Genomic DNA, 72,089 nt, shown 5'->3' with positions numbered 1-72,089 from the left:
CCCTGCGTATTCTCAGACCACAATGTTTTAAAGCTGGAACTCTATCACAAGAAAAAATTTGGCAGAAATTCAAACACTTGGAAGCTAAAGACCACTCTGCTCAAGAATGTTTGGGTCAACCAGGAAATCAAAGAAGAACTTAAACAATTCATGGAAACCAATGAGAACAAAAACATATCAGTCCAAAACCTATGGGATACAGCAAAGGCAGTCCTAAGGGGGAAATACATAGCCATCCAAGCCTCACTCAAAAAAATAGAAAAATCCCGAATTCACCAACTTTACACCTTAAAGAACTTGAGAAAAATCAACAAACGATGCCTAAGCCACGCATTAGAAGAGAAATAATTAAGATTAGAGCAGAGATCAATGAATTAGAAACCAGAAACACAGTAGATCAGATCAACGAAACTAGAAGCTGGTTCCTTGAAAGAATTAATAAGATCGATAAACCACTGGCCAGATTTAACCAAAAGAAAAGAGAAAGGACCCAAATTAATAAAATTATGAATGAAAGGGGAGCGATCACGACTAACACCAGGGAAAGAGAAACAATTATTATAAATTATTATCAACAACTCTATGCCAATAAATTAAGGAACCTGGAAGAAATGGATGCCTTCTAGAAACCTATAAACTGCCAAGACTGAAACAGGAAGAAATTGACAACATGAATAGGCCAATAACCACTAATGAGATTGAAGCAGTGATCAAAAACCTCCCAAAAAACAAGAGTCCAAGGCCTGATGGATTCCCAGGGGAATTCTACCAAACATTCAAAGAAGAAATAATACCTATTATCCTGAAGCTGTTTCAAAAAAATAGAAACAGAAGGAAAACTTCCAAACTCATTCTATGAAGCCAGCATTACCTTAATCCCCAAACCAGGCAAAGACCCCATCAAAAAGGAGAATTTCAGACTGATATCCCTGATGAATATGGATTCCAAAATCCTCAACAAAATCCTAGCTAATAGGATCCAACAATACATTAAAAGGATCATCCACCATGACTCAGTGGATTTTATCCCCGGGATGCAAAGGTGGCTCAACGTTTGCAAATCTATGAATGTGATAGAACACATTAATAAGAGGAGGGAGAAGAACCATACGGTCCACTCAATTGTTGCAGAAAAAGCATTTGACAAAATACAGCATCCTTTCCTGATTAAAACTCTTCAGAGTATAGGGATAGAGGGAACATTCCTCAAGTTCATAAAATCCATCTATGAAAAACCCACAGCGAATATCATCCTCAATGGGGAAAAGATAAGTGCCTTTCCCTTAAGATCAGGAATACAACAAGGATGCCCAGTCTCACCGATATTGTTTAACATAGTACTAACCATCCTAGAAACAGCAATCAGACAACAGAAAGAAATAAAAGGTATTCAAATTGGCAAATAAGAAGTCAAACTCTCTCTCTTCGCACATGACGTGATACTTTATGTGGAACACCCAAAAGAATCCACCCGCAAATTACTAGAACTCATCCAGCAATTCAGTAATGTGGCAGGATACAAAATCAATGCACAGAAATCCATTGCTTTCTTACACACTATCAAGGCAACTGTAGAGAGAGAAATTAGAGAAACGATTCCATTACAATAGCACCAAAAACCATAAGATACCTCAAATAAACCTAACCAAAGAGGTAAAGGATCTATACTCTAGGAACTAGAGAATACTCATGTATGAAATTGAAGAAGACACAAAAAGGTGGAAAAATATTCCATGCTCATGGATCAGAAGAATAAACATTGCTAAAATGTCTAAGCTACCCAGAGCAATCTATACCTTCAATGCCATCTGAGCAAAATTCCAATGACATTTTTCAAACTGCTGGAACAAACAATCCTAAAATTTGTATGGAATCAGAAAAGACCCCGAATCACCAAGGAAATGTTGAAAAAGAAAAACAAAGCAGGGGGCATCACCTTGCCTGATTTCCAGCTATATTACAAAGCTGTGATCACCAAGACAGCATGGTACTGGCACAAAAACAGACATACAGACCAATGGAACAGAATAGAGAGCCCAGATATGGACCCTCAATGCTATGGTCAAATAATCTTCAACAAAGCAGCAAAAAAAATATGCAATGGAAAAAAGACAATCTCTTCAATAAATGGTGCTGGGAAAATTGCACAGCTATATACAGAAGAATGAAACTCAACCATTCTTTAACACCATACACAAAGATAAACTCAAAATGGATGAAAGACCTCAATGTGAGACAGGAACCCATCAAAATTCTAGAGAAGAACATAGGCAGTAACCTCCTGGACATCGGCCACAGCAACTTCTTTCAAGAGACATGTCCAAAGGCTAGAGAAACAAAAGCAAAAACAAACTTTTGGGACTTCATCAAGATGAAAATCTTTTGCACAGCAAAGGAAACAGTCAACAAAACAAAGAGGCAACCCACAGAATGGGAGAAGATATTTGCAAATGACACTACAGATAAAGGGCTGGTATCCAAGATCTATAAAGAACTTCTCAAGCTCAACACCCAAAAAACAAATAATCAAGTCAAAAAATGGGCAGAAGACATGAACAGACACTTCTCCAAAGAAGACATACAAATGGCTAACAGATATATGAAAAAATGTCCACAATCATTAGTCATCAGGGAAATTCAAATCAAAACCACCTTGAGATATCACCTTACACCAGTTAGAATGGCCAAAATTGACAAGGCAAGAATTAACAAATGTTAGAGAGGTTGTGGAGAAAGGGGAACCCTCTTACACTGTTGGTGGGAATGCAAGTTGGTACAGCCACTTTGGAAAACAATGTGGAGGTTCCTCAAGAAATTAAAAATAGAGCTACCTTATGACTCAACAATTGCACTACTGGGTATTTACCCCAAAGACACAGATGTAGTGAAAAGAAGGGCCATATGCACCCCAATGTTCATAGTAGCAATATCTACAATAGCCAAACTGTGGAAAGAGCCGAGATGCCCTTCAATAGATGAATGGATAAAGAAGATGTGGTCCATATATACAATGGAATATTACTCAGCCATCAGAATGGATGAATACCCAACTATCCTATCAACATGGATGGGACTGGAGGAGATTATGCTAAGTGAAATAAGTCAAGCAGAGAAAGTCAATTATCATATGGTTTCACTTATTTGTGGAACATAAGGAATAGCATGGAAGACATTAGGAGAAGGAAGGGAAAAATGAAGGAGGGGAAATCGGAGGGGGAGACGAACCGTGAGAGACTACAGACTCTGAGAATCAAACTGAGGCTTCTAGAGGGGAGGGTGTGAGAGGATGGGTTCGCCTGGTGAAGAGTATTAAAGAGGGCACGTTCTGCATGGAGCACTGGGTATATATGCAAACAATGAATCATGGAACACTACAACAAAAACTAATGATGTAATGTATGGTGATTAACATAACATAATAATTAATTAATTAATTAAAAAAAAAGAAAGAAACAAGAAAGGTCTCAAATACACAACCTAACCCTACACTTAAAGGAGCTGGAGAAAGAACAGCAAATAAAGCCTAAACCCAGCAGGAGAAGAGAAATAATAAAGATCAGAGCAGAAATCAGTGAAATAGAAACAAAAGAACATTAGAACAGATCAATGAAACTAGGAGCTGGTTCTTTGAAAGAATTAACGAGATTGATAAACCCCTACCCAGACTTATCAAAAAGAAAAGAGAAATGACCCAAATAAATAAAATCACGAATGAAAAAGGAGAGATCACAACCAACACCAAAGAAATACAAACAATTATAAGAACATATTATGAGCAACTATATGCCAGCAAATTTGATATTCTGGAAGAAATGGATCCATTCTTAGAGATGTATTAACTACCAAAACTGAACCAGGAAGAAAATAGAAAACCTGAACAGACCTATAACCACGAAGGAAATTGAAGCAGTCATAAAAATCTCCCAACAAACAAACCCCAGGGCCAGATGGCTTCCCAGGTGAATTCTACAAAACATTTAAAGAAGAATTAATACCTATTCTTCGGAAACTGTTCTAAGAAATAGGAATGGAAGGAAAACTTCCAAACTCGTTTTATGAGGCCACCATTACCTTGATCCGCAAACCAGACAAAGACCCAATCAAAAGGGAGAATTACAGACCAATATCCTTGATGAACATGGATGTAAAAATTCTCACCAAAATACTAGCCAATAGGATCCAACAGTACATTAAAAGGATTATTCACCACGACCAAGTGGGATTTATCCCTAGGCTGCAAGGTTGGTTCAACATCGGCAAATCAATCAATGTGATATAGTACATTAACAAAAGAAAGATCAAGAACCATATGATCCTCTCAATAGATGCAGAAAAAGCATTTGACAAAGTACAGCATCCTTTCTTGATCAAAACTCTTCAGAGTATAGGGATAGAGGGTACGTACCTCAATATCATAAAAGCCATCTATGAAAAACCCACAGCGAATATCATTCTCAATGGGGAGAAACTGAGAGCTTTCCCCCTAAAGTCAGGAACACGGCAGCAATGTCCACTATCACCCCTGCTATTCAACATAGTATTAGAAGTCCTAGCCACAGCAATCAGACAACAAAAAGAAATAAACGGCATCCGAATCAGCAAAGAAGAAGTCAAACTCTCACTGTTTGCAGATGATATGATACTTTATGTGGAAAACCCAAAAGACTCCACCCCAAAACTGCTAGAACTCATACAGCAATTCAATAAAGTGGCAGGATAGAAAATCAATGCACAGAAATCAGTGGCATTCCTATACACCAAGAAGACAGAAGAAAGAGAAATTAAGGAGTCGATCCCATTTACAATTGCACCCAAAACCATAAGATACCTAGGAATAAATCTAACCAAAGAGGCAAAGAATCTGTACTCAGAAGACTATAAAATACTCATGAAAGAAATTGAGGAAGACACAAAGAAATGGAAAAACTTTCCATGCTCATGGATTGGAAGAACAAATATTGTGAAGATGTCAATGCTACCTAGAGCAATCTACACATTCAAAGCAATCCCTATCAAAATACCATCAACTTTTTTTCGAAGAAATGCAGCAAATTGTCCTAAAATTTGTATGGAACCAGAAAAGACCCTGAATAGCCAGAGGAATGTTGAAAAAGAAAAGCAAAGCTGGTGGCATCACAATTCCGGACTTCAAGGTCCATTACAAAGCTGTAATCTTCAAGATGGTATGGTACTGGCACAAAAACAGACACATAGATCAGTGAAACAGAATAGGGAGCCCAGAAATGGACCCTCAACTCTATGGTCAACTAATCTTCAACAAAACAGGAAAGAATGTCCAATGGCAAAAAGACAGTCTCTTCAACAAATGGTGTTGGGAAATTGGACGGCCACATGCGGAAGAATGAAACTGGACCATTTCCTTACACCACACACAAAAATAGACTCCAAATGGTTGAAAGACCTCAATGTGAGACAGGAGTCCATCAAAATCCTAAAGGAGAACACAGGCAGCAACCTCTTCGACCTCAGCCGCAGCAACTTCTTCCTAGAAACATCGCCAAAGGCAAGGGAAGCAAGGGCAAAAATGAACTATGGGGACTTCATCAAGATAAAAAGCTTTTGCACAGCAAAGGAAACAGTCAACAAAACCAAAAGACAACCGACAGAATGGGAAAAGATATTTGCAAATGACATATCAGATAAAAGGCTAGTATCCAAAATCTAAAGAACTTCTAAACTCAACAGCCAAAGAACAAATGATCCAATCAAGAAATGGGCAGAAAACATGAACAGACATTTTTCCAAAGAAGACGTCCAAATGGCCAACAGACACATGAAAAAGTGCTCCACATGGCTTGGCATCAGGGAAATCCAAATCAAAACCTCAATGAGGGCGCCTGGGTGGCTCAGTTGGTTAAGCGACTGCCTTCGGCCCAGGTCATGATCCTGGAGTCCAGGGATCGAGTCCCGCATTGGGCTCCCTGCTCAGCAGGGGGTCTGCTTCTCCCTCTGACCCTCTTCCCTCTCGTGCTCTCTGTCTCTCATTCTCTCTCTCAAATAAATAAATAAAAATCTTTAAAAAAAAAAACAAAACCTCAATGAGATACCGCCTCTCACAAGTCAGAATGGCTAAAATAAATAAGTCAGGAAATGACAGATGTTGGTGGGGATGCGGAGAAAGGGGAACCCTCCTACACTGTTGGTGGGAATGCAAGCTGGTGCAGCCACTCTGGAAAACAGTATGGAGATTCTTCAAAAAGTTGAAAATAGAGCTACCATACGACCCAGCAATTTCACTACTGGGTATTTACCCCAAAGATACAAATGTAGGGATCTGAAGGGGTACGTGCACCCCAATGTTTATAGCAGCAATGTCCACAATAGCCAAACTATGGAAAGAGCCAAGATGTCCATCGACAGATGAATGGATAAAGAATATGTGGTATAAATATACAAAGGAACATTATGCAGCCATCAAAAGGAATGAAATCTTGCCATTTGCAATGGCATGGATGGAACTGAAGGGTATTATGCTGAACGAAATAAGTCAATCAGAGAAAGACATGTATCATATGACCTCACTGATATGAGGTATTCTTAATCTCAGGAAACAAACAGAGTGTTGCTGGAGTGGTGGGGGTGGGAGGGATGGGCTGACTGGGTGATAGACATTGGGGAGGGTATGTCCTATGGTGAGTGCTATGAATTGTGTAAGACTACTGAATCACAGACCTGTACCTCTGAAACAAATAATACATTATATGTTAAAAAAGAAAAACACGAAGAAGATAGCAGGAAGGGAAAAATGAAGGGGGGGAAATCGGAGGGGGAGACGAACCATGAGAGACTATGGACTCTGAGAAACAAACTGAGGGTTCTAGAGGGGAGGGGGTGGGGGATGGGTTAGCCTGGTGATGGGTATTAAAGAGGGCATGTACTGCATGCAGCACTGGGTGGTATACCCAAACAATGAGTCATGGAACACTACATCAAAAACTAATGATGTAATGTATGTTGATTAACGTAACATAAAAAAAAAAGAAAAAGAAGAAAAAACTAATGATGTATTATATGGTGACTAACATAATAAAATAAAATTTAAAAAAATAAAACAGAGAGAGGGGGCGGAGCAAGATGGCGGAGGAGTAGGAGACCTGGATTTCGTTTCCTCTCAGGAATTCAGCTGGATAGGGATCAAACCATTCTGAACACCTACAAACTCAACAGGAGATCGAAGAAAAGAATAGCAACAACTCTCTGAACAGAAAAGCGACCACTTTCTGGAAGGTAGGACGTGCGGAGAGGTGAATCCGAGGCGATATTTGGGAGGATAGACGGCAGAGGAGGGGCCTCCGTCGGCCGCTTCTGGGAAGTGATAGAGCCACGGAGCACAAAATCGGAACTTTTAGAAGTCTGCTCCGCTGAGGGACGTCACTCTGGTGGCGAAGTGGGGGGTGGAACCCTCGCGGGACAGTGTGGTCTCAGGACCCTCGGGGTCACAGAAAGACCGGGGGTGCCTGAGTGCGGCAGAGCTCCCAGGTATCGGAGCGGGGAAGCCGGCTGCAGAGACGGAGCCCAGGCGCGGGCTCTCACCCCGGGGTTGCCATAAACCGTGATCCGCGGCACAGTCAGGCCACTGCTCCTCCAGCAGGGACCCAAAAGCGGCAGATCCGGGGAGACTCACCTTCTTCCCCCGGGAGGAGAGGTGCGGGAGCACACCGCGGGGATCTGCTGGGTTTGGAGACTCCACTCGGGGTCGGGTGCCAGAGAGAGAAACGCTCGGTCACAGGGCGGGTGAGCACGGAGTGTGGCCGGAGACCGGGGAGACGGGAGTGACTGACTGCTTTTCTCTGGGGGCTCAGTGAGGAGCGGGACCCCGAGTTCTCGGCTCCTCCGGGGCGGAGACTGGGAGGGCGCCATTTTCACTCTCCGCCTCCAAAGCTGTATGGAAAGCTTACAGGGAACAAAAGCTGCAGGGAACAAAATCTCCCGAGAGCAAACCCGAGCAGATTACTTAGCCCGGACCGGGCAAGGGCGGGGCAATTCCGCCTCCGGCAAAGACATTTGGGAACCACGACAACAGGCCCCTCCCCCAGAAGATCCGCGAGAACAGCCAGCCAAGACCAGGTTTACCGATCAGTGAGAACGGCAGAACTCCAGCGCTAGGGGAATACTGCACATAGAATTCATGGCTTTTTTACCATGATTCTTTAGTCTTTCAAAGTTAATTATTTTTTTTAACTCTCTTTTTTTCTTTTTTTTGAATTTTTCTTTTTCCCTTTTTCAACCAACATCATATCAATCCCTTTTTTAAAAAAACATTTTTATTTTTCATTTTTAGAGTCATATTCTATCCCTTCATAGTAGTTACCCGTATTTTTGGCATATATATATAAGTTGTTCTCTCTTTAAAATTTTGAGATAGTTTCTTCTAACAGATCAAAAGGTACTCTAAATCTCTAGTGTATGGTTTTTTTCTACTCCCCTGCCTGATCACATTCTCTCCCTTTTTTCTTTTTTTTTTTTTAAATCCTCTTCTTTCATTTTTCAAACAACTTATCAATTCCTTTTATAAAATTTTTTATAATTTCCATCTTTACAGTCATATTCCATCCCTTCATCATATCAACCCTTATTTTTGTACATATACAAGTTTTTCTTTCTTTAAAATTTTGGGAGGCACTTTCTTTTAACAGACCAAAATACACCCAAAATCTAGTGTGTGGCACTGATCTATGTACCAGCCTGATCATGTTTGATCACATTCTGTTTTTGTTTTGTTTTGTTTTGTTCTGTTTTTGTTTGTTTTTATCTTTATCTTTATCTTTTTCTTTCTTCTTTTTTTCTTTCTTTTTCTTTTTTCTCTCTTTCCCTTTCTTTTCCCACTGCTTCAGGTCTTTTCTGATTTGTTTAGAGTATATTTTCTGGGGACTTTGTTACCCTGCTAGCATTTTGTTCTCTCATTAATCTATTCTCCTCTGCACAAAATGACAAGACAGAAAAAATCACCTCAACAAAAAGAACAAGAGGTAGTACCGACTGCCAGGGAACTACTCAATACGGACATTAGTACAATGTCAGATCTAGAGTTCAGAATCATCACTTTAAAGATACTAGCTGGGCTTGAAAAAAGCATGGAAGTTATTAGAGAAACCCTTTCTGGAGAAGTAAAAGAACTAAAATCTAACCAAGTAGAAATCAAAAAGGCTATTAATGAGGTGCAATCAAACATGGGGGCGCTACCTGCTAGGATAAATGAGGCAGAAGAGAGAATCGGTGAGATAGAAGACCAAATGATGGAAAATAAAGAAGCTGAGAAAAAGAGAGATAAACAACTACTGGATCACGAGGGCAGAATTCGAGAGATAAACGATACCATAAGACGAAACAACATTAGAATAATTGGGATCCCAGAAGAAGAAGAAAGAGAGAGAGGGGCAGAACGTATATTGGAGCAAATTATAGCAGAGAACTTCCCTAATTTGGGGAAGGAAACAGGCATCAAAATCCAGGAAGCACAGAGATCCCCTCTCAAAATCAATAAAAATAGGTCAACACCCCGACATCTAATAGTAAAACTTACGAGTCTCAGAGACAAAGAGAAAATCCTGAAAGCAGCTCGGGAGAAGAGATATGTAACCTACAATGGTAGAAACATTAGATTGGCAACAGACTTATCCACAGAGACCTGGCAGGCCAGAAAGGACTGGCAGGACATATTCAGAGCACTAAATGAGAAAAATATGCAGCCAAGAATACTATATCCAGCTAGGCTGTCATTGAAAATTGAAGGAGAGATAAAAAGCTTCCAGGACAAACAAAAACTAAAGGAATTTGCAAACACGAAACCAGCCCTACAAGAAATCTTGAAAGGGGTCCTCTAAGCAAAGAGAGAGCCTAAAAGCAACATAGACCAGAAAGGAACACAAACAATATACAGTAACAGTCACTTTACAGGCAATACAATGGCACTAAATTCCTATCTTTCAATAGTTACCCTGAATGTAAATGGGCTAAATGCCCCAATCAAAAGACACAGGCTATCAGATTGGATTAAAAAACAAGACCCATTGATATGCTGTCTGCAAGAGACTCATTTTAGACCCAAAGACACCCCCAGATTTAAAGTGAGGGGGTGGAAAACCATTTACCATGCTAATGGACACCAAAAGAAAGCTGGGGTGGCAATCCTTATATCAGACAAATTAGATTTTAAACCAAAGACTGTAATAAGAGATGAGGAAGGACACTATATCCTACTTAAAGGGTCTATCCAACAAGAAGATCTACCAATTTTAAATATCTATGCCCCTAACATGGGAGCAGCCAATTATATAAGGCAATTAATAACAAAAGCAAAGAAACACATCGACAACAATACAATAATAGTGGGGAATTTTAACACCCCCCTCACTGAAATGGACAGATCATCTAAGCAAAAGATCAACAAGGAAATAAAGACTTTAAATGACACACTGGACCAAATGGACTTCACAGACATATTCAGAACATTCCATCCCAAAGCAACGGAATACACATTCTTCTCTAGTGCCCATGGAACATTCTCCAGAATAGATCACATCCTAGGTCATAAATCAGGTCTCAACTGGTACCAAAGTTTGGGATCATTCCCTGCCTATTTTCAGACCACAATGCTTTGAAACTAGAACTCAATCACAAGAGGAAAGTCGGAAAGAACTCAAATACATGGAGGCTAAAGAGCATCTTACTGAAGAATGAATGGGTCAACCAGGAAATTAAAGACGAATTTAAAAAATTCATGGAAACCAATGAAAATGAAAACACAACTATTCAAAATCTTTGGGATACAGCAAAGGCAGTCCTGAGAGGAAAGTATATAGCAATACAAGCCTTTCTCAAGAAACAAGAAAGGTCTCAAGTACACAACCTAACCCTACACCTAAAGGAGCCTGAGAAAGAACAGCAAATAAAGCCTAAACCCAGCAGGAGAAGAGAAATAATAAAGATGAGAGCAGAAATCAATGAAATAGAAACCAAAAGAACTGTAGAGGAGATCAACGAAACTAGGAGCTGGTTCTTTGAAAGAATTAACAAGATTGATAAACCCCTGGCCAGACTTATCAAAAAGAAAAGAGAAATGACCCAAATCAACAAAATCATGAATGAAAGAGGAGAAATCACAACCAACACCAAAGAAATACAAACAATTCTAAGAACATATTATGAGCAACTCTATGCCAGCAAATTAGATAACCTGGAAGAAATGGATGCATTCCTAGAGATGTATCAACTACCAAAACTGAACCAGGATGAAATAGAAAACCTGAACAGACCTATAACCACTAAGGAAATTGAAGCAGTCATCAAAAATCTCCCAAAACACAAAAGCCCAGGGCCAGATGGCTTCCCAGGGGAATTCTACCAAACATTTCAAGAAGAATTAATACCTATTCTTCTGAAACTGTTCCAAAAAATAGAAATGGAAGGAAAAGTTCCAAACTTCTTTTATGAAGCCAGCATTACCTTGATCCCAAAACCAGACAAAGACCCCATCAAAAACGAGAATTACAGACCAATATCCCTGATGAACATGGATGCAAAAATTCTCACCAAAATACTAGCCAGTAGGATCCAACAGTACATTAAAAGGATTATTCACCACGACCAAGTGGGATTTATCCCTGGGCTGCAAGGTTGGTTCAACATCCGCAAATCAATCAACGTGATACAATACATTAACAAAAGAAAGAACAAGAATCATATGATCCTCTCAATAGATGCAGAAAAAGCATTTGACAAAGTACAGCATCCTTTCTTGATCAAAACTCTTCAGAGTATAGGCATAGAGGGTACATACCTCAATATCATAAAAGCCATCTATGAAAAACCTACAGCAAATATCATTCTCAATGGGGAAAAACTGAGAGCTTTCCCCCTAAGGTCAGGAACGCGGCAGGGATGTTCACTATCACCACTGCTATTCAACATAGTATTGGAAGTCCTAGCCACAGCAATCAGACAACAAAAAGAAATCAAAGGCATCCAAATCAGCAAAGAAGAAGTCAAACTCTCACTCTTTGCAGATGATATGATACTTTATGTGGAAAATCCCAAAGACTCCACCCCAAAACTGCTAGAACTCATACAGCAATTCAGTAAAGTGGCAGGATAGAAAATCAATGCACAGAAGTCAGTGGCATTCCTATACACCAACAACAAGTCAGAAGAAAGAGAAATTAAGGAGTAGATCCCATTTACAATTGCACCCAAAACCATAAGATACCTAGGAATAAATCTAACCAAAGAGGCAAAGGATCTGTACTCAGAAAACTATAAAATACTCATAAAAGAAATTGAGGAAGACACAAAGAAATGGAAAAACGTTCCATGCTCATGGATTGGAAGAACAAATATTGTGAAGATGTCAATCCTACCTAGAGCAATCTACACATTCAATGCAATCCCCATCAAAATACCATCCACTTTTTTCAAAGAAATGGAACAAATAATCCTAAAATTTGTATGGAACCAGAAAAGACCCTGCATAGCCAGAGGAATGTTGAAAAGAAAAGCAAAGCTGGTGGCATCACAATTCCAGACTTCAAGCTCTACTTCAAAGCTGTCATCATCAAGACAGTATGGTACTGGCACAAAAACAGGCACATAGATCAATGGAACAGAATAGAGAGCCCAGAAATGGACCCTCAACTCTATGGTCAACTAATCTTTGACAAAGCAGGAAAGAATGTCCAATGGAAAAAATACAGTCTCTTCAACAAATGGTGTTGGAAAAATTGGACAGCCACATGCAGAAGAATGAAACTGGACCATTTCCTTACACCACACACAAAAATAGACTCCAAATGGTTGAAAGACCTCAATGTGAGACAGGAGTCCATCAAAATCCTAAAGGAGAACACAGGCAGCAACCTCTTCGACCTCAGCCGCAGCAACTTCTTCCTAGAAACATCGCCAAAGGCAAGGGAAGCAAGGGCAAAAATGAACTATTGGGACTTCATCAAGATAAAAAGCTTTTGCAAAGCAAAGGAAACAGTCAACAAAACCAAAAGACAACTGACAGAATGGGAGAAGATATTTGCAAATGGCATATCAGATAAAGGGCTAGTATCCAAAATCTATAAAGAACTCATCAAACTCAACACCAAAAGAACAAAGAATCCAATCAAGAAATGGGCAGAAGACATGAACAGACATTTTTCCAAAGAAGACATCCAAATGGCCAACAGACACATGAAAAAGTGTTCAATATCGCTTGGCATCAGGGAAATCCAAATCAAAACCTCAATGAGATATCACCTCACACCAGTCAGAATGGCTAAAATTAACAAGTCAGGAAATGACAGATGTTGGCGGGGATGCGGAGAAAGGGGAACCCTCCTACACTGTTGGTGGGAATGCAAGCTGGTGCAGCCACTCTGGAAAACAGTATGGAGGTTCCTCAAAAAGTTGAAAATAGAGCTACCATATGATCCAGCAATTGCACTACTGGGTATTTACCCCAAAGATACAAAAGTAGCGACCCAAAAGGGTACGTGCACCCCGATGTTTATAGCAGCAATGTCCACAATAGCCAAACTGTGGAAAGAGCCAAGATGTCCATCAACAGATGAATGGATAAAGAAGTGGTATATATATACAATGGAATATTATGCAGCCATCAAAAGGAATGAGATCTTGCCATTTGCAACGACGTGGATGGAACTGGAGGGTATTATGCTGAGCGAAATAAGTCAAACAGAGAAAGACATGTATCATATGACCTCACTGATATGAGGTATTCTTAATCTCAGGAAACAAACTGAGGGTTGCTGGAGTGGGGGCTGGGGTGGGAGGGATGGGGTGACTGGGTGATGGACACTGGGGAGGGTATGTGCTCTGGTAAGCACTGTGAATTGTGCAAGACTGTTGAATCTCAGATCTGTACCTCTGAAACAAATAATGCAATATATGTTAAGAAAGAAAAAAAGAAGAAGAAGAATGTAGCAGGAGGGGAAGAATGAAGGGGGGGAATCAGAGGGGGAGAAGAACCATGAGAGACGATGGACTCTGAAAAACAAACTGAGGGTTCTAGAGGGGAGGGGGGTGGGAGGATGGGTTAGCCTGGTTATAGGTATTGAGGAGGGCACATCCTGCATGGAGCACTGGGTGTTATGCACAAACAATGAATCATGGAACACTATATCTAAAACTAATGATGTAATGTATGGGGATTAACATAACAATAAAAAATTAAAAAAAATAAAACAGAGATACAGAAAACACACACACACACAAAGGTGTGTTTGTATGTATTATTCAGTCATAAAGAAGAATGAAATCTTGCCTTTTACAAAGACAGGGACAGAGTTAGAGTATAATGCTAAGTGAAATACATCAGTCAGAGAAAGGCAAATACTATATGAGCTCACTCTTATGTGGAATTTAAGTAAGAAGTCAGATGAACACATGGGTAAGGGGAAAAGAAAAAAATGGGAGGGAAACAAGTCATAAGTGACTCTTAACGATAGAGAGAAAACAGCGTTGATGGAGGGAAGTGGGTGGGGAATGGGATAGATGGGTGATGGGTATTTAAGAAAGCACTTTTTGTAATGAGCATTGGGCATTGTATGTAAGTGATGAATCACTCAATTCTACTCCAGAAACCAATGTTGCACTGGATGTTAACTAATTAAAATTTAAATTAAAAAATTAAAAAAGCAAATAGTATAAGAAAGAAAGAAAGAAAGAAGAAAGAAAGAAAGAAAGAAAGAAAGAAAGAAAGAAAAAGAAAGAAAGAAAGAAAAGAAAGAAAGAAAGAAAGAAAGAAAGAAAGAAAGAAAGAAAAAGAGAAAGAAAGAAAGAAAGAAAGAAAGAAAGAAAGAAAGAAAGAAAGAAAGAAAGAAAGAAAGAAAGAAAGATAGGATCCAGAAATTATGGTCTTTCAAGTTCCTCAGATCCTTACAAAATTCAGTAAAGGTTGAAAAGGACTGATTTAGGAGCAGAGGGCAAGTATTAGAATAGTAAAACTGGAAGTAGGGAGTTAAGATATTACTGCAATAGTACAGGCAAGAGTGATGAGGCCATGAACAAAGGTAAATAGCTGGAGAGCTAGAGAATTTGGGGTAACTGGGATATTAAGACTAGCTCATGTAGGGTTTGGTGATTGATTGCATATGAGAGTGAGGGAGTGGGTGATATTATGGATGAATCCCAGCTTTCTGACTTGGGGTTTGAGTGGATGCAGGTGCAATGCAACAAGATAGAAATCACAGGTAGAGAAATTTGGAAGAAGACTACCATTTTATATCAAAGGTGGGGGTAAAGAGACGAGTGACCTGAAGTTGTTATTCTTTAATATCATTTCCCAGACTTTTGTGTACAAAAAAAAAAAAAAAAAAAATTACCTGAGAAATCTGTTAAAATACAAATTCTTATTCTCTCCCCAATTTCCATTTAGGAAGACTTGGAATGGGACCCAGTGATCTGCTTTTTTCTTTTCTTTTTTAAAATAGCTCCCGTACAGGCACCTGGGTGGCTCACTCAGTTAAGCTTCCACCTGATTTCAGCTCAGGTCATGATCTCAGGGTTGTGAGATTGAGCCCGTGTGAGGCTCCACACTTAGCATGGAGTCCACTTGAGATTCTCTCTCCCTCTGCCTCTGCCCATTGATGCTCCCTCTTTCTCTCTCTAAAAATAAATAAATAAAATCTTTAAATGGCCCCGATACCGTATATAAACTCTTTAAAATTGTACTGAGAAACATTTAAAAATAAAGCTGAAAGTTAATTGAAAATTGCACTAAAAGTCTATTTCATGCCTATAAATTGACAGCTACTAGTGACTTAAAAGAAAATTTTGATCTTGATAGAAATTTAATAATTTTTTACACAGCTTTATAAAATGTTCACTCTGTAAAAGAGAAATGATTTTAATGCAAAATTGAAATTGTAAAAGCCCCCATGTTAGTGATTGCAAATTAATCTAGATATCAATTAACTTTAATGAAATACTTCTATTGTTATAATTAAAAGTAACCAATGTTTATGGAAGTATTTGCCAATCCATCTCAGTAAACATTTTTTGTATCATCACTGCACATTCATTCCATCTTCAGGAATTTCAGAATCTCTTTGTCCTCCTTTGCCTTGTAAAACATTTCAAAATCCTAAAAGGAATTAAAATTAACTTGTAATAACAATGCTGATTATTTCCACTTATAAAATCATTAAATTCAAGTGTCTAGTAAGTTTGCTAATCATCTTGTCTGGGCCTTTGCAAACATCTGCCAGCTATGTTAGATAAAAAAAAAAAAATTCCCACTGGTATCAGTCATTTCACACTATAATGTATGATGAAAAATACTGTGTATCTCAAAACAAGCAGCATGATATATTTTGCTTTTATGATATTTTTTTCATAATGAAGTACACATTGCCTTATCTTCAGGACCATAATTAAGTTATTGTATAAATGAAGAACCTTGGGCCTCACAGCCCATAAATGTATTGTTTCCCCATGCATATGACCTTAAGACATGAAAATAAATAAAATAAATAAAATAAAAAAAAATGGACTTTTACTCTTACTCCACAATATTCTTGGCCGTTGAATATCTGAGGTGGTAGAGCCTTAGGGGTGGAAACTTTCATCCTCATTTCTTGAAGTACTTTCAAACTGACAGAAATATCTATTAATTCATACTTTACTTTGTAAATATCTAAAATTCTGGTAACTTCTTCCTGTCTCTGCTTCACCTAGATAAACAAAAATATAGAGAGATAGAATGATGTTAATCAACTGACCCTAATGGTTTATGTTTTGTTTTGCCCCTCCATTATGCTATGGAAGAGGAATAGCTTTTAATGGTGTGATGTTTCTTTGAGGAGCAAAAATTAGGTAATTTTCTTATGATAAACACATACACACATATATAGTATATATGTAATATGTAAATATGTTTAATATGTATATGAAGAAATACAGTACAGTGTCAGTAGGAATTAAAATCTCTAATGGGCTATAAATATTTGCCATATTGATTTCATACTGCACATGAAGTGGTATGAACATTCTGCTAACAGTTGAAGCACACTTTTCAACTCATCATTACATTAGTTTATGCTAATATCTATGGTAGCTCTGTGTAGGAAATGGACATGAAAGCAGGTTTTTACATTTGAAGGAACATACTACATGTTCTAAACCATAATCAGAGACAATGCCTAAGTACAGAGATAAAATCCACAGAATGAGAAAATAAAGTACATCAGACAATTAAGATTTATAAATAATGTGAGTGAATAAAAGTCACCAGTTCTTCCTATATCCTCTTACATGAACTGTAAGATTTGTATTAGTTGCTAAAATACTGTATATCCCCACATTGTCTTTTCCTCTGAAACACTACTGCTAAAGTAAAATTGTAATAATTGGTTATCTTTTAAACATATTTTATAACTACGATTTTTTTGTTCATAACTAACATAAATCTTAAAATTTGAGTTTTCTACATTTTTCACATGACAATCTTAGGCAATTTTGCCACATAAAATCTCTGATACTAGAATGAGAAAACATATGTGAAAGCAATTTGACAAGTACAAACCCCAGCTTATTCAAGTATGATTTCTACAAAAGTGCATGGCAGAAAGCCTTTTGTTTGATGACTTAAAAATGTAATCCAGTCATGGTTAGAAAACCCTGTCTATTTGCAACTGATAGCTGAGAAGTTTCTGAAATTCCATTATGCAACATTTCTACTTTCTGAGGCTCATTAGTTTTTAAAATTGCAATGGTGCATGTGATTTGTCACATTTTTACAGTGTTTTTTCAAAACTTTCTCAGAGGAACCTCATTAAGAGAACAGTTACTTAGACCAGTGCTAGACTGAATGTGGTTCATAAGACCAGCAGCATCAGCCTTATCCCACCCCAAAACTACAGAATCTGAGAGTGGCTCCCAGGAATGTTTTAACAAGCCCTCCAGATGAATTTCATGTTACAGTTTGAGAAAAACAGACCAAGAGTTGGGTGAGTCTTCTGCTGCATCCATTGTGGTCCTTATTGATTCTAAATCATTCCCTCTTACAGACTCTTAGTACCATATCTGATAAAATAAATCACAATGTTAAAAAAAATAGTCAAAAGGCCCATAATTTTATTTTTAAAACTGCTTCTTGTTATTGTTGTTTCTTAGTATCTGGGTGAAATCCCAAATCTAGTTGATAAAGCTTTCTGCAAAAGCAATGTACTCTTTCTAGGCTGAGAACAAATCTCATTGCTCCCTGCATCTATCATGGTGTCTTGACACACAGAAGGAGTGTGATGAATGTTAACCATTTATAATCAATTCCAAATTCTTCAGTTTTCATGCTTCTCCAAAACTTTTGCAGAATGAGGATCTTAGCCATATGATGGTCCTTCTATAGCTAAGCTGTCTAATGTGATAACCATTAGCCAGCCACATGAGACTATTGAGTACCTGAAGTGTGGCTAGTCCAAAATAAGATTCTCTGTAAGTACAATATACATACTGGACTTTGAGGACTTAATAAGAAAATAATATATATAACATCTCTTTTTAGATATTGATTATATGTTGCAATGATAAAATTTTGTATATTTTGTGTTAAATAAAGTATATTAAAATTAATCTCGTCTTTTTTTTTAAGTCACTACTAGAAAACTTAAGATTACATATATGGCTCACAATATATTGCTGTTGGAAACCACTGTTGTACAATATTTCCTACAACGTGGTCAAAATAATTTATCTAAACTGTAATCTGAGACATGTCTGATCTATGCAAATACATGTTCTTCTTAGAAATTACCAGTTTGTTTTTTGGGGGCTACCAGTCTTCTCTGAGGATTTGGGCCATTTACTCACTGACATTTTCCCTCTCCTATCCTAAACAGTGTTCTTTATCTCTTCCATCTCCCATCCTAAACATCCTAAAGAACAGGGTTTTTTATCTCTTCCATTTGAAACATCTGCAAATGTATTAGAAATACTTAAGTTGGCTGAGCTCAGGACTCAGAAACCTCCCAGACCAACAGAACCGGTTAGTTCTTAGAGCACCTCCCAGACCAACAAAACCGGTTAGTTCTTCTAGCACAACCTGGGTGAGGACAATAACCACATTTTCTGTTCTCCCCTGTACCTCCCATCCCTGAAAACCTAGAGAGGAGGGTGCTGAAGAATGAAAAGGCAAAATGGGGATGGTAACGTCTTAGCACAATCCTGAAGTCCCCAACTAGAGTGTCTTCACTCTAGTCTTTTTTGCCCTCTAAGGCCCTTTTCTTTCCACTCACCTCCCTGGACCCTGACACGCTGGTATAATAGACTTTAATGGAGCTCATTATTTCCACTACAAGGTTACTTTGGAGAAGTAACCCAGAATCAGTCACTTCGCTACTGCTTCAGGCTGAGCTATGCAAAGTCCCAAAGCCTGGCCCTGCCCCTTTCCAAGACTGTTGCTAAGGGCCATCGGCCTGAGCACTCTGGATTGGCTGGGAAACTCGTGCCCTTGTGGCGCAGGAAGCCGCTGCCTGGTGACTGCCGGCCTGGGGGGAGGGGAAGAACTCTGGGGTGTTAAACTGTTAAGGCCTTTTCTCTCCTCATCTGCAAGGTGCAGGGGAGGACTGGATGGAAGAACCAATGGACTCCACATTCCTACTGCTTCTCCCATCTCCCTGCTTGGGAATGGTGGTAAGCATGAGCTTTTGTGTCTGGCAACAGCAGCTGCGAATGAGGCTGAGACGCTGGGGAACAAAATGACCAAAATACAACGTGATGAGTAAAGAAACAGATAAAATAAAACTTGTATTGCCTAAGTTTGTAAGGACAGAGTGAATGGTGCCAGTGCTTACTGGGAGGGGAGGGGACCACCAAAGCAACTTTGATGCGTTTTTTCTTAGCCCGGGGAAGTGCCTCCTTTCTCTCTCTGGTGCCCCTCCGTTTTTGAGGACAACATGCTTTCTGTCTGGGAGCTGACATTTTGATTTATGTGATAGTGGGTGCAATAGAGGCTAACTCTCCTAGCACTTCTTCCCTCCACCCCATGTAAAAAGATGACCTCATGCTTTAATGTCCATTTCCTCTTCAATACATTCGTAGCTCATTATTCTAGCCTTTATTTTCAAGTAGTTGAAGATAGCAATAATATTTACAGGATTTTTTGGATTTGTCAAAAATGAGCAGTGTAAATTGACAGTGAAGGACTAAAGAACCTCAGCACCAGCTTTTGTGCTAGGCAAATTTGGATCCCATGGCTCCACAACTTAATAATTGTGGATCTTTAGCAAGTTACTTCCTTCTGAATGCCATTTTCTCAATCATTAGAATGTGAATGGTGATGCCTTTCTGACAACATCATGGTGAGGATTAAATGAATTGAGTATGTAACAGTATTTGGCACATGATCTGATATGTCAGTAGTTCAGAAAATGATAATTATTATTGATGATAAGTGTCAGAGAGCTTGCATGATGTTTAGGAACAAGCACATCAATATGAATAAGATAAAGCATTTACCTTCAAGTTACTCACAGAGTGATATCTGATAAAGTGAGGTAAATGCAATGTAGAGAAATCCAAACCAGGCTAGATGGGTCAAGGCAGGTATCCCTGAAGAAGTGAGAGCTAATCAGAAATCTGAAAGATGTGTAGTATGCCAGGAAATTATAAGAATGGAGAAGTTTTAGGTAGAAGGAACAGTCATGAAGCAATGTAGTAATTGGAGCTTTGGGAGCAAGTTGGAGGAATAGAAACTGAGGAAATAAACAGTAAAAAAACACATAAACCTTCAGGTTTCATGTCAGATTTTGACTTTTAGTCTTTTCAAGGCTGTTTCTTGTTTTAGAAAAAAGAAATCATAACTTGGAGATTTACTGTGAAGATTAAATGAGTGCAGATGTTGCCTAAGAGCATCTTTCACTTCTGAGATACTCAATAAATTATATCTTTTATTATTAACCCATGGATGATTAGATACCACTGAAGGATTTAGCTATTGGTATGAAAGGTGGATCAATCTAACATGTCAAGTGGATTTGAAAGGGGCAAGATTGGGAGCAGCTGCAGCAATACAAAAATGAAAATGACAGTAGTGAAAGGCAAAGATATTTAGGACAGGAGACTGCTAGAGTTTGGATATAGGAGTGAGAGAGGCAAAGGAGATGGGACATAACCAATGAAGGAGTCTAGGTTAGGAACAATTTGCAATCTCCATTTTCTTTTAATATTCGTTTGTTGTAGCAGTGGTAGAAAACCTACTTTTTACAGTTATTTTCATTATCTTTCTGGTGTGAGATTGTGACTTATTTTCTCGATTTGCTGTGAGCTGTTACTTTGGGTGCCAAGCTAAATTAATGCACTATTTGTTACAAGAGGATGTCTTTGGCAACCTAAAAGAAATTGGTTAGTATGGCACACAAAATTTGAATTAACCTATTATATGGGATATTTGTGATAATTATTTTGAAGTAATTATTTGTAAAACAAGAATTCTATTGATAATCATAGCTGAAAGTATCAACTATGTAGATTTTTGTTTATGCTTCCAAGTCTACTTTGGCAGTTTGTATCTGAGTTCAAAATTATTCTAAAGAATGGACCAGACACTTAAAAGTTTGGAAAAAAATATATTCTAAAGAAGGTAGTAAATTTTTTCTTGTCCTTTTATGTGTGTGACTTATTTTTTTATTTATTTAATTTTATTTTTATCTTTTTACTTGCAGCAAGAATTACTATCAAACTCCATTCATTGGGCCAGAGACCCTTGTGTTAGTGAAAGACTTGCCCCTCATGTAGCATACTATGTACACTTTTGAGTTCATCAGCCAGCTAGTGGCCTCAACTCCAAGCTCTAACAATATGCATGACTTATTTATTTTTTGATCATGCAAATAATACATGAATTCATGAACATTGTAGAAGTCAGACCATATACAATTATAGAGAGTAAAAAGTAAAATTACATCTTCACCTTCTCTCTGCAAGCTTCCTCCCAGAGGAAACTGCTATTAACATTTTGATCTGTATCATTTTTTCACAAACATGATGACATTTATTAAGTCAGTTATAAGAGAAGAAGTCACTTATAATAGGAAGTTAAGTACAAAGGCTGCTTTTAAAAAAAATATGGAATGCTTCATGAATTTGCATGTCATCCTTGCACAGGGGCCATGGTAATCTTCTCTGTATTGTTCCAATTTTAGTGTATGTGTTGTTGAAGTGAGCACAAGTAAACATGCTTTGAAGCAAGACTGCCTGGGTTCAAACTCAGACTATACTACTTACAACTGTGTAATATAGAACATCATACCTAACTTCTCTGTGCCTCTGTTTTATCATAGGTGAAATAGAAATTACAATATCTGTTTTATAGAGATGCTATGTTGGTTAAATTAGTGTATGTGAAGTATTAGAAAATTGTCTGACACATAGTACACACTCAATACATGATGGAATCATATTGTATATATTGTTCTGCAAATTGCATCCCGTTAGTACAGATAAAGGAAATACAGCGTACTGATTAAGAGCATGGGTTCTAAATCCAATTGCCTGGTTCAAATCCTAGTTTAACCATTTACTAGAATTATGAACTTCAACAATTATATAACATTTTTCTGTCTTTGTTTCCTTTGTAAAGTGAAAATAATAGCTTATGTTTTTTACGTCTTTATTTCAATTCCAGTTAGTTAATATACAGTGTAATATTAGTTTCAGGTGTACTATATACTGATTAAAACATTCATATAACATCTAGTACTCATGACAACAAGTGTATTCCTTAATCCCCATCACCTATTTAACACATCCCCCCCACACCCACCTCTATTCTAGTAACCATCAGTTTGTTCTCTATAGTTAAGAGTCAGTTTCTTGGTTTGCCTCTCTTTTTTTGTCCCTTTGCTTTTTTTTTTTTTCTTAAATTCCACATATGTGTGAAATAATGTGGTATTTGTCTTTCTCTGACTTATTTCACTTAGCACAATACTCTCTAGCTTCATCCATGTTCTTCCAAAAGGCAATATTTAATTCTTTCTTATGGCTCAGTAACATTCCATTATGTCTGCATATACACATACATATATATATACATATACATATAAATAACACATCTTCCTCTTTAAAAAAAAAGATTTTATTTATTCATTTATCAGAGAGAAAGGGCACAAGCAGAGGGAGCAGCAGGCAGAGGGAGAAGCAGGCTACCTGTTGAGCAACGAGCCCAATATGGGACTCAATCCCAGGACACTGGGGATCATGACCTAACCTGAAGGCAGACACTTAACTGCCTGAGCCACCCAGGTGTCCCTAGATATCACATCTTCTTTATACATTCATCAGTACATGGACACAGGGCTTTTTCCATGATTTGGCTGTTGTAGATAATGCTACTATAAACATCGGGGTGTACATATCCCATTGAAATAGTATTTTTGTATTCTTTGGGTAAATATCTAGCAGTGCAAATCTGGATAGTAGGGTAGTTAAGAAGAATTAATACCTATTTTTCTCAAACTAGTCCAAGAAATAGAAAAGGAAGGAAAACTTCCAAAATCATTCTATGAAGCCAGCATTATCCTGATCCCAAAACCAAATAAAGACACCACTAAAAAAAGACAACTAAAGACCAATACCCCTGAGAAAAACAGATGCAAAAATTCTCAATAAAATACTATTAAAATGAATCCAACAATAAATTTAAAAAAAATTGTTCACCATGACCAAGTGGGATTTTTTCCTGGGTTGCAAGCGTGGTTCAATATTCACAAACCAATCAACATGATACATCACATTAATAAAAGAAAGGATAAGAACCATATGATCATTTCAATAGATGCAGAAAAAGCACTTGGCAAAGTACAACATCCATTCATGATAAAAACCCTCAACAAAGTAGGTTTTGAACAAATATACCTCAACATCATAAAGGCCATATATGAAAAACCCACAACTAACATCATCCTCAATGTGAAAAACTGAGAGCTTTTTCTCCATGGTCAAGAACAAGACAGGGATGTCCACTCTCACCACTGTTATTTAACATAGTACTGGAAGTCCTAGCCTCAGCAATCAGACAACAAAAAGAAATAAAATACATCCCAATCAGCAAGGAAGAAGTCAAACTTTCACTATTTGCAGATGACATGATACTATATATAGAAAACCTGAAAGATTCCACCAAAAAACTGCTACAACTAATACATGAATTCAGTAAAGTTGCAGTATACTAAATCAACATACAGAAATCTGTTGCATTTATATACACCAATAATGAAGCAGCAGAAAGAGAAATTAAGGAATCAATACCATTTATAATTGCACCAAAACCCATAAGTTACCTAAAAATAAACCTAATCAAAGAGGTGAAAGGCCTCTACTCTAAAAACTATAAAACATTTGTGAAAGAAATTGAAGATGACACAAAGAAATGGAAAGACATTCCAAGTCAAGAACAAATATTGTTAGAATGTCTATACTGCCCAAAGCAATCTACACATTTGGATTCCCTATCAGAATACACCAGCATTTTTCACAGATCTAGAACAAACAATCCTAAAGTTTGTATGGAACCACAAAAGACTCCAAATAGCCAAAGCAATCTTGAAAAAGAAAAGCAAAGCTGTAAGCATCACAATTCTGGACATCAAGTTATATTACAAAGTGATCAAAACAGTATAGTACTGGCACAAAAATAGAAACATAGATCAAGGAACACAATAGAAAACCCAGAAACAAACCTACATCTATATGGTCAATTAATCTTCAAAAAAGCAGGAAAGAATATGCAATGGGCTAAGGACAGTCTCTTCTACAAATGGTGTTGGGAAAACTAGACAGCTACATGCAAAAGAATGGAGCTGGACCACTTTCTTACACCATACACAAAATGAAATTCAAAATGGATGAAAGACCTAATATGAAACCTAAAACATAAAAATCCTAGAAGAGAACACAGGCAGTAACCTCTTTGACGTTGGCTGTAGAAACTTCTTTCTAGATATGTATCCCGAGACAAGGAAAACAAAATAAAAAATAAACTATTGGGACTGCATCAAAAGAAAAAGCTTTGGGATGACTGTGTGGCTCTGTGGATTAAGTGTCCAACTCTTGATTTTAGCTCAGGTCATGATCTCAGGGTTGTGAGATTGAGCCCTCCTTAAGATTCTCTCTCTCCCTCTCCCTCTACCCTTCCCCCATCTCTCTACCCTCTCTAAAAAATGATATAAATAAATAAACAAACTAACAAATAAATAAAAAGCTTCTGCACAGAGAAGGAAATAATCACCAAAACTAAAAAGCAACCTACTGAATGGGAGAAGATATTTGCAAATGGCATCTCCAATAAAGGGTTAGTATCCAAAATATATAAAGAACTTATAAAACTCAACACCCAAAAAATGAATGATCCAATTATAATATGGGCAGAAGACACGAATAGACATTTTTCCAAAGAAGACATACAGACAGCTGGCACAGGAAAAGATGCTCAACATCACTGATCATCAGGGAAATGCAAATCAAAACTACTATATCTACCACCTCTTACCTGTCAGAATGGTTAAAATCAACAACACAAGAAACAGCAGATGTTTTCAAAGATGTGGAGAAAGGGGAACCCTCTTGCACTGTTGGGGGAAGTGCAAACTGGTGCAGCCACTCTGGAAAAGAGAATAGAGTTTCCTCAAAAAGTTAATGAAACTACCTTATGATCCAACAATTGTACTACTGGTATTTACCCCCAAAATACAAACATACTAGTTCAAAGGGGGACATGCACCCAGCTGTTTATAACACCATTATCTACAAAATCCAAATCATAGAAATAGCCCAGGTGTCCACTGATAGATGAATGGATAAAGAATATGTAAAGAAGATGTGGCATGTACATATACTCAGTCATAAAAAAGAATTAAATCTTGCCGTTTGTAATGACATGGATGGAGCTAAGAGAGTATTATGCTAAGTGAAATAAGTCAGTCAGAGAAAGACAAATAGCATATATTTCACTCATCTGTGGAATGTAAGAAACAAAATAAATGAGCAAAGGGACAAAAAAAGAGAGAGGCAAACCAAGAAACAGAGTCTTGACTATAGAGAACAAACTGATAGTTACCAGAATGGAATTGGGTGGGGAGTTGGGTTAAGTAAGTGATGGGAATTAAGGAGTGTACTTGTGATGAGCACCAGGTGATGTGTGGAAGTGTTGGATCACTACATTATACACCTGAAACTAATATAACACTGTATGTTAACTGTAATTAAAATAAAAACATTTTAAAAACTGTGCCTTTTGAATCTCTTTATAAATGGGTAAAGACAGTATTTCAAAGTGTTATATATAATATGGCCTCCAATATTCAAAAAGACCACCAGTTCCTGTATTGCATTTTTATTGAAATGGGATACAATATAAGGTCTCTGTCAGATGTTGAGTATTCCAACCTAGTTTTTACCCAGGGACTGGGTAAATGTGGTCACGTGGTAGCTCCATGGAACATTTGGACCCATTTTCAGATGGACTTGGCCAGAATTTCATGTATTCTGGCTTCCTTTAAGCCCCCATCCTATCCAGAGAATAATGAGAGCATTTCAGGTCCCCTAGTATCAGTGTCAGCTCCTACCCTATATCTGATAATTTCTCCTTAAGATCTTTTTTGTCTGATATTGATATTGCTGTATTTATTTTCATTTTCAAATAAACTTTCCTTGTTTATTTTTTTCTATATTTTGCAACTTATATTTGGAGTTTATCTCTTGTTAATAAACATATAGCTGGATTTAACAATTCCACTTTGAGGGGTGCCTGGGTGGCTCAGTTGATTGGGCATCTGCCTTCACCTCAGGTCATGATCCCAGTGTCCTGGGATTGAGCCCTGCATCAGGATCCCTGCTTCTCCCTCTCCCTCTGCTGCTCTCCCTGCTCATTCTCTCTCTCTCTCTCAAATAAATTTTAAAAAATAAATAAATAAAAATCTTTGTTTGTAAATCACTGCTGTGGTAAGCCACACATTTTGATAGGATATATCATATTCTTGACTGATTGGGTGCAGAAAGAAAGATTTCAGCGTATGTGTGGGTACACTTAGGCCTCTTCTATTCTGAAAAGTGAAGAAATTGAACACTCACTTCTTCCTTATGTGTTTCTTCTTTTGGGGATGTCTTTTCTTTCCTTCTCTCTTTTCCCCTGTACTTCTCTTACATGCAGCTAAGATAGTAATACAGTATTAGGACTGTGTGCCAATCTTGGACCTATTTACTGTTTGATTCATTCCTTCGACATTTGCTTGCTTTGCTGTGTTTGCCAAGGGTTTGACTCCACTGTGCTGTATTTCTCAGGCTCCCGTCAGCTGGCTTCCTGGTGGACTCATCTAATTGTAGGTACTGATAGGAGTTTGGATAGTGAGAAGAACGGAGAAGCCAGAATATTTCTCTGCCTCTTATCTCCTTTGGTGGTATCTCTGGCAGGAGCTCTTCAGGACTCTGGCTCCCACTGAAAGTGCTTGTTAATGTTCCAGTTTCTGTCAGGTGATTCTGACCACTGAAATAAGTCTCCAATTCCTTTTTTTGTCTCCTCAGCCTAAGAGTAGTAGCAGTTTTTATTTCTAATCTTTCTAATTTGTCAACTTTATGTTTTCATTGTAATGTCTCTTTTTCAGGTTACCATCATCTCCCAATGGGTCTCTTTGTTTCTATTCATGTCTCTCACTTACAATGAAGTCACACTTTTTTTTTTAAAAAGTGGGAGATGGGGAAGGGGTAGAGGGAGAGAGAGAATCTTAAGCAGGCTCAACACCCAGTGTGGAGCCTGATGTGGAGCCAGATCTCACAACCCTGAGATCATGACCTGAGCTGAAATCAAGAGTCAGATAATTAACCAACTGAGCCACGCAGACACCCCTCCTTTATTTCACACTTTTCTTTTTAAATTCCTGCAATTTGCTATGATCTTTCTCTAGTTGTTTACATCTCTATTTTGTTTTGCCATTGACACTCATTACTTTTTGTCAAACTATCTTCAAATTTTCTTCCTTTGGGTCTCAGATCAGATTTTTTCCTTCTAGGAAGTTTTCTTTGTCTTCTTTCTTTTCTTAGTCTGGGTTAAGTACCTTGATTCTGTGCTCCTTGGTATCATGTACTTCCTCAATCACTAATCACCCTACATTAGAATTGAGTTTTTAAAATTTGTATGTCCCTTTAGTTTGTACCACAAAGGCCAACCATATATTGGAAGTGCCTAGCAGGAAACACAATAGTTAACTGTCAGTTCTATACCTATTGTTGAGTGAAACTCGCTTATTATATTCTAAAGACTTTACTTGTCTGCATGCCTGTTTCTCCCACTAAAGCACAAGCTCTGTGATAAAAAGGAATCAGTGTTACTCCTCACATCTGCAGCATCTAGTTCTATGCCTGCATAGCATAACAGGTGTACATAAAATGCATAGCAAATGATTTTGAACTAAACACTAAACCTTATTTTGAAGAGAAAGGAATAGAAGTTCACAAAGGTTAAGTAAACTGCCCTAAGTCATACAACTAGCATCTAAGATGGCAGCAGAGTAGGGGACCTTGTTTGAACTGGTACGTTGAATTTAGCTGGATATCTATCAAACCATTCTGAACATAAACAAATTCAATCTGCGATGTAAGAAGATTTATCTGGATCTCTACAAGCAGAAAAATGACTACTTTTTGCAAGGTAAGAGGTGTGGAACCTTGAATCTTCAGAGGAAATATAGGAAGATAAATGGAGGGGGGAGGGAGCCTCCATAAGCTGTCCACCAGAAAGTTATATAGCACCAGAGGAAAAAATCGGGACCCTTGGAAATTTGTTCTAGTGAGAGACACCCCTTTCTGAAAAGGGCAGAGGCAGTAGATAGGGCAGAATTCTAGGTGGATCATTGTGGTCTCAGGATTCCAGGAGACTCAGAAGGAGAGAGCCTGAATCGATAGAGTGTCCAAGCACTGGAGCGGGGAGACTGGTTATGATCAGCTTTGAGCTGAGCCAGTAGGGAGACCACTCTCTGCCTGACCACCCTGAAAAGGACTAGAAGTTGTGGGCTTCTAGTTTAACATCCTAGGGGAGATGTAAAACAACTTGTGCCCAAGACAGGGAAACAACTCTTAGGGCAGTGTGGCCCATGAAAGGACACTGGGGCAGCATCTAGCATGATCTGGGAGCTGAGGAAGAGGGTATACACCCAAGCCCACGGCCCCTAGCAATTGCAAAGGCACAAAGGGCAGAGACGCTTTCAGGTCCCTTTAACTCCCCTGGGAGAGGAGCAGCAAGCAGGAGCTGTAGGATTCGGCTGTTTGGCGTACAAAGAGGACGCACCCATGACTGGGCAACAGCTCTCAGGGTGGTGTGACTACCAAAGGGACACTGGGGCAGAACCCAGCCATGACTTGGGAGCTGCAGAAGAGGGTGCAATGCGTGAGCCCACAACCACTGGAATTTCCAAAGTCAAAAAGCGCAGAGATGCTCCTGAGTCCCCATAACTCCCCCAGGAGAGGTGCAATGGGCATGAATAGTGAGAGTCTGTGGATTTTGGTACACAAAGAAGTGGAGACGGTTTGACCTGGAGGATTTATTGAAGAAAGGGGACCACAACCTTGCAGCTCTGGGCCAGAGATTCCCACATGACCATATTTGCTCTGACCCTCTAAAGAGAAGCAGAAAGCCACCAAGAAAAAAAAAACCCACACAGCCCACCAGCTCACATTAAACCCATCCCCCTGATAAGGGGTGGGGCAATTCCACCCAAGCAAAGACACCTGAGAAGCTGAGCAGCAGGCCCCCTCCCCAAGAAGACAGACTGTAAGAACAGATGAATGACAAGCTTATTTCCCATGGGACTGTAAAACTCCAGCACTGCGGGAAAATAATATAGGGAGCTCCAGGTGTTCCCTCACAATTCATTTATATTTCAGGCTAAAATTTTACATTTCTTTTTTGTTTCTTTTCTTATTCTTTCTTTTTTTTTCCTTTTTTTCCTTATCCTGTTCCTGTTTCAAATAGATTCTTATTTCCCAACCTATGTTTTTAAGTTACTTTTTAACCTTTATTTTTTTGCAACTACGTTTTATAGATTTATGCCCCATATTGACTCATTTTTCACTGTATTTGATTTTATGTTGGTATATATGAATATATATTCTGATTTCTTTGGAATTTTGGGATATAGTGTCTTCAAATAAATACAGCAAAAATCAGTCAGGAGCAGGCAGATCACCCTGCTTTGTCCACACTGAGAGATCATAACCCCCCCGTTTTTTTATTGTTTTGGATCATCTTGGCTTTGGTTGCATATCTGTGGTAGCTTTCAACCACTTCAGATTGTTTTTAGAATGCATTTTGCTTGGGTAGTGGTTGATATTTTGGACTCTGTTTATTCGCTCTCCCGTCCCTTGACAGAATGACTAGGAGGAGGAACTCCCAAAAAATAAAAGAACCTGAGACAATGTCCCCTGCCAAAAAACTAATGGATATGGATATAAGCAAGATGTCAGAGATAAAATTCAGGATGAAGTCAATAGGTAGGCCTGAAAAAAACATTGGTGACAATATAGAATCTCTAAGGGCAGAAATGAGATCAAGTCAGGGCAAACTTAAAAATGCTACAAATGATATGCAGTCCAAACTAGATACTCTCACAGCCAGGATAAATGAAGTAGAAGAACGAATTACTGATCTAGAGGATAACCTGAAAGAAAGGAAGGAAGCTGAGGAAGACAAGAATAGGCAGCTAGTAGACCATGAAAATGGACTTAGAGAAATCACTGATGCCATGAAATGATCCAGTGTCAGAATTATTGGGATTCCTGAGGAGGTGGGGAGACAGAGAGGGCTAGACAGTATATTTGAGCAAATCATACCTGAGAACTTCCATAATCTGGGGAAGGAAACAAGCATTCATGTCCAAGAGTGAGAGGACCCCTCCCCAAATCAATGAAAAGACATCAATGCCCTGCCATATAATAGTGAAGCTTACAAATCTTAGAGCCAAAGAAGCTATATTGAGAGCAGCTAGGGGGAAGAGATTTCTTATCTATAGAGGGAGGAACATCATAATAACATTAGACCTATCCACAGAGACCTGGCAAGCCAGAAGGGGCTGACAAGACATATTCAGGGTACTAAATGAGAAGAATGTGCAACCAAGAATACTTTACCCAGCTAGACTGTCGTTCAGAATGGATGGATAGATAAAGAGCTTCCAGGACATGCAGAAACTAAAGAATATGTGACCACCAAGCCAGCCCTGCAAGAAATATTAAGGGGAATTCTATAAATGAAGAAAGACCCCAAGAATAATATAGACCAGAAATTAACAGAGACAATCTATAGAAACAGGTACTTCACAGGCAATAAATGACACTAAATTCATATCTTTCAATAGTTACTCTCAATGTGAATGGACTGAATGCTCCCATCAAAAGAAACAGGGTTACAGATTTGATTAAAAAAAAAAAAAAAAAAAAAAAAAACAGAAACCATCCCTATGCTGTCTACAAGAGACTCATTTTGAACCTAGAGACACCTCCAGATTGAAAGTGAGGAGATGGAGAACAATTTACCATGCCAACAACCTCAAAAGAAAGCCAGGGTAGCAATCTTCGTATCAGACAAATTAGATTTTAAACCAAACACTGTAGTAAGAGATGTAGAGGGACACTATATCATAATTAAAGGGTCTACCCAACAAGAAAATCTAACAATTGTAAATATCTATGCCTCCAACATGGGAGCAGCCAATTACATAAACCAACTAACAACCAAAAAAAGAAATATATCGATAATACATTAATAGTAGGAGACTTCAACACTCCACTCACAGCAATAGACAGATCATCTAAGCAAAAGATCAACAAAGAAACAAGAGTTTTGAATGACACATTGGACCAGATGGACTTTGTAGATGTATACAGAACATTCCATCCTAAAACAACAGAATACCCCTTCTTCTCGAGTGCACATGGAACTTTCTCCAGAATAGATCACATACTGAGTCACAGATCAGGTCTCAACTGATACCAAAAAATGGAGATTTTTCCCTGCACATTTTCAGACCGCAATGTTTTAAAACTGGAACTCAACCACAAGGAAAACTATGGAAGTAACTCAAACACTTGGAGGTTAAAGAGCATCCCGCTAAAGAATGAGTAGTTCAAACAGGAAATTTAGGAACTTAAACAATTCATGCCAACCAATTAAAATGAAAACACATCAGTTCAAAACCTATGGAATACTGCAAAGGCGGTCCTAAGGGGGAAATACATAGCCATCCAAGCTTCACTCAAAAAAGTAGGAAAATCCAGAATGCACAAGCCAACCTTACACCTAAAGGACCTGGAGAAAAGACAGCAAATAAAGCCTAAACCAAGCATAAGAAGAGAAATAATAAAGATTAGGGCAGAAATCAATGACACTAGAAGCTGGTTCTTTGAAAGAATTAATGATTCCTTAAACCTCTGGCCAGACTTATCCAAAAGAACAGAGAAAGACCCAAATTAATAAAATCATGAATAAAAGGGTAGAGATCACGATTAATACCAAGGAAATAGACACAATTTTTAGAACTTTTTACCAACAGTTATATGCCAACAAATTAGGCAATCTGAAAGAAATGGATGCATTCCTGGAAACTTAGAAACCACTAAGATTGAAACAGGAAGAAATAGACAATCTGAACAGACCAATAACCAGCAAGGAAATGGAAACAATAATCAAAAACCTCCCAAAAAACAAGAGCCAGGGCCAAATAGTTTCCCAGGGGAATTCTACCAAACATTTAAAGAATTTTTGGTAGCGATTCTACTGAAGGTGTTCCAAAAAATAGAAATGGAAAGAAACTTGTAAACTCTTTCTATGAGGTCAGCATTACCCTGATCCCAAAACCAGACAAAGACCCCATCAAAAAGGAGAATTACAGACCAATATCCCTGATGAACATGGATGCCAAAATACTCAACAAGATCCTAGCCAATAGGATCCAACATTACATTAAAATGATTATTCACCACGACCATGTGGGGTTTATTCCTGGGATGCAAGTGTGCTTCAACATTCATAAATCAATCACTGTGATAGATCACATTAACAAAAGAAGAAACAAGAACCATATGATCCTCTCAATTGATGCAGAAAAAGCATTTCACAAAATAGAGCATTCTTTCTTATTAAAACTTCAAAGTATAAGGATAGAGAGAACATACCTCAATATCATAGAAGCCATCTATGAAAAGCCCACAGTGAATATCATTCTGAATGGGGAAAATCTGAGAACTTTTCCCTTAAGGTCAGGAACAGGACAGGGATGCCCACTCTCACCACTTTTGTTCAACATATTATTAGATGTCCTAGCCTCAGCAATCAGACAACAAAAAGAAATAAAAAGCATTCAAATTGGCAAAGAAGAAGTCAAACTCACTCTTCACAGATGACATGATACTTTATGTGGAAAACCCAAAAGACTCCACCCCCAAATTACTAGAACTCATCCAGCAATTCAGTAATGTGGCAGGATACAAAATCAATGCACAGAAATCAGCTGCATTTCTATACACTAACAATGTGACTGAAGAAAGAGAAATTAAGGAATCAATTCCATTTACAATAGCATCAAAACCATAAGATACCTCGGAATAAACCTAACCAAAGAGGTAAAGGATCTATACTCTAGAAACTACAGAATGCTTATGAAAGAAATTGAGGAAGACACAAAGAGATGGAAAAGCATTCCATACTCATGGATTAGAAGATTAAACATTGTTAAAATGTCTATGCTTCCCAGAGCGATTTAGATTTTCAATGCAATCCCTATCAAAATACCCTCAACATTTTTCACAGAGCTGGAACAAACAATCCTAAAATTTGTATGGAAACAGAAAAGACCCTGAATCGCCAGGGGAATGTTGAAAAAGAAAACCAAAGCTGGGGGCATCACAATGCCTGACTTCAAGCTCTATTACAAAGCTGTGATCATCAAGACAACATGGTACTGGCACAAAAACATACACATAGATCAATGGAACAGGATAGAGAGCCCAGAAATGGACCCTCAACTCTATGGCCAACTAATCTTTGACAAATCAGGAAAGAATATCCAAATGAAAAAAGACAGTCTCTTCAGTAAATGTGCTGGGATAATTGGACAGCCACATGCAGAAGAATAAAACTGGACTGTTCTATTACATCATACACAAAGATAAACTCAAAATAGATAAACTCACCTAAATGTGAGACAGGAATTCATCAAAATCCTAGAGAAAAACATAGGCAGTAACCTCTATGACATCGGCCACAGTGACTTTTTCAAGACACATCTCCAACAGCAAGGGAATCAAAAGTAAAAATGAACATTTTTTTAAAAGATTTTATTTATTTATTTGACACAGAGAGATATCGAGAGCAGGAACACAAGCAGGGGGAGTGGCAGAGGGAGAAGCAGGCTTCCCGCTGAGCAGGGAGCCCAAGGCAGGTCTCGAACCCAGGATCCAGGGATCATGACCTGAGCCGACGGCAGACGCCCAATGACTGAACCACCCAGGCGCCCCAAAAATGAGCATTTGAGACTTCATCAAGATAAAAAGCTTTTGCACAGCAAAGGGAACATTCAACACACTCAGAGGCAACCCACGGAATGGGAGAAGATATTTGCGAATAACAGTATAGGTAAAGCACTGGTATCTAAGATCTATAAAGAACTTCTCAAACTCAACACCCAAAAAACACATAATCCAGTCAATAAATGGGCAGAAGAAATGAACAGACACTTCTCCAAAGAAAACATACAAATGACTAACAGACACATGAAAAAAATTCAACATCACTAGCCATCAGGGAAATACAAATCAAATCCACAATCAGATACCACCTTACACCAGTTAGAATGGCTAAAATGAACAAGACAGGAATCAAATGTTGGCGAGGATGTGGAGAAAGGGGAACCCTCTTACACGTATGGTGGGAATGCAAGTTGGTACAGCTACTCTGGAAAACAATATGGAGGTTCCTCAAGATGTTAAAAATAGAGCTACCCCATAAAATCCATCTATGAAAAACCCACAGTGAATATCATCCTCAATGGGGAAAAGCTGAGAGCCTTTCCCTTAAGATCAGGAACACGTCAAGGGTGCCCACTCCCACCACTGTTGTTCAACATAGTACTAGAAGTCCTAGCAACAGCAATCAGACAACAAAAAGAAATAAAAGGTATTCAAATTGGCAAAGAAGAAGTCAAACTCTCTCTTTTCGCAGACAACATGATACTTTATGTGGAAAACCCAAAAGACTCCACCCCCAAATTACTAGAACTCATCCAGCAATTCAGTAATGTGGCAGGATACAAAATCAATGCACAGAAATCAATTGCTTTCTTATACACTAACAACGCAACTGTAGAAAGAGAAATTAAAGAAACGATTCCATTTACAATAGCACCAAAAACCATAAGATACCTCGGAATAAACCTAACCAAAGAGGTAAAGGATCTATACTCTAGGAACTACAGAACACTCATGAAAGAAATTGAAGAAGACACAAAAAGATGGAAAAATATTCCATGCTCATGGATCGGAAGAATAAACATTATTAAAATGTCTATGCTACCCAGAGCAATCTATACCTTCAATGCCATCCCGATCAAAATTCCATTGACATTTTTCAAAGTGCTGGAACAAACAATCCTAAAATTTGTATGGAATCAGAAAAGACCCCGAATCGCCAAGGAGATGTTGAAAAAGAAAAACAAAGCTGGGGGCATCACGTTGCCTGATTTCAAGCTATACTACAAAGCAGTGATCACCAAGACAGCATGGTACTGGCACAAAAACAGATATACAGACCAATGGAACAGAATAGAGAACCCGGATATGGACCCTCAACTCTATGGTCAAATAATCTTTGACAAAGCAGGAAAAAACATGCAATGGAAAAAAGACAGTCTCTTCAATAAATGGTGCTGGGAAAAATGGACATCCACATGCAGAAGAATGAAACTCGACCATTCTCTAACACCATTCACAAAGATAAACTCAAAGTGGATGAAAGACCTCCATGTGAGACAGGAATCCATCAAAATCCTAGAGAGAACATAGGCAGTAACCTCTTTGACATCACCCACAGCAACTTCTTTCAAGATACATCTCCAAAAGCTAGTGAAACAAAAGCAAAAATGAACTTTTGGGACTTCATCAAGATAAAAAGCTTCTGCACAGCAAAGGAAACAGTCAACAAAACAAAGAGACAACCCACAGAATGGGAGAAGATATTTGCAAAGGACACTACAGATAAAGGGCTGGTATCCAAAATCTATAAAGAACTTCTCAAACTCAACACCCAAAAAACAAATAATCAAGTCAAAAAGTGGGCAGAAGAGATGAACAGACACTTTTCTGAAGAAGACATACAAATGGCTAACAGACACATGAAAAAATGTTCATCATCATTAGCCATCAGGGAAATCCAAATCAAAACCACACTGAGATACCACCTTACACCAGTTGGAATGGCAAAAATGGACAGGGAAAGAAACAACAAATGTTGGAGAGGTTGTGGAGAAAGGGGAACCCTCTTATACTGTTGGTGGGAATGCAAGTTGGTACAGCCACTTTGGAAAACAGTGTGGAGGTGCCTCAAAAAATTAAAAATAGAGCTACCCTGTGACCCAGCAATTGCACTCCTGGGTGTTTACCCCAAAGACACAGATGTAGTGAAAAGAAGGGCCATATGCACCCCAATGTTCATAGCAGCAATGTCCGCAATAGCCAAACTGTGGAAAGAGCCGAGATGCCCTTCAATAGATGAATGGATAAAGAAGATGTGGTCCATATATACAATGGAATATTACTCAGCCATCAGAAAAGATGAATACCCAACTTCTACATCAACATGGATGGGACTGGAGGAGATTATGCTAAGTGAAATAAGTAAAGCAGAGAAAGTCAATTATCATATGGTTTCACTTATTTGTGGAACATAAGGAATAACATGGAGGACATTAGGAGAAGGAAGGGAAAAATGAGGCGGGGGAATTGGAGGGAGAGATGAACCATGAGAGACTAGGACCTGAGAAACAAACAGGGTTTTAGAGGGGAAAGGGGGAGGGAGGATTGGTTAGCCCGGTGATGGGTATTAAGGAGGGCACGTACTGCATGGAGCACTGGGTGTTATACGAAAACAATGGATCGTGGATCACTACATCAAAAACTAATGATGTATTGTATGGTGACTAACATAACATAATAAAATTAAAAACTACAAACAAACAAACAAACAAAAATAGAGCTACCCTACAACCCAGCAATCGCACTACTGGGTATTTATCCCGAAGGTACAGATGTAGTGAAAGAAGGAGCACATTCACCCCAATGTTCATAGCAGCAATGTCCACAATAGCCAAACTGGAAGGAGCTGAAACGTTATTCAACAGATGAATGGATAAAGAAAATGTGGCTCATATCTACAATGGAATATTACTCAGCCATCAGAAAGGATTAATACCATTTGCATCGACATGGATGGAACTGGAGGGGATTATGCTAAGTGAAATAAGTGAAGCAGAGAAAGACAATTATCATATGGTTTCACTCATATGTGGAACATAAGGAGTAATGCAGAGGACCACAGGGGAAGGGAGGGAAAACTGAAGGGGAAGAAATCAGAAAGGGAGACAAACCATGAGAGACTCTGGACTCTGGGAAACAAACTGAGGGTTAAAGAAGGGAGGGGGAGAGGGATGAGTTAACCAGGCGATGGGTATTAAGGAGGGCAGATGTGGTGATGAGCACTGGGTGGTATGTGCAACTAATAGATTGTTGAACACTACATCAAAAAGTAACGATGTACTATATGTTGGCTAATTGAACATAATAATAATTAAAAAAGAAATGCAACAGATTTCTGTATCTTGATTTTGTATCCTATGACTTTATTGAACTTGTGTATCAGTTCTAGTAGTTTTTTGGGAGAGTCTTTTGGGTTTTCTATATAGAATATCATGTCATGGGCAGAAAGTGAAAATTTGACTTTTTCCTTGCTGATTTGGATGTTTTTATTTCTTTTTGTTGTCTGATTCTTGAGGCTAAGATTTCCAGTACTATGTTAAATGACAGTGGTGAGAGTGGGCATTCTGTCTTGTTCCTGACCATAGAGGAAAATCTCTCAGTTTTTCCCAACAAGGACGATGTTAGCTGTTGGTTTTTCACATATGGCCTTTATGATGTTGAGGTATATTCATTCGAAACCTACTTTGTTGAAGGTTTTTATCATGAATGGATGTTGTACTTTGTTAAGTGCTATTTCTGCATCTATGTTACTTGTTACATCTATGTAACATATGTTACTTATCCTTTCTTTTATTAATGTAGTATATCACACTGATTGATGTGTGAATATTGAACCACCCTTGCAGATCAGGAGTAAATCCCACTTGATTGTGGTGAGTGATTCTTTTAAAGTACTGTTGGATTTAGGGGCGCCTGGGTGGCTCTGTCCATTAGGCACCTGCCTTCGGCTCACGTCATGATCCCGGGGTCCTGGGATCTCGCCCTGAATTGGGCTCTCTGCACAGCAGGGCGTCTGCTTCTCCCTCTCCTTTTCACTCTCCCTCTTACTCTCCCTTTGTGCTCTCTCTCCCCCCAAAAATAATAAATGATATTTTAAAAAACATGGATTCATGTATCTGTTCTATTGTTTTGCTTTGTTTATTTTCTATAGAATTTATTTCTGCTCTAATCTTTATTATTTCCCTTCTTCTGCTGGCTTTAGGCTTCATTTGTTGTTCTTTTTATAGTTGTGTTAGCTGTAAGGTTAGGTTCTCCTTTTTTTGAGATTTTTCTTGCTTCTTGAGGTAGGCCTGTATTGTTATATACTTCTTTCTTATGGCTGCTTGTCCTGCATCCCAACAGTTTTGGGCCATGATGTTTTCATTTTCATTTGCTTCCATGTATTTTGTTTTGTTTTGTTTTCTTCTTTAATTTCCTAGTTTACCCATTTATTATTATTTGTATGTTGTTTAACATCTATGTATTTGTGGTTTTTCCTAATTTTTTCTTATGGTCGATTTCAGGCTTCATGGTGTTGAACTGTTCATGGTATGATCTCAATCTTTTTATACTTGTTAAGGCCTGATTTGTGACCTAGTATGTTATCTCTTCTGGAGAATTTCCCATGTGTACTTGAAAAGAATGTGTATTCTGCTGCTTTAGGTAGAATTGTTTCGAATATATCTGTTAAGTCCATCTGGTCCACTGTGCCATTCAAAGCCATTGCTTTCTTGTTGATTTTCTGCTTACATGATGTGTTCATTGATGTAAGTAGGGTGGTAAAGTTCCCTATTATTACTGTATTATTTTTTTTTTTTTTTTTAAGATTTTATTTATTTATTTGACAAAGAGAGAGAGAGTTAGTGAGAGCAGGAACACAAGCAGGGGAGTGGGAGAGGGAGAAGCAGGCTTCCCGCGGAGCAGGGAGCCCAATGCGGGGCTCGATCCCAGGACCCTGGGATCATGACCTGAGCCGAAGGCAGACGCTTAATGACTGAGCCACCCAGGCGCCCCTACTGTATTATTTTCAATGAGTTCCTTTATATTGGTTATTAATTGTCTTATATATTTGGGTGCTCCCATGTTGGAAGCATATATATTTGTAATTGTTAGATACTCTTCTTGGATAGACAACTTAAATATGATATAGTGCCCTTCATCTCTTGTTATAGTCTTTGGTTTAAAATCTAGTTTGTCTGATACAAATATTGCTACTCTGGGTTTCATTTGAATTCTATTTACATGATAAATGTTTTTCTATCCCCTCACTTTTAATCTGCAGGTGTCATAGAGCTAAAATGAGTCCCTTGTAGGCAGCATATGGATGAGTCTTTTTCTTTTATCCAATCTGACACCTTATGTCTTTTGATTGAAGCATTTAGTGCATTTACATTCAGAGTAATTATTGATAGACATGTATTTAGTGACATTTTATGAACTGTTTTGCCATTGTTTCTGGAGATATTCTCTGTTCCTTTATAGTTTTTGTCACTTTTGTTCTCTCCTTTGCATTCAAATTGTCCCATTTAATATTTCTTGCAGGGTTGTTTTAGTGGTCACCAACTCCTTTATTTTATGTTTTTCTGGGAAACTCTTTACCTCTCCTTCTCTTCTGAATGATAGCCTTGCTGGATAGAATATTCATGGCTGCAGATTTTTTTCCCATTCAGCACATTGAATATATCATGTCACTCTTTACTGGTTTGCTAAGTTTCTGTGAAGAGATCTGCAGGTAGCCTTATGGGTTGTCCCTTGCAATATAAGGACTTCTTTTAGCTTGCTGCTCTTAGGAAATTTTTTTATGTCTATATTTTGCAAATTTTACTATGATATTTCTTGGTGTTGGCCTGCTTTTGTTGATTTTGTTGGGAGTTCTCTCTGTCTCCTAGATTTGGATGTCTGTTTCCTTCCCCAGATTAGGGAAGTTTTAGCTCTTATTTCCTCAAATTAAAATTCTGCCCTTTTTTTCCCTCTCTTCTTCTGGGACTCCTATCATCTGAATGTTATCACATTTGATGAAGTCACTGAGTTCCCTAAGTCTATTCTTGTGATCCATAGTTCTTTCTTCTGTTCAGCTTCATTATTTTCCATTTTTTATCTTCTATATTACTTATCCATTTCTCTGCTTCTTCCATCCTTGTGGTCATTACATCTAGTCTGTTTTGAATCTCAGTTATTGTATTTTTCATTTCTGACAGTTTTTTAACTCTTTTATCTCTGTGATAAGGGTCTCCACGAAGTCTTCCATTCTTTTCTCAAGCCCAGTGAGTATCCTTATAATTGTTGATTGAAATTCTCCATCGGATATAATACTTATATCTCTTTTGACTAGATCTCTGGCTGTGACCATTTCTTGTTCTTTCTTTTGGGATGAATTCTTCTTTCTTGGCATTTTGTCTAAGTCTCTGTCTTCTACTCAGTTAGAAAAGCCTGTTAAGTTTCCTGTACCTGAGAGGAATGACATTATGAGGAAAAGATCACATAGTGTCCAGGGCCTGGTGCTTCAGGGAATGTTTCTGATGTGTGTTGTGTGCACTCTGCTATTGTTGTGTAGCCACTCTATCCTTCAGGCCAGTCATCAGCAGAAGCTCTCCTTGCCTACAGTGGGCGATGTTTGGACCTTGGCCAGCATGTGGCTAGTTTTAAGTAGATTTGCTCTGGTCTGCTTGTTAAATGAAAGCTGATGATACTTCTACTATAACTGAAGCCTTGCAGAACTCTCTGTTTGTGAGATTTGGTATGTGTAAAAGTTTCTGCTGGTTTTCTGGGGTAGGGGTTCACATTGCTGGGACTGGTCACACACGCAGGAGAAAAGCAACACCATTAGAGTATAGGGGGGCAGGACTTGGTATAAACAGGTTAGACAGTCAGTGTGGGTGCTGTGCTCTTTACTATAGCTGGTTTATACTTAGGGGTGTGGGAAGGAAATGGCTCACCAGCCAGCTCCTTTGTCCCCAGAGAGGAGTTTCAGTGCATGGTACACTCAGACAAGCAATCCCAGTAGAACACACAATCCACCCCCCCGCCATAGCATCCCAGGCATTTTTCATATAGCCATTTCCATGCTGTCTGTCTCCAGTTGCTTGCTTGCCTGGAATCGTGCAGTACACTTTGGGTTCTTTCTCAGCCAAGCCTGTTGACTCTTAAAACTCCAAACTTTAGGGATGTTCTGTGGCAGAGCCTGTACTGGTCTTCTAGGGGAGGGTCTTACGACTATGGGACTGATGCAGGATTGACTGAGAAGGGCAGTCATGCCAGAATTCAGGGGCTTGGGGAAGGAGGCAAGACAGCAGAAGAGTAAGGGACCTCGTTTTTTATGGTCCCTTGAATTTAGCTAGATAACTATCAAATCATTCTGAACACCTATGATTTCAACCTGAGATGATAGAAAAGAATTGCTGTAATTCTACAAATAGAAAAGTGAACACTTTTTGCAAGGTAGGAGGTGCAGGGAAGTGAATCTGTGGAGATATATTAGAAGATAATCAGCTGGGGGAGGGAGACTCTGTAAGCCAGGTATGGGAAATTGATATAGCCCTGGAGCTCAAAATCAGAACCTTTAGAAATCTGCTCCAGTGAAAGATGTTCCTGCCTGAAAGGTACTCAGGTAGTGAGGCAGGACAGAATCTTACATAAGAGAGCATGGTCTCAGGATCCCCAGGGTTGCAGAAAGAACCAGGGTGCCTGAGCTGGCAGTGTTCCCAAAGTTTGGAGTGGGGAAACCAGCTATAGTCAGCGAGCCCAGGAGGGGGTTCTCAACTCGGATTGCCATAAACTGCCAACCGTGGCATGGTTGGGAGACAGCTCCCCATGTGGGAACCCTGCAAAGGACAGAAAAGGGGGCAACCCTTCACCTTCTCCCTGAAGGGGCAGTGCAGGAATGTGCACGACAGCATGACTGCTCTCCAGGTGGTGACACAGCAAAGGATAGAAACGCACTTCCCCGTGAGAATTGGTGTGGCATGCACCAAAGGAGACCGCAGAGTTTGACATACACAAAAGTGAAGATTGCTTATCCCTGAGGGTTTACTGAAGAGAGGGTACCATGATCTTTCAGCTCTGGTGCTGGGATGGCAGTGTGGCCATTTTTATTTTTCCTCTAAAGAGGCATGGAAAACCTTCAGGGAACAAAAACCACACAGAGCAACAAGAAGCAGTTTACACTGAGCCTGGCACCCAGGCATGGGGCAGTGCAACTCTGCCCAGGCAAACACACCTGAGAATCAGTGGCACAGGACCCTCCCCCAGAAGACCACCTGAAAGAACAGGTGAACACCAAGTTTACAAGCACACAGAACTGCAAAACTCCAGTGCTAGGGGAAAACAGTATATAGAATTTGAGTTCTTTTCTAGTTCGTCTTTCACTTTAAAATTTTCATTTTCTTTTTTCTTTTTTTCCACTTTTCAAATAGTTTCTTTTTTATCAACGTTTTGTATTTAAATCTTTTTGTAACTTTCATTTTCTACATTTACATTTCATAAATATATTCTATCTTTTTGGCTTCCTTTCACTGTATTCAATTTTATTTTTGTATATATATAACCTTTGGGATTTTTACAATTTTGGGATTTAGTGTATTCTAACAAACAAACCAAAATACACCGAGGACCAAATGAATCACCTTATGTTGACCACCAGGGAGACTATATTTTCTCCCCTCCCTTTTTTTTCTTTTTCTTTGCTTTTTTGGTTTCTGACTTCTTCAGATTTGTGTAGTGTGTAATTCGCTTGGGTGGTGGTTGATATTTTTGCTTTTGTTGTCTCATTCATCCATTCTTCTCTGGGCAAAATGACTAGAAGGAGGAATGTGCAACAAAAGAAAGAACCAGAGGTAGTACTCTCTACCCCAGATTTAATCGATATGGATATAAGTAAAATATCACAGCTGGAATTCAGGATTACAATTAAAAATTACTAGATAGGTGTGAAAAAATGAAAAAGACACTAGAGAATCTCTTAGGGCAGAAATGAGATCGAATCAGGCTGAAGTTAAAAATGCTCTAACTGAGAAGCAGTCTAAATTGGATGCTCTAACAGCTAAGGCAAATGAGGTAGAAGAGAGAGTAAGTAACATAGAAGACAACTAGATGGAAAGGGCAGAAGCTGAGGAAAAGAGAGAAAAACAACTAATGGACCATGAGCAGAGGCCCGAGGCTTTGAGAAATCAGCAATACCATAAAGCAAAACAATATTAGAATTATTGGGATGTCAGAGGAAGAAGAAAGGGGGGGGCAGAAAGTATATTTGAGCAAATCATAGCTGAGAACTTCCTTAATCTGGGGAAGAAAACAGGCATACAACTCCAAAAGGTAGAGAAGACCACTCTCAAAATCAATAAAATTAGATCAACACCCCAATATATAATAGTGAAGCTTGCAAATTTCAGAGATAAAGAGAAAATCTTAGAAGAATCTTGAGACAAGAGGTTCTTAAACTACAGGGGTAGGATCATTAGCTTGGCATCAGACCTAGCCACAGAGACCTGGCAGGCCAGAATGGGTTAACATGACATATTCAGGGTACTAAATGAGAAAAACATGCAGCCCAGAATACTTTATCTAGCAAGGCTGTCATTCAGAATGAAAGGAGAGATAAAGAGCTTTAAGGAGAAACAGAAACCAGAAGAATATGTAACCACTAAACCAGCTCTACAAGAAATATTAAAAGGGATCCTCTAAGCAGAGAGAGCCCAAAAGTAACAAAGACCAGAAATTAACAGAGACAATCTACAGAAACAGGGACTTTACAGGTAATACAATGGCACCAAATTCATATCTTTCAATAGTTTCTCTGAATGTAAATGGGCTAAATGCTCCAATCAAAAGGCACAGGGTATCAGATTGGATAAAAAAGCAATACCCATCTATATGCTGTCTATAAGACACTCATTTTAGACCTTAAAGACACCTCCAGATTAAAAGTGAGGGGGTGGAGAATGATTTACACTCATGGACCTCAAAAGAAAGCTACAGTAGTGATCCTCATATCAGACAAATTAAATATTAAACCGAAGACTATACTAAGGGATGAAAGGGACACTATATCATACTTAAAGGGTATATCTAACAAGAAGATATAACAATTATAAATATTATGCTCCTAACTTGGGAACAGCCAATTATATAAAACAATTAATAACCAAAGTAAAGAAACACACTGATAATAATACAATAAGAGTAGGGGGCTTCAACACCCCACTCACAGCAATGGACAGATCATCTAAGCCAAAGGTCAACAAGGAACCAAGGGCTTTGAATGACACACTGGACAAGATGGACTTCACAGATATATACAGAGCATTCCAACCTAAAGGAACAGAATACACATTCTTCTCAAGTGCACATGGAACATTCTCCGGAATAGATCACATACTGATTCACAAATCAGGTCTTAATGGATATCAAGATGGTGGGATTATTCCCTGCTTATTTTCAGACCACAATGCTTTGAAACTTGAACTCAAATACAATAGGAAATTTGGAAAGAACTCAAACTCTTGGAGGCTAAAAAGCATCCTACTAAAGAATGAATGGGTCAAGCAGGAAATCAAACATTTAAAAAAATTCATGGAAACAAATGAAAATGAAAACACATTGGTTCAGAACCTTTGGGATACAGCAAAGGCTGTCCCAAGAGGGAAGATCATAGCAATACAAGCCTTTCTCAAAAAATTCAAAAAATCTCAAATACACAAGCTAAACTTACACATATAAGATCTGGAGAAAGAACAGCAAGTAATGCCTAAACCAAGCAGCAGAAGAGAAATTATGAAGATTAGAAAGAAATCAATGAATTAGGATCCAGAACAGTAGAACAGATCAATGAAACTACACACCGGTTCATTGAAAGAATTAATGAGATTGATAAACCCCTAGCCAGACTTATCCAAAAGAAAAGAGAAAGGACCAAAATTAATAAAATAATGAATGAAAGAGGAGAGATCATGACCACCAACAAAGAAATACAATTTTAAGAACATATTATGAGCAACTATATTCCAACAAATTAGGCAATCTGGAAGAAATAAATGCATTCCTGGAAATTTATAAACTACCAATGCTGAAACAGGAAGAAATAGAAAGCTGGAACAGACCCATAACCAGCAAGGAAATTGAAGCAGTAATCAAAAATCTCCCAACAAACAAGAGTCCAGGGCCAGATGGCTTCCCAGGGGAATTCTAACAAACATTTTAATAAGAACTAGTACTTATTCTTCTGAAGCTGCGTCAAAAAATAAAAAGGGAAGGAAAACTTCCAAACTCATTCTGAGGCCAGCATTATCTTGTTCCCAAAACTAGAGAAAGACCCCATCAAAAAGGACAATTACAGACTCTTGTCCCTGATGAATATGGATGCCAAAATTCTCACCAAGATACTAGCCAATAGGATCCAACAGTACATTAAAAGGATTATTCACCATGACCAAGTGGGATTTATTCCTGTGATGCAAGGGTGGTTCAAAATTTGCAAATCAATCAACATGATACATCACATTAATTTTTAAAAAAGACAAGAACCGTATGATCCTCTCAAATGATGCAGAAAAAGCATTTGACAAAATATAGCATCCTTTCTTGATTAAAATTCTCCACAGTGTATGGATAGAGGGAACATACCTCAATATCATAAAAGCTATCTATGAAAACCCCACATTGAATATCATTCTCAGTGGGGAAAAACTGAGTGCTTTCCCCTAAGATCAGGAACAAGACAGGGATGTCCACTCACCACTGTTGTTTAACATAGTACTAGAAGTCCTCGCCTTAGCAATCAGACAAGAAAAAGAAATAAAAAATATTCAAATTGATGAAGAATAAGTCAGTCTCTCTCTCTTTGCAGATGACATGACACTTTATGTGGAAAACACAAAACACTCCACGCCAAAACTGCTAGAACACATAAAGGAATTCAGCAACATGGCAGGATATAAAATAAATGCTCAGAAATCAGTTACACTTCTATACACTAACAATGAGTCTGAAGAAAGATAAATTAAGGAATCAATCCCATTTACAATTGCACCAAAAACCATAAGATACTGAGGAATAAATCTAACCTAAGAGGTAAAAGATCTGTACTCTAAAAACAACAGAACACTTATTAACATAATTGAGGAAGACACAAAGAGATGGAAAAGCATTCCATGCTCATGGATTGGAAGAAGAAATATTGTGAAAATGTCTATGTTACCCCAGAACAATCTACATATTCATTGCAATCCCTATCAAAATACCATCAATATTTTTCACAAAACTGGAACAAAAAAATCCTAAAATTTGCATGTAACCAGAAAAGACCCCAAATAGCCAGAGGAATGTTGAAAAAGAAAACCAAAGCCGGTGGCATCACAGTGCCTGACTTCAAGGTATATTACAAAGCTGTAATCATCAATATAGTATGGTACTGGCACAAAAACAGACACATGGATCAATGGAAGAGAATAGAGAACCCAGAAATGGACTCTCAACTCTATGGTTAGCTAATCTTTGACAAAGCAAGAAAGAATATCCAATGGAAAAAAGACAGTGTCTTCAATAAATGGTGCTGGGAAAATTGGATAGCCACATGCAGAAGAATTATACTGGACCATTTTCTTACACCATACACAAAGATAAACTCAAAATGGATGAAAGATCTAAATGTGAGACTGGAATGCATCAGAATCCTAGAGGAGAAGACACGCAGCAACCTCTTTGAACTCAGCTGCAGCAACTTCTTGCTAGACATGTCTCTAAAGGCAAGAGAAACAAAAGCAAAAATAAACTATCATTTCTTCATCAAGATAAAAACTTCTGCACTGCAAAGGAAAGTCATCAAATCTAAAAGGTAACCTATGGAATGGGAGAAGATATTTTCATAAAACATATCAGATAAAAGGCTAGTATCCAAGATCTATAAAGAACTTATCAAACTCAACACCCAAAAAACAAATAATTCAGTCAAGAAATAGGCAGAAGACATGAACAGACATTTCTCTAAAGAAGACATACAAATGGCCAACAGACACATGAAAAAATGCTCCATATCACTTGGCATCAGGGAAACACAAATCAAAACCACAATAAGATACCACCTCACACCAGTCAGAATACTAAAATTAACAAGACAGGAAACAACAAATGTTTGCGAGGATGCAGAGAAAGGTGAACCCTCTTACACTGTTGGTGGGAATGCTAGCAAGTATAGCCATTCCAGAAAATGTATGGAGGTTCCTCAAGACGTTAAAAATAGAGCCACTCAGGACACAGAAATTGCACTACTAAGTATTTACCACAAAGATACAAATGTAGAGATCCAAAGGGGCACCTTCACTCCAGTATTCATAGCAGCAATGTCCACAATAGCCAAACTATGGAAAGAATCCAGATGTCCATCAACAGATGAATGGATAAAGAAGATGTGGTACATATATATGATGGAATATTACTCAGCCATCAGAAAGGATGAATACTTACCATTTACATCAATGTGGATGAAAACTGGAGGGTATTATGCTGTGCGAAATAAGTCAATCAGAGAAAGACAATTATCTTATGGTTTCACCCATACATGGAATATAAGAAACAGCACAGTGGATCATAGAGGAAGGGCAGGAAAACTGAATGGGAAGTCATCAAATAGTGAGGAAAACCATGAGAGACTCTTAAGTGTAGGCAACAAACTGAGGGTTGCTGTAGGGGAGGTGTGTAGGAGGATGGGGTAATTGGGTGATGGGCATTAAGGAGGGCACATGATGTGATGACCACTGGGTGTTATGTGCAACTGATAATTTATTGAACACTAATTCTGAAACTAATGATGTACTATAAGTTGTCTAATTGAATTAAAAAAAGAGAGAATGAAGGGGCATGGAATTTCAAGTAAGGAGTCTAAATGACCAGTGTCAGGGAGAGAAGCCCTCAACAGATTTCTCTGTGCCTGTGCTGAGGGAGAGTGGAATGGAAATGCTTCGGGCTGACTCTTTTGTCCCTGAAGAGCTGTCTCTGTGAATGGAAACTCTCACAGATGTACTCCAAGTAGAGGGAACAGTGTCTCCCCCATGTGCATTAGGCAATCTTCAGATCACACTGTTCTGGGATGGTTTGTCTGCCTTCTCTCCAGGAGTTGGGCAGTGCCCTGTGGGCTATGCCCAGCCAAGGCTTCAGACTTAAAACTCCAGTTGTTGAGCCCTGGTGGTTGTAAAAAGTTAGGAAAATCAGCCCTTCTTGTTTTACCACCCAATGGCTTTGGGGAAGTGCTCTCCTTGTGCATTTCCTGGGTGTTCCTCTCTCTCTTCCTTTCTCTCTCTCTCTCTCTCTCTCTCGCCTTTCTCAGAAACCAGGGCTCCCTCCCCTTTGCAGTACCCAAAATCTATTTCTTCTCCAAATCATGTCTCCATACATCCTAACTTCTTCAATGTGGCCTCTCCTCTCCTTCTCATGGTGCAGTTTGTTCTGTCTATCTTGTCTATCCGATTTCTTGTCTATTCAGAATGATTTGATAGTTATCTAGGTGTGTTCAAGAGCTAAGACAAGCGTAGGGTCCTACTAAGCCTCCATCTTAGCTCTCCAGCCATCCCCCCCCATAAATATTTTGAGAAAGGGAAACAATAGAAAAGAAGAAACCAGGCTTAAATTCAAGACTAATTTGAGGGTAATAAAAAATAAATTAAAAGGGAATGATAATACAAAATGATATGCAACTATTTTGGAAGTCAGCCTCTCTTTTGAAATCTCACCAAATTTATTAGCAATAAGTACCTATTGATCATAGTGAAACCTGAGTAATTTGATTAACAAATGAAATAGGCATAATTTGCACAGGGCAGAAGTGGAAGTAGAAAATCTTTGCCCTATTTTAGAAGCTCTATTAAAAGATACCATATGTAAGACAGGAATTATGGTTAAACAGGTACTGGCACCCGGCTTTTAACTATTAGGCCATTTATTCAGAATAAAGAAAAACATTTTCTCATGGAGTTTTCTAAAACAGCTGATTTAAATTTCTCAACCCCTATACCTCTCTGTGGAAAAAAAAAAAAAAAATCTGCATCTAGGGTTTTCCCTGCAAAGGCGGCTTGAAATTGGCATCTTAGTTAGGATTCTTATATTCAGTGGACTTGATAGTCTCTGGAGATTTAGGAATCTTGAAATTTTTCCATATCCACTATGAATTAGAATAGTCCTGTAGTAAAAAATAAATAAAAAATAGATTGCTAACTGGCCAGAATCCAGTTCCCACTGGTTTTGATGCCAGCAGTCCAGGTCCAAGGACCCAGGGGGTCCCACAGGACCATCCAGGAGGGTCCTTGTCTTCACACCCAATGGAAATCAAACATGAACCAACAGAAGGTGAAAACAGAGTTTACCGATGAGAGAGTGTAGATAACAGACAGAGTGAGTGTCTAGGAGATTCAGAAAGGAAAAGAGGGAGTCTAATTTTTGTTTGGGGTCTGGGGGTTTTATTGAGAATGGTGTTCTGGTGTACATGTCCTCTCAGGCATCCAGGAATCAGTTAGAACAAAGACGAGGGCCCAGGTGTTATTACTTGGAGCCCCGAGGGGTGGGGGTGTGGGGGGGGGGTCTTGGTGTCAAGATGTCTAACTCTGGTGGTCTGGGATGCACATATGATACTTTTGTCCAGTCACTGTAACTTCATCCTTCCTTAGATGTTATTTATTCTAGAGAATTGTTAACCTCTTGTCCCTTACATGGAGGACATATGCTATTTGCATTACATGGTATGTGTAAAGTGGGGTGGGGGTGCAGATCCTAGCAAGAATAGAAGCTAGAAAATAAGCTAAGGGGAAAAAAAACAAACAAACAACAAACAAAAGCAGCTTTTTCTCTCATGAGGTCCCTTTAGTTCTCTTGTCTCACTTCCTCCATTGGATTTTTATCCTCTTATTCTTATAAGGGGTTTTGAAGGGCAAAGATCTCTTCTATAGTTTCTTTAGCCTGAAAGGGATTGTAGACCCTACCTATTGGGAGGCATAAAAATCCTAAGCTATCTCATTAAATGAAGGGCCCCTAGTTGCAGATTGTTTGCCTTGTAGGTGTGCATGAGGCCTCATCATAAGAATGTTTCCTTCAGTTTCCATTCAGATAATTTGTCCACCATATTTATACAGAGCATGTAATCACAATAGCTCCCACAATAAAGAAGATCTAGCAATTTTGTCATCCCAACCACATAGCATCCATCAAGATGATAGCTGAGTTATACAATTGTTGGGGAGTCCAACCCATTGTCCCACTGCTTAAATAATCATTTGCCCATAGGGTCCCTGTTATTATGCTCACAGAAGAATAGGTACAAATGTGGTCTGTACATGAGCTATTGTGGCAATTTCTCTGAGCTTTACCTCAAGTTGTCTAGCTTAGGCAAGCAACAAATATTCAAAGACAATCAGAAGTAAAATTTAATATCCATAAAGGTATGTTACTGAAACATAATTTTTCTCTCTAAAATCATCCTTATTTCCAGAGATAGCCAAATCAAGACTAAGTCATTTGTAAAGCAAGTCTAGTTTTAACAAACTTGGCCTAATTATTTAAATAAGCTCAGGAGGAATAGTGATTGATCATATAGATCATTTAAAATCGGCTTTGTTGGAACTTTTTTATTTTTTTTTTTAAGATTTTATTTATTTATCTGAGGGAGGGAGGGGGAGAGAGAGAGAGAGAAAGCACAAGCAGGGGGAACAGCAAAGGCAGAGGGACAAGCAGGCTCCCCGCTGGCTGAGCAGGGACCCCAACGCAGGGTTGGATCCCAGGATTTGGGGATCATGACCTGAGCCCAAGGCAGATGCTCAACTGACTAAGCCAACCAGGTGCCCCAGAACTTTTTTAATAAGGAATCTCTAGATTGAATTTTTAATAGCCTCTCTATGCCAGAAGCCAAGCCAAATATTTACCATCAGACATGCCTACAATACCTGTATATTTAGATAAATTCCTCTTCTCAAGGCCCCTAAAATATCCTGAGGTTTCCTGCACCTGCCAGGAAGTGACGTTCTTTACTCACCTGGTAAGGCTGCTGGGAACTCTGTAAGCAAGGGCTCTATTGGCTTCATAATATCAACCTTATTTCCTTAAAGCTGTCTGATCATATCTGAGTGTATGCCTGTGTCTCTCAAATATGATATTCCAGTCAAAGCCTTGGTAAAATAACCAATGTTTGTAATGGTGTCCTATTACAAGGAGAACAGATTCTTATTGAACTTATGCAAATAACTGTAATTGTCATGAAAGAAAGGATACTCATTGAGGGTTTTTGAATTTCAGGGGGTTCAGGTAGAGAAAAGTTAAATGTTTCAATTTGTTCATAAAGAAATACTTTATTATATTTCTGTAAGCCATGGGTATCTTAAGAAAAAGTTTCCTTAATCTGGAACAGCAAACATTAGAGAACAAGCAATGTTTCAAACAAGAATCACAAAAACTATAATCATCTTTCTTAATTCATTTAGTCCAATATTACTAATTCTTGTTCAGTTTGAATGCAGCTTTTTCCGTTAGTTCTAAAAATTCTCACCCATTTTAGTTTTATGATTTTAAAGATATCAAAAACCTGTGTTTGTCAAAAGCCCTTTTTATGAATTTCCTTAAAGACAAAACTCATTCTGCTAGAGCATCAGAATGATAAATATAAGTGACAAAAGACTAAAAATTGAATATGGTTAAAGATCTGATATGAGAGTTCATTATAATGTAGCCGACAAGGAAATTCAGTTATTTCTGTAACATATAACACTTCAATAATCGGAATATCAGGTGATGACCTTATATGAAAACATATTAAAACTTCAGGAATTTCATGTCTATTTTTAGAACATTTATAGCATTTACCCATACAATACAATTTAAAGCTTATCATTATTTGTTTGACAGTGCTTCCTAAATAACTTAACATACCAAATAAACAAGCCTAACTAGTCAAAAAGACTTCATTTACAATTCAAATCTCAAGAAGTTAGTTAAAAACCTCAGAAGTTTTGAGGGGGGCAAGATGGCAGAGGAGTAGGGGACTCCGTTTCAACTGGTCCCCTGAATTTAGCTGGATATCTACCAAACCATTCTGAACACCGGCGAAATCAGCCTGAGATGTAAGAATATATATCTGGATCTCTACAAGCAGAAATTCTCCACCAGTTGTGAGGTATGGAGGGTGGAGTCGTGATTCTGTAGGCAGATACTGGAAGATAAACAGAAGGGGGAGGGAGCCGTCATAAGCTGGGCCCTGGAAAGTGATATAACACCAGAGCGCAAAAGCGTCCTGCACCAGGGGACCACCAATAACTTGCAGAGCGCTAGTGGTGGGCTGGTGGGCTGTGAGCTGCCAGGGCAAGCGCATGTGGACCCGGGATGGCTCTGGCTCGGGGTTTTGGAAGCACAAAGGGCAGAGACAAGCCGGGCTCCTGAGTCCAATGCTGAGAGGGTCGCTGGGGACATGCACCCCCCGGGGGATGCTGTGGTTTTCAGCAGCACTTACAGAAATGGAGACTGTGCTCTGGAGGGTTCAGGGGAGAGCAGCCTGTGATTTCTCTGTGCTGGGTCAGAGGTTTGTGTGTGGACATATTCCTTTGCTCTGACCCTCAGAAAAATCCCAGAAAGCTGCCAGAGAACAAAAGCCAAAAAAAACGGTTTCCACGGAGCCCAGCCCCCTGAGAAACAGCACAGCAGGCCTCTCCCCTAGAAGACAAACTGGAAGAACAAGAGGACGACAACCCTATGGATCACATAAGACTGTAAAACCCCAACACTAGGGGAAAATTGTATATTGAACTCCAGGCATTGCCTCAAGGCTGGCGTATTTTTCAGATACAACCTTTTTTTTTTTTTTCCTTTTTTCCTCTTTTTATTCTTTCTCATGTTTCCTCCCTGTTTTTTCTTTTCACCTTTTTCTCACTTCAACTATGTTTAATATAACATATTTCATAGTAGCTTTTAAACTTGTATGTTTTCACACACATATATTTTTTTTATATAGATATAAGCTTCAATGTAGTCCTTTTTTCCTTATTCAATATTACCTTTATATATATCCCAGTTTTATTTTCCCTGTAACTCTGGGAAGTAGTGTCCTCTAACAAACAGAACAAAATACACCCAGGAAGAATTGAAACACCCTACATTGCCCACACTAAGAGATTACAGCCCTCCCTCCCCTCACCCCACCACTTTTTAATTTTCAATTTTTAAAATTTTTTATTTCTTTTTAATTTTTTAATTTTATAAATTTTATTCTTGGGTTCCATTTTGCTTTTTTTTTTCCAGTGGTGACTTCCGACCGCTCTAGATTGTTCCAGGGTGCATCTTGCCAGGATTGTGGTTGACATTTTGGGCTCTGTACATTCCCTCAACCGCCCCTCAACAGAATGACCAGGAGGAGGAACTCCTAACAGAGAAAAGAACCAGAGAAAATGGCCTCTCCTGCAGACCTAATGGATATGGATATAAGCAAGATGTCAGAGACACACTTCAGGGTAGCAATTATGAAGTCAATAGCTAGGCTTGAAAAAAACCATTAATGGCAACATAGAATCTCTAAGGGCAGAAATGAGAGCTAATCAGACTGAAATTAAAAATGCTATGAATGAGATGCAGTCTAAACTGGATACTCTAACAGCTAGGGTAAATGAGGCAGAAAAACAAATTAGTGATCTAGAAAATAAGCTGATAGAAAGGCAGGAACAGGAGGAGGCCTGGAACAGCTTAAAATCCATGAGAACAGACTTAGAGAGATTAAAAACACCATGAAACGTTCCAATGTCAGAATTACTGGGATCCCTGAGGAGGTGGAGAGAGAGGACTAGAAGGTATATTTGAGCAAATTGTAGCTGAGAACTTCCCTAATCTGGGGAAGGAAACAATCATTAGTGTCCAAGAGGCAGAGAGGACCCCTCCCAAGATCAAGGAGAATAGACACACACCCCAGCATATAATAGTAAAACTTGCAAATCCCAGAACCAAGGAAACCATCTTGAGAGAAGCCAGGGGAAAGAGATTTCTTACCTATGGAAGGAGGAACACCAGAATAATGTCAGACTTGTCCACAGAGACCTGGAAAACCAGAAAGGGCTGGAAAGACATATTGAGGCTACTAAATGAGAAGAACATGCAGCCAAGGATACTTTATCCATCAAGGCTGTCATTCAGAAGGGATGGAGAGAAAAGGAGCTTCCAAGACTGGCAGAAACTGAAAGAATATGTGACCGCCAAACCGGCACTGCAAAAAATATTAAGGGGGGTTCTATAAAAGAGGAAAGACCCCAAGAGTAATATAGACCAGGAATTTACAGAGATAATCTATAGAAACAGGGACTTCACAAGCAACATGATGGCACTAAAATCATATCTTTCAATAATCACTCTCAACATGAACGGCCTAAATGCTCCCATGAAATGGCACAGGGTTGCAGACTGGATAAAAAGATAGGACCCATCCATATGCTGTCTACAAGAGATTAATTTTGAACCTAAAGATACATCCAGACTGAAAGTGAGGGGATGGAGAACCATTTTTCATGCCAACAGACCTCAAAAGAAAGCTGGGCAATTCTTATATCAGACAAATTAGATTTTAAGCTAAAGACTATAGTAAGGACAGGACACCATGTCATTCTTAAAGGGTCTATCCAACAAGAAGATCTAACAATAATAAATATCTATGCCCCCAACATGGGAGCAGCCAACTATATAAGCCAGCTGTTAACAAAAATAAAGAAACATACTGATAATAATACTTTAATAGTAGGAGACTTCAACACTCCACTCTCGGCAATAGATGAATCATCTAAGCAGAAGATCAACAAAGAAACAAGAACTTTGAATGACACAGTGGACCAGATGGACTTCATAGATATATACAGAACATTCCACTCTAAAACAACAGAATACTCATTCTTCTCCAATGCATACAGATCTGTCTCCAGAATAGACAACACACTGGGTCAGAAATCAGGTCTGAACCAATACCAAAAGATGGAGATTATTCCCTGCATATTTTCAGACCACAATGCCTTGAAACTGGAACTCAATTACAATAAAAAATTTGAAAGGAATTCACACACTTGGAAACCAAAAATCATCCTGCTCAAGAATGTTTGGGTCAACCAGGAAATCAAAGAAGAACTAAAACAATCTATGAAAACCAATGAGAATGAAAACACATTGGTCCAAAACCTATGGGTTACTGCAAAGGCGGTCCTAAGGGGGAAATGCATAGCCATCCAAGCCTCACTCAAAAAAGTATAAAAATCCCAAATACGTAAGCTAACAGTACACCTAAAGGAACTGGAGAAAGAACAGCAAATAAAACCTAAACCAAGAAGGAGAAGAGAAATAATAAAGATTAGAGCAGAGATCAATGAAATAGAAATCAGAAAAACAGTAGGACAGATCAATGAAACTAGAAGCTAGTTCTTTGAAAGAATTAATAAGATCAATAAACCTCTGGCCAGACTTATCCAGAAGAAAAGAGAAAGGACTCAAATTAATAAAATTATGAATGAAAGGGGAGAGATCATGACTAACACCAAAAAAAATAGAAACAATTATTGGAAATTATTATCAGCAATTATATGCCAATAAATTAAGCAACCTGGAAGAAATGGATGCCTTCCAGGAAACCTATAAACTACCAAGACTGAAACAGGCAGAAATTGACAATCTGAATAGACCAATACCTGGCAACGAAATTGAAGAAGTGATCAAAAAACTCCCAAAAAACAAGAGACCAGGGTCTGATGGAGTCCCAGGGGAATTCTACCAAACTTTTAAAAAAGAAATAATACCTATTCTATTGAAGCTGTTTCAAAAAATAGAAACAGAAGGAAAGCTTCCAGACTCATTCTGTGAAGCCAGCATTACTCTGATCCCCAAACCAGACAAAGATCCCATCGAAAAGGAGAATTACAGACCCCTATACCTGATGAACACAGATGCCAAAATACTCAACAAGATCCTAGTCAATAGGATCCAACAGTACATTAAAAGGATTATTCACCACTACCAGGTGGGGTTTATTCCTGGGATGCAAGGGTGGTTCAACATTCACAAATCTATCAACGTGATAGAGCACATTAATAAAAGAAAAGACAAGATCCTTATTATCCTCTCAATTGGTGCAGAAAAAGCATTTGACAAAATACAACATCCGTTCCAGATTAAAACTCTTCACAGTATAAGGATAGAGGGAACATTCCTCAATATCATAAAAACCATGTATGAAAAGCCCACAGTGAATATCATTCTCAATGGGGAAAAGCTGAGAGCTTCTCCCTTAAGGTGAGGAACGCAACAGGGATTCCCACTCTCACCACCTTGCAGTAACAAGGAGGACCATAGTGGAAGGGAGGGAAATCTGAAGCGGGAGAAATGACAGAGGGAAACAAACCATGAGAGACTATGGACCACAGGAAACAAACTGAGGGTTTCAGAGGGGAGGGGGTAACAGGGTGATGGGTATTGAGGAGGGCATGTGTGGTGATGAGCACTGGGTGTTATACGTAACTAATGAATCACTGAACACTACATCAAAAACTAATGATGTATTATACAGTGGCTAACTGAACATAATAAAAAAATAATAACAAAGAAAAAAAAACCTCAGAAGTTTTAAAGCACATGCCAAATAGGACTACAGATCATTATAAATTTAATATTTACATTTTACCAAGGTGGGAATGAGGGATTCTATAGGAAGTTATATAATTGTTAGCAAAACTTAGCTAGTTTAATATTGAGAAGTTTAAATTTCTTAAGTAATCAAAGACCTGATAAAGACAAACATAGATGCTTTGGTTTTCTGGGCAGATAAAGAAAAGAAAAAAACTTTGTTAACTTTGTCTTTCTAAAAGAGAAAAGCAGAATTTCAATCATATACCAGTGTACTTTTAAAATACATTCATTTCGACCTTAGTCCTGACCATTCATAAAATTCTTTTCCAAAGGTTTCTCTTTACAAACCTACAACTTTTTTTCATTCAGATTTTGTCCAAGCCTTTTCTCTCTGAACAACCAGTCCCATTTTTAGGAAGAAAAAAAATACTTTCTTTTTCCTTCAACAACGTATATTCCCATTCCTTATGTTATAGGATTTCTTTTCCTTTAGTGCACTCAGTCCTTGGTCATGCCGCTTTGAAGAATTAAGAGGTAGACCAGACAGAGTGGTGAGCAGCAAAGCAAAGTTTATTGAGTGATAGTAAAGCGAAGTTTATTGAAGAATAATACAAAGCTCCTGAAGAGGGAGGGGACCTGAGAGGGTTGCCAATTTGGTGGTTAGATCTAGGGGTTTTTAGGGATTTGTTGGTGAGCTGTTTTAATCTGATTAACCCTCCCTATGCCTCTCACCCAATCAGGTTTTTTTCATCTACCTATCTCATGGGAAAGGGTGGAGAGCTCCTTCCAGGGTGGTTTAAAATCCTTTTAAGTGTGGTTTCTTCTTAAGGCTGGTAGTGAGGGGAATGCTCTTGGTCCCTGACTGCCTTTCATCTGACTATCCTTCATTACTTATATCTTTTTCACTATCTCTTACTTTCCTACATACAAAGTTGCTTTCCTTATTTCCTTCAGTCTTAATTACATTTAGCATAATTTTAACTCTTAGAAGCCTTGGTATCCAATGAAAATTGAGTAATAACCAATTGTGAGCTATCTGTTACACCAGAATTCTTTAGATATGAAATTCATGAATAGATTTCACAATTCTTTTTTTTTTTTTTTTTAAGATTTTATTTATTTATTTGAGAGAGAGAGAATGAGAGACAGCATGAGAGGGAGGAGAGTCAGAGGGAGAAGCAGACTCCCCGCTGAGCAGGGAGCCTGATGCGGGACTCGATCCTGGAACTCCAGGATCATGACCTGAGCCGAAGGCAGTCGCTTAACCAACTGAGCCACCCAGGCGCCCAGATTTCACAATTCTTAAAAACATGTTTTCCCATACTACAGTCTTTCAGTAAGCATAAAGTGTGTTTACCAACAGGCCCAAGTATCCTGTTTCTCTGCAACAAGAAGCCAACAACACAAACCTACATTCAGTAGTCAATGCTTTGGTATTTTATCTTATTTGGAAAAGACTTAGCTATCTAGTGAATTCAATCCAATTTATCATTTAACTTAGGAAAACTTCAAAGTTTTGGGTTACCAAAAATTCCGAAAGCTATTTAAAAGTTTTACCTATAAACCTTTTTTTATTTATTCAACCTACTTGTTCTTAACAATTAACCATGAAAAATCTTATGAGACAGACAAAATTAATCATCATTTTAAGTCATCTTCTTGCTGCAAATTGCAAGAGATCACATGAGCTTATTTGACCTTTAGTAAACCTTGGTAAAATAAAAGTATTATATTCAATGCTGATAAACTTAAAGACATGTCTCTCTTATTTAAACTAAAAACTTAAATTCGCTTTAATATAGAATATATTGCACCAGTATCTATTAAAAGTCAATCCATTTGTTCCCCACTGTCAATTTTATTTGGGGCACCTGTGGGGAAATCTGAAGTGGGTGGTTTAAGTCCAAGGGGGTTCCTGGTTCAATTCATGTTGATTTGGAAGGTGTTCCAGTTTGAACCTCATAAAGAGTTGGCCTAACATCTTGGGGTGCTCTTTACTTCTTGATAGTGAGAGTAGGAGGAGCAGGAGCCAATGGCTCCAGAGGCACAGAGGATGGTATAGAAGCCAGTTATGCAAGTTGTGCCCATGGTGATGCAGAAACAGGAGGAAGGAGAGGTGGACAATCCTTTCTCCTATGGCCATCCATCTTACAGAAGGCACATTTATTGGGGCCCAGCTTTTTGCAAGCTGGGGGCCCTAGTCTGGTTTTGCCAGACTCCATCCTCACAGGCTTCCGTATTGGGTGATCCTGGGGTGGCAGTGTTCCCAATGCCATGGCTGAGAGCTAGGCATGCTGCATATTTTGGACAAACTTCTCCTCCTTCTCTGCCCTGTCTCTATTAATTAAAGACAGCAAAAGCCATATCCAACAATTGGTTCATAGGAGTTTGGGGTCCAGCTCTTGCCTTTTGTAATTTTCTCCTAATATCTGCTGCAGATTGTAGGATAAAATGCACAGTCAACAATGACTGTCCTTCTGGAGAATTGGGATCTGTATTAGTATATTTCTGCAAAGCCTCCACTAATCTACCTTGAAAGAAAGCTGGGTTTTCATCATTTCCTTGAGTTACTTCTATTACTTTATCATAATTAACTGGCTTGACTATGCATCATTTCATTCACTCCTCATGGTGCAGCAATGAGACAATAAGATTTGTAGGTCCCCCAAATCAGATCAAATGTCAAAGTCAGTTTAAGGATTTCAGGTCCCTCTGCTGATTTAGGAACTTGGGCCACAGAAACTTTACATTGTCCTTTTAATATAGGGTCCTGATACAGCGCCATAAAGGCCAAAACATGAGGCATTTCATTCCATTTCTCTTCCCTCTTACAATATAAATCAAGCTGTAAAATGGTGTTATAATTCAAAGTCCCATTTGTGGACCAGGTTTCTTGGTCCCCCAACTGATATTGAGGCCAAGCCTTATTACAATAGAATATTAGTTTCTTCCTCTTCAATTTATCCAGCTTAAATCGTGCCCAATTATGTAGCAAACATTCTAATGGGGAATCTGTTGGAGTGCTCACTGTTGCCCCCATTCTGGCCTGTAATACAAATGAGCAGAGGAATGGAGATTTCCTCAAGCCTGAGTATGGGATTTGGCAAAGCAAATGTTTTAAAAGGCATTTAAGCTGGGGTTACAAGATGAGGGGGTCTGGATGTTAACATACAGAACAAGCATAACAAAATGGGGTCTAATTTGTCACAGTTTAATCTGTCAACCAATTGAACTATCTTCGGTAAAATTGTAGGTTTATGGTTTAAAAGAGAGAATCCTAGAAAAAAACAAAAACAAACAAACAAAAAACGACTGGAATGCCAGAGTTCTGGGGCAGAGTATGAGGTTAGGGGCTGTTGAGGTTCCAGCCATGCAAGCTGAATACAAATGATGGTGTTTCCAAGAAACCAAAAGGGAAGATAATCTCTTAGGATAGGGAAGCCCACTGTTGTTGAATCCTATGGTAATTATATAAGACTATTAATTCCTCCAGACAACATAATTTTCAGTGTTTTTGTAAGCCGTGGTGGAGTAGACAGTTTTAAGGGCAAAAATGTAAAAATTCAGAGAGAGCAGACAAAGCAGTGTGAAAGAGCCATGCATAGTAAGGGGGTGGGGTATGCAAAACATAGAAAACGACATTAGGTATAAATTCCTTCTCCAACATTTGACACAATTCAGCCTGATTCATGTCTCCCCCCACTCCCCACCCATAAGCCTAAAACTGGTACAACTCAGGGCTGCGGAACCATTCTCTATTCTCGAGCTTTGATCCTTAACAATGGGATTGGCCAGCAATCCCCAACGCAATTCCAGCATCCCAGAATTGCCAGCAGGAGACATCCATCTGGCAGTGAACAAAAAGCAAAGAAAGAGAGAGAGAGTTACGAGTCTGGACTGTTCTAGGGAAAGAAAGTGGCAGATGGAATGTGCTGCTTGTTGGGAAAACTTGCCCAGTGTCACCAATGGGCGATCTTCCCCTCTTACGTGTCTCAGTTTCTCCCAGCGGCAGTCTAAAACCACTGTGGGGACTCAGCACTGGATGATCAATCCTCATGTGTGCATCCCTAGGCGAGCCAGAAATTATCATGAGGGGAATTTTTCTGTAGGATGGCTTCACTTCAGGACTAATGACCTCCTACACTTCCTTAGGTTCTTAGTCGCCCAAGAACACCTTTCAGCAGGAAAAAGCAAGTGTTCCTTTTCTTCGGAGCTGAGTGACTCAGTCTCTCATGCCAACTAACAGCCTCGAAGTTGTCTGGAAGCCAAAGTAAAAAGAGTTCCCAGTTAAAGTGAAAGTAAAGCCTCAGAGTCAGTTGAAGTAGCACAAAGAGGAGTGGGGAGCAACCTCCTGCCAGTTATCTGAGTCACCAGCCAGGGAAAGGAAAGAGCAAGTACAGGTGCTAGCTGGCCTAATTTGGGATTCCCAGGGAGATGGGGGGTGGGCAGAGCGGACAGACGCCACAGGGGTGCTGAAGCAATTACGAGCAGAGAGAAAGGAGTAAGAAAGAACAGGTTATCAGACCGGTTTTTCCAGTTTTCCTTCCTCCAGAAGAAAGACCAGTTTCACAGAAAAGCACGGAGACAGGAATTACGTCAGCATTAAACCAACTCTTTTTCCCAGAGGAATTTACCCTTTCCCGAAAGCCAAATTGTGCTGCGCAGACTCAAATTTGGGATTCCTCTCCGGGTCCTTTCGTGGTCGCCAAGATGATTCCGGCAGGCCGGGCCTCAGGACCCAGAGGGGGGTCCCGCAGTAACAGCTCAGAGGGTCCTTGGCTTCGCACAGGATGGGAATCAAACATGAGTCAGCAGGAGGAGAAAGCAGCGTTTATTGGAGAGAGAGAGTGCAGATAGCAGATGGAGTGAGTGTCTGGGAGACTCAGAAAAGAAAGGAGGGAGTCTCCTCTTTGGGGTTTGGGGCGTTTTATTGAAGATAGAGGTCTGGTGTTTGTGTTCTTTCAGGCATCCAGGAACCAGTTAGAACAAAGACAAGGGCCCAGGTGTTATTCCTTGGAGCCCGGAGGTCTTGGCGGTAGTCTGGAATGCAGATATGATAACTTTGTCTGGTAATTGTCACCTGGTCCTTCCTTAGATGTCATTTATTCTAAAGAATCATTAACTCTTTGTCCCTTAGGAGGAGGACCTATGCTATTTGCATTGCAGGGTAAGTGTAAAGTGGGGTGGGGTTCAGGTCCTAGCAAGAATAGAAGCCAGAAAAGAAGCTAAGGGGAAAAATCAGTTTTGTTTTTGTTTTTGTTTTTTTCTCTCTTGGGGTGCCTTCGGTTTCCCTGTCTCAGTTTTCCTTCCTTTGAGTTAAGGCTGGGGGTAAAATACTTTCCCATGTCAATCAATGAATTTGTCCCAGGTTTCTCCCTTTGCTGGCTCTGGGTTCGTTTAATTCCAGAGTATAACAGCTCAGCATTTCTTATATGAGACTCCAGGAGTTTCCACTGATCAATTAAATACTATGCAGCAGGTCTAAGGATCAGGGATAGCAAACCACTTTGGTGAGCATGTGCGCTGGGGAGGAAATTAACTACTTTAGCAAGCACAACTGGCAGAGCTGGAGCTCCTGTTTCCTCTGCTGCTGGAGTAGCTCTGCTCCTAGCTTCTGGGAACTTCCGGGGTTAGCTTGTGGCACCACTGGACCCGAGGGCAGAAAATGGCAGCTGGGAAACTGAACAAACACAGGATAATTGCTCAATGGTGTTTACTCACACAGTCCTCTTCTCTCTGGATTACCAGCTTGTGCAGGTCCCTTTTGGGATCACACACTGAATATGTTAGCCTCTCTGGCAAAAATAGGTAAGTGAGCAATTTCCCAAGGCTCTCCCATGGAGCTGATTAACAATAGGGATTTAAGGGCTTTTCCAGATGTTAAGAAAGGCACTTTTTTCTTAATAGACCAGATAAAGGCAAGCTGGAATATTTGTCTCCTGCTGCCTGCTAAAAGGATTTTTTTCCCCACAGCTCAATGGAATATTACACAGCCATCAAAAAACTGAAATCTTGCCATTTGCAACAACGTGGATGGAACTAGGGTATTATGCTAAGTGAAATAAGTCAATCAGAGAAAGACAATTATATGATTTCACTCATATGTGGAATTTAAGAAAGAAAACAGGATCAAGGGAGGGAGAGAAAAATAAAATAAGGGGAAGGGAGAGAAAAATAAAATAAGATGGAGAGGGAGACAAACCGTAAGAGACTGTTAACTATAGGAAACAAACTGAGGATTGCTGGAGGGGTGGTGGATGTGGGGATGTGGTAATTGGGTGATGGGCATTAAGGAGGGCACTTGATGTAATGAGCATTTGGTGTTATATGCAACTGATGAATCACTAAACTCTACCTCTGAAACTAATAATACACTATATGTTAATTCATTGAATTTAAATTAAAAAAAATAGCTTTATAAAGAAGAGGTCATATACTGTTCAGGGCCTGGCCTTTCTGAAGTGTCTCTAGTGTATGCTGTGTGCACTATGCTGCTGTGTTTTGCCTGCTCTTTCCCTCAAATCAGTCCTCTGCAGAATTTCTCCTTGCCTGCAGTGGGAAGTATTTGGACCTTGGCCAGAGTGTGGCAGGTTTTAATTAGATATGCTCTGATCTGCTTATTAAAAGAGACATGATGTTATTTCCACTAGAGCTGAAGCTATGCAGAACTCTAGGGTCAGTAGATGTGGTATATGTGAGGGGTTTGTGCTGCTCTTTCAAGGGAAGTTCCCAGGGCTCTGGTTCTCAGGCACACTTGTCAGAGAAAAGAAGCACCTGCAGAGTGCAGGGTGGTGGGGCTTGGTGTAAGTGGTTTAGGCTGCCACCGTTGTCACTGTGTTGCTTACCAAAAGTAGTTTATGCTAAAGAGTGGGGGAAAGAAATGGCTCCAGTCCCTTCCCTCATCCTCGGAGAGGTGAGTTTGTGCCTGCTGGTGTCTGGGAAGCCCTCCCAGAAGAGCAACCAATCTTCCCTAATGTGTCCCAGTCTTCCTTCCCATCCCTACCTTCACCCTGTCTGTGTCCAGGATGTCTGCCCACCCAGCAGCACAGTATGCCTGTGTTCTAGCCCAGGCAGGTTGGCTGACTTTTAAAATTCCAAACTTTTGGGACCTGGCATGGCAGGGACCCATTTTTGTCCTGTGGGGAAAGGTCTTGCCACACTGGGATTGATGTAGGTTTGTCCCAGAAGAACAGTTGCACCAAAGCACAGGGGTATGGAGTTTGGAGTAAAGTGCACCAAAGAGCAAGTTTCCAGGTTAACCACCCTCAGCAGGTGTCTCTGCACCTGTGTGAGATGGTAATGGCGCCTGCTGGCTTCTTTGTCCTGAGAGAGGCAATGCCACCTCTCTCAGATATACTCCAAGAAGAGGGAACCATCTCTCCCATTGCACCCCAGGGGATCCTCAGATCAGGCCTTTTGTTCCCAGCCTATCTGCCCTTCTTCTCCACAGGAGCACTCAGGGCTCCACACTGGCCATGCTGCAGACCTCTAAAACTTTAGTTTTTGAGCCCCACTGGTTGTAAAACCTAACAAAAATCAGACCCTCTTGTTTACCCAGTCAATGGCTTTGGGGAAGTGTTTTCCTTGTGTGATCTCCTGTGCACTCCTTTCTCTCTCTCTTTCCCTCTCGCCTTTTTCTACGACCAGGGCTCCCTCCCCTCCATAGCACCTGCAATCTATTTCTCCCACAAATACATCTATGCATCTCCTACCTTCCACAATGCAGCCTCTTTCCCTCTACCTGTGCAGTTTGTTCTGGCAGTCCTCAGATCAATTTCTTGGGTATTAGAATGATTTGATATTTATCTAGCTGTGTTCCAAGCATGAGGCAAGCCAAGGTCCTCCTACTGCTCCCTCATATTAGCGCCTCCTTCCTTTTATGTTCTTTAGTAATTTATCTGGCTTTTGCCTTGGTGATGTTAAAAACTTATGAGTCCTTCAACAGTTCAATGTATTTATGATTGAGTGACCATTTATTTATATGTTCATAACCAAAAAAGATGTCCAAAAAACATGTAAGAATCTTTAAAATTTTATTTGTTAATGAATTTATTCTAAAATCATGTTTTGCATTCTAAAGTTTTATTTAAGTAACTTTATAGATACTGAAGCTTCACCATTCATGAAATGTAATATTTATTTATTTAAGATTTTATTTATTTATTTGACAGAGAGAGAGAGAACGAGAGCACAAGCACGGGGAGCAGCAGGCAGAGGGAGAAGGAGAAGCAGGCACCCCACTCAGCTGGGAGCCTGACATGGGGCTCCATCCCAGGACCCTGAGATCATGACCTGAGCCAAAGGCAGATGCTTAACTGACTGAGCCACCCAGGTGCCCCAAAATGTAATATTTAATGATGACACACACAAAATCCATAGATTATAGCATGGATAATTTGTCAGAGCAGGAAAAAAAAAATTTTTAGAGATGATTCTCATCCAACACTTTCATTCTATAGATAGGAAATCTGAGGCCCAGAGAGAGAAGATGCTTTGTGAAGTTCATAAACCGGAACTGGACTGCTGGTCTCAATACCTCCCTGATAGAAATACATGTTGTCTTGGGTGACAATAATTAGCACCTGTGGATTATTAAGGTTCTTTTAAATCATTTTTGCAGTACTAGATATATTTATTTCAGTAAATAGTCTAATTAAATGTTAATGTCAGGATTATAGGACAAAAGGGACTTCCCAATAGGTCATCCATCCCCATTTGTTTAAATAGGACTTTACTGAGCCATTACTGCCAGATGATTTTTTGCCATAACCTTAGTAAGAGAATGTAAATTAAAATACAGCTTCCTTATTAGCATTTATTTACTAATTCAGCAAATGTTTTTTAGCACGTTTTATGTGTGGAGCATTATATTTGGCTCATGGAGTGAATAAGACCCCATCCTTCCCATGAGGAAATTTCAAATTATTTCAATGCCTCGAGGGAAGAAATTATTTTATAAAGGATAAGGAGGGAAGTAGCATGGTGTAAAGAGATTACTTTGAGCTATTAAATATTTGAGCAATTTAGGAGCCAGTGTCTGGGACCTAGGCAATCAATAAGTATTTCTTGGATGAGTGAAAGTACTTCTTTGTGACTCATTTTTATTATTTCTAAAGTAGGAATAACAGTATTTACATTACTATGTTGGTGTGATGAGAGAATCAATTGGAATATATGTGAAAGCACTTTTGAAACTATTGTAAGATAAAGTTTAGCTTGGGAGCCAACTGGCTTTCTTTTATTATTTATTTGATAAGTATCTGTTCAGCTATTTCTATGTGCCAGCAATATGCTAGGGGATAAATGTAAAAAGTAGCCTCAATCCTTGAGAAATTTGCAGTTAATTAATTCACAGGTATATTAGAAAAGGATTGTAGCAGTGTATTGGTGGGGATTAGCATAGAGAGGAAGGGGATGGATTAGCTCTGATGATGTCTTTTCTACAGCAAAGAGAGTTGATGATAGAGTTATATCTATAGGCTTTTTGTAAGCTAGAGCATGATGATGTAGCATAATAATCTAAGGTGAAGGTAAAAAAAAAAATACAGAAAAAGACACAGAACTGTTGCCATGTGGCCAGCTGGAGGTGAATACATTTCTCTAACAGGATGACAGACCCCTTATCATTCCATGAGAAAAAAAAATGAACTTTATAGTTGGGACTGTATTTTGATAATACAATGGTATGAATTAATGTAAGCACAGGTCTGTCAATCAGAGCAAGTGGAGAGTTTGGGGTAATTATAGGAACATAGGAGTCAGGAGACCTGGCTGTGTTGTCATCCCAGCTCTGTCACATACTTACTGTATAACAGTGAAAAGTCTCCTTGCTTTTTAGCCTCAATTTCCTTATGACAAATTAATTATCATTCCTTATCTATGAAGAGTTAGTTATGATTACTGAAGCCCTTTTCAGCTTTTATTATTCAAAGCAGACATTTAAATTATTCTCAGTTTTAAGCTCTGATGACCATTAATATGATCATGAAAAGAGAAAAAGAATGTTGCCAACTGATAAATGGATCATTTCCATTTGTAGGCACATGAATAATCTTGTTTTTAACTATGGATACTTTTATTCTATTAGTAAATATTTTTTTTCATTATAAAAGAAAATGCCTCTATCTATGCCTCTGCATCTTTATTCAGTCATTATTAAAATGAAAAATGTGAAATGACGGAGAAGCTCTTTTCCTGAAATCATGAGGCTTGACAAGAAGGCTGACATATAGATGATTGATAATGTAGATGTTATAATATTCTTTCTCTTTTCCAAGATTTCACGTCTATAAGATGCCCACAGTTGTACCTGAACCTATTTGTAGATCTTATCATGGGAGGACTAATTTACAGTTTAAATGACAAATCCCTACCAGTCATGGACACTAATACATTTTTCCTATATTTACTTTTAGCAAAAGCCATTGATTTGGGATATTTTATGCTCATCTGTCCATTTTTTGAAAACATAGGGACAATTCTGTTGTATGCTGTAGTTGGAATCATATGGAGTGCATTTGGGATAGGCCTTTCCCTGTATGGCATGTTTCAGGTGAAGAACTTCAACCTTCAAGATACGACATTGCTCACAACTTTTGGTTTGGTAGTTTGATTGTTGCAGTAGATCCTGTGGCTGGTTGTACTCTCTATAGTTGAAGAACTTCATGTGAATGAAAAACTTCATAGTTTAATATTTGGACTATGTCTCCTTAATGATGCTGTTACTGTTCTAAGTATTCTAGGCATGAGCTTTCTAAGTAGTGAATTAGTTTTCCTTATGCTCACCCCTGAGGCTTAAATAAAAATTGAATTCTGATTTAGGCCATAATCAATTCAGTCCAAAGACTCGTTATATGAACTGAGATAATATGATTTACTAGCCATTAATATGTTTTAGAAAATGGCAATGCTTCTTTGATGCTATATTAATCTTCTATTAGTTTATTAAGGGAAAAATGGGATACACCTTCTGGAGGCAACAGTCCTCCCAGTCATGTAAGATAAGAATGCCTTAACCATAACAGGTATCTTTACTGCCCATCAGACAAATTTCAAACAGAATCATACATAGTTTGACATTGATCTGTAGAAATATCTTTTGATATATGGAAACTTTCTAGGAACTCATGTTGGGAAGGAAAAGGGAAGTTGGAGGACATCAAAGCTGAGAAACTTAAAATTAGAAAGATACATAGGACATATTTTGAGGCTTTTCTGATTGATATATTCACTCTAATTTTTTTATGCAGGTGCTCTACAAGCAGTTCAAATCTTTCTATGAAACAACATCTACCAAACCAGTGGCTAGTTTGGCTGGGAAAGGAAATTTTTTTGTTTGGTTTGGTTTTGGTTGGAATAGGAAGCATTTTCACTGGGCTCCTGTTTGGCATGGTTGCTGCCTTTACCATGTGCTTCACCAAGACCGTCAAGGTCATTGAACCTCTCTTTGTCTTCTCATATAGTTTTCTCTCCTACTTGACAGTTGAAATGTTCCATCTCCCAGGGATTGTGGCATAAGTATCTGGACCAGTCTTTGATTTAGAGAATGTCTTTTAGGAATTGTATCTGATTTTCCACTAGAAATCTGGGAATTTGTATCTCCTGCATATGGGAGGAGGACACTATTTATGTTCTTTTAGGATTTCTTGTTAACCAAGATTATGGTATTCCCTGTAGAGATTAATTGGCTACATCCCAACTACTTTGCCAGTTTTGGGGGGGGGCAGTATGACTTCATTGAATAACCAAAATGCTGAGAATTTGGCATGGGACTACCTAGGGCAGTTCTGTCTTTCCAGGGGAGAGTTCTAACAGATTAGTGTTTCTGAGCCAAATAGCATTCCTGTGGTAAGTAATTAGATGGCACATCATATAAATAAGCTCGGCATTAGCTCTTCTTGTAGAGATGAACTTTCTGCCATAGCAATTAAATAATTTTATGTATTCTTTTGCAAACCATGCAGCATATGCTGTTTTTCCCTTATCTATCACTGGCATTTAATTCTTGATGATAATACCTCATATCTAATAACAGGCTCATAAGGCTAAATGCTCACATTGTAATCTAAACAGTATTAACATCTAAATGCTTTTGTACTAAGGTTTAGACAGACCATCCCATTTGTGCTTTAAAAGAAATAATGGAATACAGTTTTTCAAATGTTGCAAGTTTTCTAGAAGCTTAGAAAAGAAAAAAAAAAGAAAACCTTATATTGATTTTTAAGTTCCACAGAACTAATGCCATTTGACTTTAGGTTACTCTAATTTCTAGAAGGACTTACTAATAATAAATGTCACAGCACTGTGGTTGGAATTAATCTGATTTAAATAAAATGTTCTAGGTTGGGAAAGGAACTATTCTATCTAGGGTCTGGGTGATTGTATCTTAATTTGTTGAGAGGTGTAGTTTGTACTTTAAATTATCTTTAATTTTCATTGTCTGCATTGCCTATTATGAAAGATATGTTTAAAGAAAAGCTACCGATTAGGTGAGACAATTTAAATTTAATTCTTCCAATCCAGGGCATTTTCCAAGCCTTTTAACACAGTATCTTTTAAGAGGCTTCCTTCTTTTGAGCACCCTAGACTTTTAAAGAACTTGGCAATATGAGATTGTTACCATGTCTGTGTTGAATTCTGAAAAAATGAAATTAAGGAAAACAATATTGTGAAACAACTTGCTTCCTCTGAAAATCTCTTGCATAACTTTCTTGTAAATCTAAGATCTTTTATTTTAAGACTATTAGTATCCTTTGGGGGCTATATCTGATAATCTTATTTCCTTTTACTGCCAAAAGGAGTAAAAAAAAAAAAAAAAAAGTCTTCCCTTATTTCCTATGGAGATAGGTTAACAAACTTATGAAATTATTTAATTTTATTCAGACCATCTTATGCTAGGGCTATAGGTGCATTTTTGTTATTTAAAATTTATTTTTAAAAATATATACTTGTATAGATTTGCATTTATGTGTAAAATTCTTTTTTTTAAAGATTGATTGATTTGTCAGAGAGAGAGAGAAAGAGCACAAGCAGGGGGAGCGGTAGGCAGAGCAGGCAGAGGGAGAAGCAGGCTCCCTGCTGAGCAAGAAGCCCCATGCCGGACTCGATCTAAGGACCCTGGGATCATGACCTGAGCCAAAGGCAGATGCTTAACCAACTGAGCCACCCAGGCATCCCTGTAAAATTCTGTCCTATCTAAATTGCAGTTATTTTGAATGTAGTTGAAATAGAAGAACATAAAAGTGATTTAAAATGTTTCAGATTTTTTTCTAAGAATTGTATTAATTGGAAAATTAATTAGGCTGAAAACACTGACTTAAAAAATGGAGTACTGATTATTGGGTCACCTAAATGGTCATACTAAAAAAGATAATGAAGATTTTTGAACCTGTAATTAAAATGGATAAAATGATGATTCAACTAACAGTCAATTTATAGATTTTAAATACTAAATATATTTGAGCAATTACAATTTAAGGGTTTTTTTGTAATGGTAATAGAAAACTTCCTCCAAAACTTTCTGAGTTTCAGCTTCGTTATCTGTGAGATGTAGACAATAATACTTACTTCACAATTTGATTATGGGTAATAAAATGAAATAATGGATTAACTGAATGCTATTTAAGTGTGAAAAGTAAATTTTGGTCATCCTGTAGTTATTCATCAATTGAATCAATGTGTTAAGGATGGAGCAAAAGTATAATTGTAGCCACAATATTACTTTGAGAAAAATTTCTCTTTCTTCCATTATATTCCATTGTCCAGTAATTCGGAAAATGCAGCACAAAACACCTGCACTCAGTCAAGCTTTGATCACTTTTTCATATATGAGCTATGTATGAATCAAGTTCTACCTGGAGGATTACTTGTTCTCAGAATGGTCAGTATCATCATTGATTTTATTTTGGGAGCAGGAAATGGGAAGGCAATTTTATTGTGTGAAAAATAATTAAATTTAAGCAATTTAGGAGAATTGTGATACTGAACACTATTTTTAGCCTAAAAACACAAGGCATCCTGCCTTAATGATAGGTGATTTTATTCTATTTGATTTTTAAAGTTTTTATTTAAATTCCAGTTAGTTGACATACAGTATATTATTTTCAGTTGTACAGTATAGTGACTAAACACTTCCCTACATCACCAAGTGCTCATCACAATAGGTGCCTCCCTTAATCCCCATCACCTATTTAGCCCATCCCCCCAACCACCTCCCTTCTGGTAAAAATCCTTTGTTCTCTATAGTTAAGAGTCTGTTTCTTGGTTTGCCCCCCTCTCTTTCTCTCTCCCCCCTCTTTTTTTTTTTTAAGATTTTATTTATTTATTTGACAGAGAGAGACACAGTGAGAGAGGGAACACAAGCAGGGGCAGGGGGAGAGGGAGAAGCAGACTTCCCGCAGAGCAGGGAGCCCGATGTGGGGCTCAATCCCAGGACCCTGGGATCATGACCTGAGCTGAAGGCAGACGCTTAACGACTGAGCCACCCAGGCGCCCCAACTCTCCCCCCTCTTTATTCCCTTTGCTCATTTGTTTTGTTTCTTAATTTCCACATGTGAGTGAAATCATATTGTATTTGTCTTTCTTTGACTGAATTTTGTTTAGCATAATACTCCCTAGCACCATCCATGTCTTTGCAAATGGCAAGATTTCATTATTTTTTATAGCTAATTCATATTCCATTGTATATAAATACCATATCTTCCTTAACCAATAGTTGATGGGCACTTGGGCTGTTTCCATAATTTGGTTATTGTAGATAATGTTGCTATAAACATCAGGGTGTATGTATCCCTTTGAAATAGTATTTTTGTATTCTTTGGGTAAATACCTAGTAGTGCAATTGCTGGATTGTAGGGTAGTTCTATTATTAACTTTTGGAGGAACCTCCCTACTGTTTTCCACAGTGTCTGCACAAGTTTGCATTCCCACCAACAGTGCAAGAGGTTTCTCCATCCTCCACATCCTTGCCAACACCTGTT

At 38.7% G+C, this 72,089-nt stretch overlaps 1 long non-coding RNA gene and 2 other non-coding genes across 3 annotated transcripts; all 3 read right to left on the bottom strand.

Moving 5' to 3' along the window:
* Positions 1–16,642: 16,642 nt before the first annotated feature.
* On the bottom strand, positions 16,643–61,842 carry LOC144380464 (uncharacterized). The gene is made up of 3 exons (XR_013444621.1): positions 61,746–61,842; positions 25,508–25,619; positions 16,643–16,697 (listed from the first exon to the last, which is right to left on the bottom strand). It is a non-coding gene; the product is annotated as an uncharacterized LOC144380464 (long non-coding RNA).
* Positions 21,676–21,826, bottom strand: LOC118532099 (small nucleolar RNA SNORA62/SNORA6 family). The gene has a single exon (XR_004915563.1). It is a non-coding gene; the product is annotated as a small nucleolar RNA SNORA62/SNORA6 family (small nucleolar RNA).
* LOC118532098 (U6 spliceosomal RNA) lies at positions 22,081–22,187 on the bottom strand. The gene has a single exon (XR_004915562.1). It is a non-coding gene; the product is annotated as a U6 spliceosomal RNA (small nuclear RNA).
* Positions 61,843–72,089: the final 10,247 nt, after the last annotated feature.

The sequence above is a fragment of the Halichoerus grypus genome, chromosome X, assembly GCF_964656455.1.
Source record: "Halichoerus grypus chromosome X, mHalGry1.hap1.1, whole genome shotgun sequence".
NCBI lineage: Eukaryota > Metazoa > Chordata > Mammalia > Carnivora > Phocidae > Halichoerus > Halichoerus grypus.
Note: the sequence above shows the minus strand (reverse complement) of the source record. Positions and strands in the feature narration are given on the sequence as shown.